At 48.7% G+C, this 69,915-nt stretch overlaps 4 protein-coding genes across 10 annotated transcripts in view; 3 read left to right on the top strand and 1 right to left on the bottom strand.

Annotated features, from left to right (window-relative positions):
• Positions 1-24,939: 24,939 nt before the first annotated feature.
• Mettl7b (methyltransferase like 7B) lies at positions 24,940-27,683 on the top strand. Its single transcript, XM_032909433.1, has 2 exons — positions 24,940-25,538; positions 26,914-27,683. The coding sequence occupies exons 1-2, from the start codon at positions 25,041-25,043 to the stop codon at positions 27,148-27,150; spliced, it is 735 nt and encodes a 244-aa protein (XP_032765324.1). The 5' UTR covers positions 24,940-25,040; the 3' UTR covers positions 27,151-27,683.
• On the bottom strand, positions 27,670-54,227 carry Itga7 (integrin subunit alpha 7). Of its 5 annotated transcripts, XM_032909406.1 has the most exons (26): positions 53,824-54,227; positions 48,960-49,087; positions 48,786-48,865; positions 47,185-47,440; positions 46,544-46,675; positions 46,173-46,292; positions 45,095-45,302; positions 44,804-44,997; positions 44,455-44,543; positions 44,213-44,340; positions 43,991-44,086; positions 43,601-43,662; positions 43,338-43,507; positions 41,747-41,896; positions 40,506-40,621; positions 39,929-40,118; positions 37,770-37,850; positions 37,605-37,684; positions 37,433-37,507; positions 37,193-37,295; positions 36,576-36,752; positions 36,284-36,412; positions 32,834-32,947; positions 32,520-32,618; positions 32,306-32,431; positions 27,670-28,338 (listed from the first exon to the last, which is right to left on the bottom strand). In XM_032909406.1, the coding sequence occupies exons 1-26, from the start codon at positions 54,027-54,029 to the stop codon at positions 28,108-28,110; spliced, it is 3,540 nt and encodes a 1,179-aa protein (XP_032765297.1). In that variant the 5' UTR covers positions 54,030-54,227; the 3' UTR covers positions 27,670-28,107. The 5 variants fall into 5 exon arrangements, with proteins under 5 accessions (XP_032765297.1, XP_032765306.1, XP_032765312.1 ...); XM_032909415.1 differs by lacking the exon at positions 46,173-46,292; XM_032909421.1 differs by lacking the exon at positions 46,544-46,675.
• Positions 54,228-63,198: 8,971 nt separating this feature from the next.
• Bloc1s1 (biogenesis of lysosomal organelles complex 1 subunit 1) lies at positions 63,199-66,815 on the top strand. Its single transcript, XM_032909378.1, has 4 exons — positions 63,199-63,364; positions 64,043-64,115; positions 66,013-66,145; positions 66,621-66,815. Exons 1-4 carry the CDS (start codon positions 63,304-63,306, stop codon positions 66,729-66,731), a joined length of 378 nt encoding a protein of 125 aa, XP_032765269.1. The 5' UTR covers positions 63,199-63,303; the 3' UTR covers positions 66,732-66,815.
• A 650-nt stretch (positions 66,816-67,465) lies between these two features.
• Positions 67,466-69,915, top strand: part of Rdh5 (retinol dehydrogenase 5) — a 5,541-nt gene continuing 3,091 nt past the window's right edge. Inside the window, exons 1-3 of one of the 3 annotated variants that reach the window (XM_032909368.1) lie at positions 67,466-67,583; positions 68,147-68,486; positions 68,614-68,872. In XM_032909368.1, coding sequence (XP_032765259.1) covers positions 68,177-68,486; positions 68,614-68,872 — 569 coding nt within the window. In that variant the 5' untranslated portion in view covers positions 67,466-67,583; positions 68,147-68,176. Of the gene's footprint in view, positions 67,584-68,088; positions 68,487-68,613; positions 68,873-69,915 lie in introns of those variants that run through there. The other 2 variants (XM_032909352.1, XM_032909359.1) reach the window with 2 other exon arrangements.

Genomic DNA, 69,915 nt, shown 5'->3' with positions numbered 1-69,915 from the left:
TTAAAACAGAGGCAAAAGGAATACCCATTCAGAGCCTGCCCCACATGTGGCCCATACATATAGAGCCAGCAAACTAGATAAGATGGATGAAGCAAAGAAGTTCAGGCCGACAGGAACTGGATGTAGATCTCTCCTGATCTCACCCATAATACAGCAAATACATAGGCAAATGCCAGCAGCAAACCACTGAACTGAGAACGGGACCCCTGTTGAAGGAATCAGAGAAAGGACTGAAAGAGCTTGAAGGGGCTCGCGACCCCATATGTACAACAATGCCAAGCCACCAGAGCTTCCAGGGACTAAGCCACTACACAAAGACTACATGGACTGACCCTGGGCTCCAACCTCATAGGTAGCAATGAATAGCCTAGTAAGAGCACCAGTGGAAGGTCCTGCCAAGACTGAACCCTCAGTGAACATGATTGTTGGGGGGAGGGTGCTACGGGGTGAGGATGGGGAGGGGAACACCCATAGAGAAGGCGAGGGGGAGGGGTTAGGGGGATGTTGGCCCAGAAACGGAGAAAGGGAATAACAATCGAAATGTAAATAAGAAATACCCAAGTTAATAAAGATGAAAAGAAAGGATTTTTATGTTTGAATTTTTTTTATTTTTAGTAAAGAATATTTTTTGGTGGTGGTGGTGGTGGTGGTGTTGTTGTTGTTGTTGTTGCTGTTGTTGTTGTTGTTGTAGTTGTTGTTAGAGATAACCCATCCTGGCCTCTAACCTATGATCCCCTGCCTGAGCATCTGGAATGCTAAGATTGTAGTCATGTCACAGAATCCCGTTTATTTACTGACATGGAAAGAAGTTTGGGATACATTTCTAGATGATGAATACATTAAATTTTCAATATAAATTTTTTTCTGGTAGAGAGAGATACATACAAACCATGGTAGACTGACGGGGGTAAGTTTGAAGAATTACTCATGTTTTTATTGGTTTTTGTGGCTCAGTGGTTAAGAGCACCGGCTGTTCTTCCAGAGTTCGTGAGTTCAATTCCCAGCAACCATATGGTGGCTCACAGTCATCAATAACAGAATTTGATGTCCTCTTCTGACACTTAGGTGTACTGCAGATAGAGCACTTATGCACATAAGTACATAGGTAAATCTTGTCTTATTTATTTTATGTGTATGAGTGTTTTACCTGCATGTATGTCTGTGCACCATGTATGTGCATGATGCCCTCAGGGATCAGAAGAGGGTGTTGGAGTCATTACAACTGGAGTTATGGAAGGTTGCAAACCTCTATGTGGTGCTGGGAACCAAACTCAGTAGCCTTGCTGATGTTCACCATGGCTTGGGAAGATGTCCACAAGCAAACCCCAGAGTGGCCCGTGCTCCTCTTGTCTAGCTTTGTGATGTTTGACATTTCTGTAACGGCCAATTAAAATCAGTTACAGGTAAAAAAAAAAAAAAACAAAAAAACAAAAAACAAAACCAAGGGATAGATCCTGAAAACTCAGTGGAAAAGGAAAGTGTAGCCAAGTGTGGTGGTGCTGAAAGAATAAAAAATGCAGCTAAGAAGTCAGAAGTTTAAAAAAGCCCCCAAATACCTCAAATTCCAGACCCTGCCCTCTACCTGTACTAGCTGACCATAAAGTTAGATTAAAATCTTAGAGAATAATCTTGAGAAACAGGAAGCTCCTCCTTGTGATTTTTCATTAGTATTCTCGACACTTTCCAATGACACCATCCCTGCCTCCTCGGGTTGTGGTTTCTCCCTTTAAATACCCTTTCTCCCAGCCTTTCGGGGTCGAACTCCACTGCCCCTGCGTGGGATATGAGTCTCAACCCCAGTGTACTGGTTCCTATCAATAAACCTCATGTTTATTACAGCAAGGACGGTCTCACATGAGTTCTTGGGGGATCGCATCATCCTGAGACTTGAGTGAGGGTCTCCCCGCTCCAGGGGTCTTTCATTTGGGGGCTTGTCCGGGATGAGCGACCACCCTCGTCTCCGAAGACCCACTTGGAGGTGAGATAGCATCTGTGTCTTTGTTTGTGTCCTTATGTTTTGTGCCGGCTAAACTCTGGGTCTGTATTTGCTACTCTGGGTCTGTATTTGCTACTCTGGGTCTGTATTTGTTCGCAGGTTCTGGAGTTCTGGTTTTGCAGTCGCTCCAGTCTCGGGCTGAGAAGGGAGGCTCGTGTTTCAGGACAGACGCAAGTGTGAGCGGTAGACGTGCCAGGAGCTCACCGATTGTGCTGCCCTGGGAGACGTCCCAGGAGGTCTGGGGGAACCCCAGGGACGCCTGGGAGATTCCCGTCTGGGTGCCGGTGAGGATTCAGTGATTCTCCTGGACTGGAGAAGAGACCCGTCCTACCAGCCATCTGGGTGCTGGTGAGGATTCGGTGATTCTCCTGGATTGGAGAAGAGACCCATCCTCTCAGCTGTCTGTATTTCTAGAGTAGTCTTTGTCTGTGTGTTTTAGGTCTTTGTTTTGTGTTACTTGTGACTTTGACGATGGGACTCCTGAGTTTGACTTTAGACCACTGGACTGCTAGAGCAAACAATTTGTACCGTGACAGACTTTTTGCTCCTTGGAGTGGCCAGCGTTTGACATTGGCTGGCCTTCAGAAGGCACCTTTGACTTAACCATTATTTTTGATCTGCTGTCATTCATCTGTCTGTGGTTGAGAAGGAAGAGTGATGTGGAATCCGCTCTCCTTCATCTGTCGTTGTAAGCTCCCTTCTAAATTAGTTCAGTTTTGTGGTGATCTTATGGTGGTTGCTTGTTTTTTTGTTTTTTAAAGCACTTCTATTTTTGTCTGTTAATCTTTTTGATTGTCTTTCTGTGTGACTGAATGCTATTTGTCCTGTTCAGTGGACCTCTATTTTCTGGACTCTTGTTTTCTTGCCATCCCACTTGAGATGCTTGTTAGTAGCTGTTACAGGAGATACAGAATCCTACTGGAGGCCAGAAAAAATGTTCCAGACACAGATGGAAGGCCCTCACTTCTGCCTGTTGACTTCAATATGCCTGAAGGTAGGGAGCGCCAGGTCTACCATCAGACTCCAATGGTGGGTCTCTGAGGGGCTGAAAAAACGCCCCACCAATTTGGCTAAAGTAAGGAAAAGATATGAAGAAAAAGTTGCAGAAACTTGAAGGGTTAAGTTAAGTCGCTGAGAGAGTTATTGTAAGTTGCAGAGAAAATAAGGTTGATGTATGGTTCAGGGTCTGTGCACAAAAGTGAACAGCAACTAATAGCTGTAGAAGAAGATGCAGACAGAGAGACTGAAAAAAGAAAGAAAGAAGACAAAAAGAGCAGAAAGCTAGGGAAGAAAAGAGACAAAAAGAAGAGGAAGCTAGAGAGATAAAGAGAGATAAAAGACAAGAGAGGAACATATACTGGCCACAGTAGTTAGGGAACCTAGGAAGACAGTACCTGGCAACAGAAGAGAATTCCTGGCTAAAGATCAGTGTGCCTAATGCAAAGAAAAAGGGCACTGGGACTGCCCCAGAAAGAACAAGAGGGGCCACTGGAGAGCCTCTCGGTCCTAGAGTGCTGGCTATGCGCAGAGATAGAAGGGAAGTCCGCCCAGTTGTTTTGTGGATACAGGGACCCAACACTCTGTGCTCCTATGCCCCAGTGGGCCAGTATCCAAAGACCTTGGGTACAGGGGGCTACTGGCAACAAACAATACTTATGGACTACCCGAAGAACAGTGGACCTTGGCGTGGGCCAGGTAACCCACTAGTTCATGGTCATCCCTGACTGCCCCTATCCCTTGCTCATGAGAAATTTGCTGTCCAGAATGGCTTGTGTGGGCTGAAATGGCTGGGTGAGGCCATGTGTATGCATATCTGCAGACTGTGTATGTGGAGCTTAAGACCTGTCTCAATGCACCAGTACCTGATGCTGGGAGATGTGTGGCTTAGTGCAGTTCTGCCTGGAACACATCACTCCTGCCAGCCGGGCACTAACAATTATCACCCAATCCAGGACTTAAACTGTGATAGAGTGGCTGATGTTTTGCCTCTGAATAGAACGTCCCAAAAGATGGGACCACTGGTCAGCTGCCATGGACTAGATTCTCCACCGGTTGGAGGCAATCTGGTCACCTTGCTGCCCAGTCCTGACCTGGAGCCACCATAGCACGAGTGTCAAGTACTGGCAGAAGCCCATGGGTGGAGGGAAGACCTCTGCGACTGGCTGATTGACCCCTGCTGAAAGTCAAGACTACCTTGTCCACAGACGGGAACAGTTCTCTTGATGAAGGTCAGAGATAAGTGCATGCTGCAATGAAGGACAACATAAATGTCATCTGGGATGGACAAACCTCTACCCCCCAGCACATCAGCGCCACAGATGCCTTTACCATCTCTTGGATGCCCTGATGAAGCCAGCAACTGTGAGTGTTATTCATTGCCCAGGACATCAGGAAGGAAGAGATTCAGTGGCATGGGGCAGTAACAAAGCAGATAAAGTGGCTCGAGAAATGGCTATGCAGGAGCCTATCCTGGTTACAGGCCTGCAAGAGACAGCCACTGGGAACTGGGATTGGACTAAGGGATGGCCTCACTTAGAATGTACAACAGAAGAAAAGGCCCAAATTGCTTAAACGAAAAAAAAGACAATGGCACACTTGAGGGAAAAGTATATTCCTCAGAGAACAAACAAAAGACTCACTTTGCCAAATACAGAAATGGACTCACTTAGATAAGAAGCTTGTCCTAGTAGTTAAGGTGTATGTAATAGACTTTAAGATTCTAGCCAGAGAGGCAGTAAAAAAATAAGGTATGTCAGTAAGTGAATGCTTAGCAAGCAAACAGGGCAAAGAGACCTAGGGAGTTCAGTGGGAAGTCAAAGTTAACATCACTGAGATAAAACCAGGAGTGCTTTTAGATACCTTTTTAGGAATAGATAGAAGCTTTTCCTCACCAAGCAAAGAGACGGCCTCGGTAGTCATCAAGAAGATACTGGAAGAAATCTTCCCCAGGTCTGGAGTGCCCAAGGTAATCTGGCCAGACAATGGCCCTACTTTCATTGCCAAGGTAAGCCAGGGTGTGGCCAAGTATTTAGAGGTTGATTGGAAATTACATTGTATCTATAGACCTCAAAGTTCAGGACAGGTAGAGTAAATAAATAAAACTCTAAAAGAGACTCTGACCAAATTTACCATGGAGACTGGCGCAGACTGGGTGGTACTCCTTCCCTCTTACTCTCTTCAGAGCAAGAAATACCCCTTCCATATTCAGCCTTACCTACTTTAAGATCTTATATGGGGCCTCAGCTCCTCTGACTGTATTAGATGATGTTACTGAACCAACATGTCATAGTAATAATGATTTGTATGCCAGGCTAAAAGACCTACAGGTGATACAGAAAGAAATCTGCTCACAGATGGCAGCAGCCTATGCCCCAGGGACCTCCGAGACATCTCATCAGTTCCAGGTCAGAGACTGCAGCTACATACAACAACACGGAGCCCAGACACTCGATCCTCACTGGAAAGGACCGTACCTGGTGCTGCTGACCATCCTGACAGCCATCAAGTCTCAGCCCTCACCAGCCGAGTACTAGCTGTTGGGGCTGAGAGCTGGGACCTAGAGGGACACTCAGATCTTCAAAAAGCTCCCTAGACTTGCACATCAGATAAGTGAATACATCAGAGACGTAACTTGGAGGTTGCTATAATGCTCATTTCAGGAGTGTGCTTTAGAAACAAGAATTTCATGTTTGCCCTGGGTTCCCTCGGGATAGGTGTGGGGATAGGCTTGATTTCTGTTGCAAATGATGTAACATTGCATATGTTAGTACTCCTAACACTTCTTGGGACTGTGCCTCAGGGATCACAATCTGTATAAATTTAAAAGTTCTAAAATAGTCATGACCTTGGTGTATAGGTTCAGATAGTGTCCAGATTGGAATCCTGATGCTAAAGACTTAGTAAGACACAAAAGAGAGTTGAGAATTACTTAGGGCTATCTTAGGCACAAGGGCAGCACACGGACATCTGCTGTTGCCCTGCAATGCAAGGCTTATAGAAAATTCAGAACTGCCATTGACTCAGATATAAAAAGAGTGAAAAAGACTTTTTAGCTGACCTCCAAGAATACCTAACCTCCCTCTCAGAGGTAGTCCTTCAGAATAGGAGAAGATTAGACCTGATATTCCTTAAAGAAGGAGTCTGTGTGCTACACTTAAAGAAGAATGTTGCTTCTATGTAGACCATTCAGGAGTAATTAAAGACTCCATGAATAAACTTAGAGAAAGGTTAGACAAAAGACAGAGAGACAGAGAAGCGCATCAGGGATGGTTCAAGAGCTGGTTTAGTAGATCTCCTTGGATGACTACTCTGATATCTTCCTTTATGGGACCCTTCTAGTTTTGCTTCTGCTTCTGATTATAGGTCCGTGTGTGTTAAAGAAACTAGTTACCTTTATTAGAGAAAGAGTGAGTACTGTTCAGATTTTGATGTTATGCCAACAGTATCATGCTTTAGGAGGACAAGAAAGTAAATATTATAAAGATACTAAAATTTAGTTCTATGATTAGAACTAGCCACTAGAAGAAGTAGGGAATGAAAGAATAAAAAAATGCAGCTAAGAAGTCAGAAGTTTAAAAAAGCCCCAAATACCTCAAATTCCAGACCCTGCCCTCTACCTGTACTAGCTGACCATAAAGTTAGATTAAAACTTAGAGAATAATCTTGAGAAACAGGAAGCTCCTCCCAGGAACTGATGGATCATAAAGTTTAACAATCTTGAGAAACAGGAAGCTCCTCCTTGTGATTTTTCATTAGTATTCTCGACACTTTCCAATGACAACATCCCTGCCCCCTCGGGTTGTGGTTTCTCCCTTTAAATACCTCTTCTCCCAGCCTTTGGGGGTCGAACTCCACTGCCCCTGAGTGGGATATGAGTCTCGACCCCAGTGCACTGGTTCCTATCAATAAACCTCATGTTTATTACAGCAAGGACGGTCTCACGTGAGTTCTTGGGGGGTCGCATCATCCTGAGACTTGAGTGAGGGTCTCCCCGCTCCGGGGGTCTTTCAGTGCATGCCTTTGATCCCATCACTCAAGAGAACAGGTGGCTAGATCTCTGAGGTTCGAGGCCATCCTAGCCTGATCTACATAGAAACTTCCAGGATAGACAAGGATTACATAGTAAGACCCTGTCTCAAAAAATAGGGATGATTTGTTCAGGTCTATTTTGCTACAGTGGTTGGAGGTCCCTGAAAAAACCCCGAAAAATTCTGGTGCAGCACATTTGAAAGAACAGATGAAACCATGTCACTCCCACAGAGTGACCCTCGGAGCACCTTCTCATTCTCCTCCCTGAGCTGTGTATGACAAAAGATGGCAGAGGAAAAAATTCAAACACATCCCGCCCGAGGACTTCCAACTCCACAGTGGGACTGGAGTCAGAAAGAGAAAGCCGGGCTAGAGAGATGGCTCAGCGGTTAAGAGCACCCGACTGCTCTTCCAGAGGTCCTGAGTTCAATTCCCAGCAACCACATGGTGGCTCACAACCATCATGCCCTCTTCTGGTGTGCCTGAAGACAGAGACAGTGAACTCACATAGATAAAATAAATAAAATCTTTAAAAAAAATAAAAATAAAAATAAAAAAAGAGAAAGCCTCATTTTGGTCTTTAATTATTATGCAGCGAACTAAGACTAATACCCCATCGTGTATAAGGCATGGGCACACAGCTAACTTGTCTCACGAAAGCCCACTGTGAGGATGAGGAATCAAGGTGGTGGAGATGAAGGTCGGTGCCTGAGGTCACACAGATTAACTTCATCCATCTGTCCCCAAAGTCAGTGTGAGTGAAATTTGTAAACCCAGCCTCTAAATCTGGTGTTTAGCCTTACATGCTCTGTACTGAAGTAAAATGCCTCAGAGACATCTGCTCTACTGCATCATCTTAAAGAAGAGGGCAGACATATGGACAAACAAGGGTCATGTTTATCCTCAGTCTGCAGTGGGAGGGGACTAAGTAGGCCTACTGCAGTAGGGCTGGAACTAAGTCTCTAGGTTTCTGGGCTAATGCCCTCTGTAGGCTTCCATTCCTCCTACTCACCTATTATAATTCTGTGTGTAGATGTGTGTCAGTGTGCAAATAATGAAACACAAGCATGCATGTGCGCTTGCATGCATGTGTCTTTGCTAGGACATTCCTTAACTACACAGCTAAGACTGGTAATGCCTGTCATGTATGGGACACAGGCACATAGCCTAAATCACCTCGAGCAAGTCTACTGCAATGCAAATACACCCAGTGTGTCAGAGCCTCCTGGGTCCCCTGCAGTGTTTCACCCACCTTGTCAGACCCTTCTGAGTCCCTTGCAGGGTGTGACCCCTGCTGAGCCCTGCTGATGCATGTGGAAGCCTTTTGTTCCTAACAAAGGAACAGCCTGGCCCGGACACACCTGGTTGATGGTCAATTCGTTCCTGCCTTTTGTCTTTTCCCAGCCTTTTGTTTTTGAGATTTAGGCTGGTCCTCCTGGATTTTTCCCCAGTAAATTTGGGGCACGAATTCGGTCTTTTGTTACCGAGGCCTTTAGCCAGGGGGAGGGGGGGTCCCACTGTGCTTCCCAGATTTTTCCACCTGGTCAACTTGGTGTATATATTCGGTGAATAAAGCTACAGAATGGCCTTTTCTTGCTTAACACGAATAACCCGTGTGTGTGTGTGTGTGTGTGTGTGTGTGTGTGTGTGTGTGTGTGTGTGTGTGTGTTGAAAGAAAAAAAAAATGCAGCTAATATATTTTATTTCATTTTAACAAGTTTTAAGTTAGTTAATAACTTTACATCCATTCACATTTTCATGGATGATATTTGGATGGAGAGATACACACCTACTACTTGAAAATATTAAGTAGTTCTTTTAATATTTAAAATGTTTGAGTATTAATAATTGGATTGCTGTATTTTAAGGGTGGTGACTAGTAGTCTACGGACAATGACTTGCCATAATAATTTAACTATGAGGGAAGTTTGTAAAAAGACCAATATTCTCACATACTAAAATTTGGAGAAAACACATGCTATATCTGTAATTTTGGTATATAGCAATTGTTAATAGAATGTGTCTGTGAGTAATTCTAAGAATTGAAATATAGTAAAATAGCAAAATCAAAAAAAAAAATGCAGCTAAGAAGTCAGAAGTATAAAAAAGCCCCAAATACCTCATATTCCAGACCCTGCCCTCTACCTGTACTAACTGATCATAAAGTTAGATTAAAACTTAGAGAATAATCTTGAGAAATAGGAAGCTCCTCCCAGGAACTGATGGATCATAAAGTTTTACAATCTTGAGAAACAGGAAGCTCCTCCTTGTGATTTTTCATTAGTATTCTCGACACTTTCCAATGACACCATCCCTGCCTCCTCGGGTTGTGGTTTCTCCCTTTAAATACCCTTTCTCCCAGCCTTTCGGGGTCGAACTCCACTGCCCCTGAGTGGGATATGAGTCTCAACCCCAGTGTACTGGTTCCTATCAATAAACCTCATGTTTATTACAGCAAGGACGGTCTCACGTGAGTTCTTGGGGGGTCGAATCATCCTGAGACTTGAGTGAGGGTCTCCTCGCTCCGGGGGTCTTTCATTTGGGGGCTCGTCCGGGATGAACGACCACCCTCATCTCGAGAGACCTACTTGGAGGTGAGATAGCATCTGTGTCTTTGTCTGTGTCCTTGTGTTTTGTGCCGGCTAAACTCTGGGTCTGTATTTGCTACTCTGGGTCTTTATTTGCTAATCTGGGTCTGTATTTGCTCTCGAGTTCTGTGTGTGTGTACGTGTGTGTGTGTGTGTGTGTGTGTGTGTGTGTGTGTGTGTGTTCTTTAATCCTGATTCTCGGTGCCATGTTGGTGCGGGCATCGACACCTGTGTGCTGATTAGGAAGCTGGGAAGATAGAGATGACCTTGTCTGAAGTCAGACAGCCTCACAGGAAGCCCCGAGAAATTCCCACCAGAAACACTAGCCTCTCTAGCCAGTCCCAGTCCTATCGAAGAATGTGAGGTTGGAGACCAGGATCAAAAAGTTTATGAGTGAGGGGGAGTGAGTGGTACTGGGACCCCAAGAGTCTGAGAGTGCTTCATCCAGTACAGGATCACTGGAACATACTCTCTAATGTCCAAGATCAGAGGGTCACATGAACCCCCTACCCCCAGAGACTCAGGCATCATACAAATGAGCAGAGTTCAAGCCACAAGCTCCTGCAGGACAGAGGCCTCAGGCACAGGACTCACTGCTCCACATGAGATTGTGTTGGAGAACCGAAGAGGACACAGCAATGGCTACACGAGGAGAGAGGAGAGCATTTATGACTTGAGTTAAAGTCGAAGCCTGGGTTTCCAACAAGCTAGGCTGAGCCACCCATCCTCTGTAGGCCAATTAGGCAGACCAGTAATAGAGAAAATCCAAAAAGGAAACCAGTATGATCACACTGGGGAGAGGAACAAGGAGATGAAGTCTGTCATGGAGACTCTGAGGTGAGGGTTAAGTAGAAGGCGAGGGGATGTGCAACCAAACAGTCCTGATTGAGGTGTGCTCCCTCCACCAGCAGGGCCTCAGCCCCACGCTTACAGGGTGTCCTAAGCAGTGTCAGAACTGCCTTGAATATCTGGGAGACAAGCGCCCCCCACCCCCACCCCACCCCCGCCTGGTACCAGGTCTCTGCCTTTTCCTTGATTCATCATGAGATTACTGGGGGAAAAGTCAACCTGAGGGAATCACCGTTTTAATAGTTCAGTAGCCGTAAGGGAGGGACACCAGAACCTCAGTGTTTACACTAGGCAAGACTTAGGCAACGCTTTCCTGATGCCCCCAAGGCAAGCATTCCCTGAGTGCCAGAGAACAAGAGCAGGATGTGAGGAAGCACAGCTCGGGGGCCCCAGGCGCTACAGGGTTTACTCATTCACAAGAGATTTACTCTCCCTCAACTGGGACCTTTCCACACACGTACTCTGTGTGGAATGTGAACGGGTGCAGGGACATGGCGGGAGTTGCGGAGCAGTAACTGGAGAGCAATACGAAAACAGATGGGACCAGCAGCGATTGACCAACATCACAGAGGTGAGAAATGAACATGACGTCAGCCACAGCTCAGTTCCTGATACAGTGGGGCTGTGTGTGATGTCAGCCACCCCTGGTGCAGAGTCCAAAATGCTGATGAACATAAGGTTGCTGCCTGAAAAGAATTGGTGCCACTTTTGAGGAGACATGGGTGTGCCTGCGTACAAAATCGTGGCCTGGGATTTTTCTAATCCTTCCACAGCAAGAACAAGGGTGGATTTGAGTCAGTCCCACTTGCATATGTAGGAACATCTGTGAGAATCTGTGCCTCTGCTTAGTAGCTGAGTTGGTGCCCTAGAGAAGTCCTGTAGAATTCAGAGCCATTGTTTAAAGGATTCTGTTCCAATATTTAAATATTTTTGTGTTTTCATGGAGCTGGCCATAAGCTGAAGAAATAACAGCAAAGGTCAACCGTCTTCAGTCTTGTCTCAAGCTCTACAAAGGTGACCAAGACTTAGTTTAAGGTCAGTTTTAGAACAAGTCCCTCTAACTAGACTGGCTGTTTTGTATCTGTCTTAGGACAACTTTATGAGTAAGCTGCTTTAATTTCCAAAAGTTGTGTAAGATTTTATTCTTGTGATTGTGCTAGAGCAGTGGTTCTCAACCTTCCTAAGTCTATGACTTTTAATATCGTTCCTCATGCTGTGCTGACCCCCAACCATAAATTATTCTCATTGCTACTTTATAACTATGATTCCACTACTGTTATGAATCATAATGTAAATATTTTTGGAGATAGGTATGTATGTATGTATGTATGTATATATGTATGTATGTATTCCTTTACAAACGTGTTCATACATATTGTCATTGAGGCATATATATAATTCAAAGCAGGCTTCGTTTCATTGGTACACTAAAGAAAACTTGTTTAAAATTATCTGACTTTTGGCCCTGGGTTCGGTCCCCAGCTCCGAAAAAAAGAAAAGAAAAAAAAATTATCTGACTTTCACAACTTGATTTGGGATTGCTTTATACGCATCCACAACTTCCTACAAGAAACGAGTTAGTGATGAGATGTGACCCTTTTGACAGAAAGCAGATCTCTGATTTTATTAGGACAGGGAAGGGGCACAAGGGATTGTGGGGGTTACATATTGATTATGGCTACATGACTATGCATTTGTCAAACTTTATACTGTTAAGTGACAATTTTACTGCACTTAAGTTCATACTTCAGTAAACGTGATTCAAAAGCTGAAACTTTCCTTACAATGAACTCAAGGGTCTAAAATAGTGCTGTGTGTTGGACTTTTCCCAAGAGATCATAAAACACACACACACACACACACACACACACACACACACACACACACACACACACACACCTGGAAAAGCCGTTGACCCTGGGTCCTGCCTCTCCTGGGCTGAGGTCGGCTGGCTTGTTTGTTTTTTGTCTGTTTTTGTTTTTAATGAAAATGATGAGTGAAGCTCTCACTTATTATCTAATATGAGCTCCTGAGAGAACCACTAACCTCTCCACACACCTCTCTACTCACTTCTCCACACACCTCTCCACACACCTTTCCACCCCAGATCATATTTACTCCTAAGTTGCCTCCATTCAGATGCAACTTATCAATTGTCAAATACTTTCTTCCTAAAGCTGCTGAGTTAAGTTTTAATTAATTCCCTGAGGTCACCCTCAGCTTCGCTTCACAGCCCCCAGGGCCTCCTCGGTGGCAGTAATTACCTGCTGTAAATGAGAACATCTCCACACAGAGCAGCAGTAATTACAGTCACAGTAACTTCATAATTATTTTTGTCCCTCAACACTTAAAGGGGGGGGCTGTTTAGCGAGGAACATAGAATTTGAGTAACATCCAGTTTGATTCTTAGGTCTGCCTGGTGTTGGGCCTCAAAGGAGTCTATTACCGCCTTGTTTCCTGTGGTGGGAAAGCAAAGGGCCAAGTGACTGTCAAGCTCTGTGGTCCGTATAGATAGAACTGAGACCTGAAATCCAGAGGACAAATGCCTAGCTCTCAGTACAGGACACTCCTAGTAATAAGTCCTACATTCAAGCTCTCTTTCCTCACTAGATCTGAGCCCACATCTTCTGCTTGTCCTCTGAACACCCAGATCCTTCCAACGTCAGGAGACCGTTGTCCTACACAGCCTCTAAATACCTACTACGTGCTCTGTCACATCTGCCTTGCAGCCAGCAGCTAAGAACAGGGCTGTGGAGAGGTCATTGATTCCAGAGTCAGTCCTCACCCCTACCCCGCCACCCTCCCACCCCTGTTCACCCCTGTCTCATCACCCAGAGCTCTGCCGGACTCCACCCACCTCCATGCCACCGCTTGGATCCTCACTAGTTACATTTACTTACACATATCATACAAAAGGGCAATATGGCAAAGAGCTAAAGATGGAAACACAAGAGAAAGAAAGAATGGAGTCAGGAAGGAAACTAAAAATCCATCTAAGATCTTCGAATGTGTGGGTCCCAAGTTTGGCTCAACTGGAAAACGACAGGATAGGCCTTTCCTGAATCAAAATAAAGAGGAAAGCTATCTTTGGAACTAAGGCCAGACAGAAGGTTCTCCCAAGGACAGCCCTGGAAAGATGGCTGTGGTCTCAGCCTTGACACTGAATTTTCTGGGGTCGATCTAACAGCTGCTGTCAGCAGCGCATGTGCCATCGCAGCAAACGGCCTCGGGAGGCTATGGGAGGGGCCGGATGCACTCTGTGCTCCGCTGCTTCTTAGTGGAGCTTGACTAAAAGCTCCACAGTCCTCAGAGCCATAGCTTTGTTGCCTGCATACCAGAATGTTTGCCCTCTGTCCACTAGATGTCAGTAGCAGCCTTCCCACCAGATGCCACCAAGTGTCTCCTGGGGGACAACTGCCACCACTTGAGAACCAAAATAAAAACTTCTGTTATTATTTGTTTTGGATAGAGAGAGGCAGCAGAAGGACTCTTTTTTTTTTTTCTTTTTTCTTTTTTTTCGGAGCTGGGGACCGAACCCAGGGCCTTGCGCTTGCTAGGCAAGCACTCTACCACTGAGCTAAATCCCCAACCCCAGTCTTATTTTATTTTTATTACTTATTGCTGTTTTATTGAGGCATGATATAAGAATCCACTCCCTCAGAGGTTTCTAGAGGAATCACAGGGCCATCCAACCACCACCACTAACCAGTTTTGGAAATTTTTTCATAACAAAAGGAAACCGTGTAAACATAGCAGTCACCCCCCTTTCTTCTCTCACCCCATTCCTTGATTGGCAACCACTAACCTGCTGTCTCTCCACAGACTTATATATTCAGAAAATCTTGCATAAAAGATTTATCCTGATTTGGGGTATGGGAGTAGAGAGATGACTCCGCAGGTAAGAGCCCTGGCTGATCTTCCAGGGGACCTGAGTTTGAGTCCCAGCACCCACATGGCCTCCTCTGGTCTCCACAGTTACTTACGCAGGCTCTCCAACAGAAGCAAAGCCCTGGGTTAGATTCCCTCATCACTACATAAAGTATCCCCAGTACCTGGAATATAAAGACAGGAGGATCAGAAATTCAAAGTTACCCTTGGCTTCATAGCAAGATTAAAGTCGGCCCAGGGGTGGGGGAAGATTTAGAAATCTCCAACTAATTTCGTTGGATTGCCTATTTGTCTCTTCAACTCTATTTACTTAATATATTTAGGGGTCTACGACATACTAGTAAGCAAAAGCAGTAAGATGAAATCATTACTACAGCACTGGAGAAATGACTCAATAGTTAAGAGCATGGATTGTTCTTCCAGAGGTCTGAGTTCAAATCCCAGCAAGTCCCAAATGGCATCTCACAACTATCTATAATGGTAATGTATGCAGGCATACAGACAAAGCACTCATATAAATAAATAAATAAATAATTTTTTTAAAAAGAAAGAAGTTATTACTACAGTTAAAGAACTTTATCATTGGGGGCTAGAGAGAAGGCTCAGCAGTTAAGAGGGCTGACTGCTCTTCCAAAGATCCTGAGTTCGATTTTCAGTAACCATGTGGTGGCTCACAACCATCTGTAACAGGATCCCATGCCCTCTTCTGGTGTGTCTGAAGACAGCTACAGTGTACTTACATTATATAAAATAAATAAATAAATCTTTAAAGCAAGAACTTTATTGATGTTGGTTTTTTGTTTTCCTTTCTTGGTGTTTTGTGACAAAGTCTCAGTATGTAGCTTTGGCTGGCTGGGAATTCACTGTGTGCCCAGGCTGGCCTTGGACTTGCAGTCTTCCTCCGTCTCCGCCTCTCTGCCCCCGCCCCCACCCCGCCCTCTTCCAGAGGTCCTGAGTTCAATTCCCAGCGACCGCACGGTGTCTCACAGCCGTCTGTAATGAGATCTGATGCCTTCTGGTGCATCTGAAGACAGCTACAGTGTACTTATATATATAATAAATAAATATTTTTTTAAAGGTTCTTCTTTGAAAAGATAATACAATTAGTTGATAAAATTAAAGCTATAGCTAAACTGACCAAAAATAAACATATAGATTAAAAACAAGAAAAATAGTCAGGTTACTAAAATCAGGAAGAAAGGAGGAGACATCACTACATATTAAATAAGAAATATGAATTCCGAGGTAATAATATCTTTCTAGTAACTTGGCCATTTGGATTTCTGTGTGGGTAGCCTGTCTCTCTGCCAAGCTCCCGGTGTGATCTACACTGTTCTGTTTCTTTGTATCTCTTTAAACTTCTCACTGGAAACTGGGCAAGTTAAATAATTAAATCACTGATAGTTCTAGAGACAGGATGTGTTGCTGCTGCTGTTTTTGTGCCTGCAGCTGCTGCTATATTTGTTGCCAGTGTCTTTCTTGAACTGATTTTGAAATGACCTCTGAAGTCTCTGGCTAGTTTCACAATCAAACAACAAAACAGAGATTTTCCTGGAGAGCTTTACCTTCCTGTTAGGTGCTCCACCTTTGCTGAGGGTGCTGTACTTACTGCCTTCAGCCCGCCAGCCCTCTAACCCAGAATTCACTTCCTGCTTGAGCAGAGCCTCAAGGTGAACCAAGAGGTGAGAGATGCACAATTGGTTACGTGTGCTGCCAGGAGACCCCTCCCTAAGAGCTGCTAAAACACCCCTCTGGACATCCCTAGATCTTCATAAATTCTAGCCAGTCTTTTCTTTTGTTTAAATGAAATAGCACCATGAGGCAACTGCAACTTTAAAGTTACCACTGATTCCGAGGCTTCCCCATTGATTTGTGTACAGGATCTTTAAGAAGCCTGAAGCCTCCCTATCGCCTGCAGCTTACTGCAGACCCATTATAGAGGGTCTGAGGTTTCAAGGCTGGAAGTGGAAAAGGGTAAAAATGAGACTCATTAAATACCACTACGCTCATGGCTCCTACACAGTCAGCCATTTCTCTAGGAAACAGGCAGGAGAATCACTTCGTGATATATCTTTGGTTCATTTCTAGAGTTCCGGAAAACTTTGATTTTGAACATTTTTTGCTAATGGCTTCTTGTTTTACTTCACCATCCAGGAAGTATTTCCTCCTGCCCTGTTATTCTTGTCACATTTCTTTACTAGTCCCCTGGGGCTCTGGAAGAGAAATAACCCAACATGGGAACGCATATTGGAGCAGCCACTGCGGAACTGGAATGACGTTGCTTAAAGAAATTAAAAATTGAACTACAAGATCCAGCAATTTAACTTCCGGGTGATACCTAACAGAGAGGTCTTCTCCACATCAAGACCCCCATTCTTCTCCCTTCATGGTAGGATTGTTCATGCAATGCAAACAAGTGTCCAACAGCAACAGTGAATAATGAAACAGTAAAACATTACCCACCTGACTCCACATGATGAGATCAGAACACATCATGCTGAGAAAACTGTGTTACACAAAGATAAAAATATTAGCTGGGCACGGTGGCAAATTCCTTTAGTCCAGCACTTGGGAGGCAGATTTGAAACCAGCCTGTCTACATAGCAAGTTCCAGGACAGCCAAGGCTATGTAGAGAGACCCTGTCTCAAAATGAAAAACAAACAAAAAAAAAAAAAACAAGAACAAAGCACAGTCAGGAGAGAGTCTTAATCTCAGCACTCAGGAGCAAAGGCAGGTGAAAGAATGTCTGAGTTTGAGGCCAGCCTGGGCTACAGAGCAAATTCCAGGACAGGCGGGTCTACACGGAGAAACCTTGTCTTGAGGATAGGTGGGTCTACACGGAGAAACCTTGTCTTGAAGGAAAAAGAAAAGATAAAAAGATAGCATGACCTCACTCACTTCTGTGTGGAATCATTTCCCACAGAGATAAAGGATAAAATAGTGTTTACAGGGACTGGAGAAATGACTCAATCTTTAAGATACCTGCTGCATAAGCATGAAAGCCTGAACGTGGGCCTCCAGCACCCATGAAAAGGTGAGTTTTTACACCTGTAACACAGCACAGAAGAATAGGTAAGTCCCTGGAGATCAATCAGTAACCAGTCATCCCGACAGTGAGAGACACTGAAAGAATAAGATGAAGATCAGGTAATAGAAGACAAGACCCAGAGCAACCCTGCCTTCACACACCCATCTGTGCACGCACGCACACACACACACACACACACACACACACACACACACACACACCCTGCCTTCAACACATCCATCTGCACAAACACACACGCCCACACACTCATGCACGAATACAGTCGCACTCGTGCACACACACACACACAGGATCTTGTTTGTTTGTTGAAACAGGGTCTTACTGTGTTACCGTGTAGCCCTAGCTGAGCTATATATTTGCTATATAAACAGGATAACCTCCAACTCACAGAAATCCCCCTGCCTTTGCTACCCAAGTGCACTCCCAACGCTGGCTTTTTTTTTTTTTTTTAAAGACAGGGTCTCTCTTTGTAGTCCTGGCCATAGTGGGCTTTTCTATGTAAACCAGACCAGCCTGGAACCCACAGAGATTCTCTTGCCTCTGCTCCAGAGTGCTAGTATCAAAGGCTTGAGCCTCCACATCCAGTGCTCAAAACTTTTTTTTATAAAGATTTATTCATTTATTATACATAAGTACACTGTAGCTGTCCTCAGACACACCAGAAGAGGGCATGGGATCTCTTTACAGATGGTTGTGAGCCACCATGTGGTTGCTGGAATTTGAACTAAGGACCTCTGGAAGAGTAGTTGGGTGCTCTTAACCCCTGAGCCATCTCTCCAGCCCTCAAAACTTTTTAAAATATTGGTTACTCCAGTGGAGTGGGGGGAAGGAAAGGGTATGTAGGTCACAGGCTACAGAGTAACAGACTAGTTCTACTAGTTTGGAAATCTAATACCCGACATGAAGCCTATAGTTAATATAATACTGTATCCATGGACTTGGCAGATGGTAGATTTTAGCTGCTCTTGTCACACCAAAAGGAAAACCTGTGAAACGACAGGCAGGTCAACTTGGTCTAGTACAGTAGTCGTGTTACTCTCTGCATGTGCCACGTGCCATATGCTGTATGTCTTAATATACACAATAAAATCTTGTGTGTAAAATTACATTATGAATTAGAGAGACTGAGCATGAACTCCAAAAGAAAAGCTCTTATCAAGGACTCAGTCAGCCTCCATCAGACCACAGAGCTAAGAGGCCTTAGCTCGTCCCAGTCTCCCCAGAGCTGGGGTGGGGGCGTCAGGGCGGGAAAGCACAGCAGTTATATCCTGAGGCCGGCTCTCACAGCTGACTCAGAGCCAGAGCAAGGCGAAAAGCTCCTGTGCCGTTGGTACACTGGTCCCTGCTCTTGCTGTGGCTCATGACTATCTGGGAAGGGGAAACATTGTTTTCTGTTTCAGAAGATACAGAGTCAAGAGCAACATTTGCAACCGCCATGGCTAACTTCACATTAACCATAAACGGGTTGTGGCAGTCAGGCCAATCAGACTTTGGAGAGATAGAGAACTAAATGTTTTCTATTTTCATGCTGCGGATATATTTAAAATGAAGTAATATCAGCAGGGGGTCCCTCAATAGTGCTGTAGTTTAGATGTTTATTTCAAACAAAAAAAAACATTTTTGTTTGTTTAAAAGCTTTTTATTTAGGCAGGGTCTCACTTAGTAGCCCTGGCTGGCCTGGTATTAACTATGTAGACCAGGCTAGCCTAGAATTAGCTATCTAGACCAGGCTGGCCTCAAACTCAGAGAGATACTCCTGTCTCTTAAATTTGTTATTTTATGTGTATATACCCGTGTGTGTGTGTGTGTGTGTGTGTGTGTGTGTGCATGTGTGTGAATACCACAGGTATACAGATGCCCACAGAGGCCAGAAGAGTTACAAATGGTTGTGAGCTGCCCTGTAACCAAACTAGGTTCCTCTGTTGAGCCACCTCTCCAGTTCCCCAACCAAATTTTGTTTTGTTTTGTTTTCTGAGATATGGTCTCACCCTTTAACCCGGGCTAGCCTGGAACTCTCAATATGGATCAGGCTGGCTTCTGCTGCCTGGGAGGAGAATACTGACTGAGCTTGAAGGTGGGAGCCACTATAGCTGGCCAAAGTTTTTAATGCAACTGATAAATAACAATGATGAATTTTCACCGTCAACTCCATTGGCTTTAGAATCTGTGGAACACATCTCTAACGTCTCTCGGAGAATTTCCAGAAAAGTTTAACGAGAGAAGGAGGATCCACCTTGAATGTGGGTGGCCTCATCCCATGTGCGGCGGTCCCTGACTGAGTGAAAAGGGGGAGGAGGGTATTGAACACCAACTCTGCTTCCTGACTGTGGGCACAATGTGACCGGCTGCCTTGTGCTTATAGTGCCAATGCCTGCACTGAATCACGATACACCACATCCTTTCTTTCTTAAACTGAGCCAGAATCAACTCCTCTTTCCTTAAGCTGCTTTTTGTGGACATTTTGTCACAATGAGAGAAATGACTAATACGAAACTCAATGGTAACATGCCTTTGTTAATATTTGCATTTGCTTGAGGCCCTTCATGAACACAGGCCAGGCCGTCCTGCTCAGCCCTTCACGTCAGGATGGCCGATCCTTTCTGCCTTACTGGGGAGTTCTTTGCTCCTCTACAGGAGGAAAGGGGTAACAATTCAGGTAAATTAACCTCATCCTTACCTGCCAGGACTGTTCAATGCAATGGTTGAATGTTGGATCTTCTTAGCAAACTCGTGGGGAGTAGGGAAGTGTGTCCTCCCCAACCCTGTCAGAATCGAAGTCCTACTGGTATCCTGCCCACAATAAAGTATCCTCCTACGCTGTTCCTTTCTTGTCCAGCCCAGGGAACGACCACAGAGCACTCCAAAATGAGACTAGAAATTGTGTCTTTCCCTACATAACCTACACTCTGCATCACCTATCACACATGCAAAAGAGCCCTTCAACATCTGGGCTTTTGTAAGAACACGGTTTCACATAAACCTTTGTTTCTCTCGATCCATGTTCAAGCTCCAGATTTTTGCCAAACCATACCAGAACGCTTCCCCCCTCTCTCTGACCGTATCTCATCAAATCCTAAGTGGAGAGGAGCTATCGCCAGTCCCACAATTGATGCAGACAGATATCGAGTGTTGCAGCCAAGAAGCAAACGCACTTCGTCACAGCATGGATTAATTTTTCACCCAAGTCAATAAAACTTAGTTTTATATTAAGAAATCATGTATCATTTTGATTCTGGTTTTGTTACTTGAGATAGGGTTTCTCTGTGTAGCCTTGTCTATCCTTGATCTCAATTTGTAGACCAGGCTGGCCTCAAACTCAGAGATCAACCTGCCTCTGCCTTCTGGGTGCTGGGATGAAAGGTGTGTGCCACCCTGCCTGGCTCTAGAAATCCTGTATCATAACAAGTGTTAAAATATGTGCCCTATTCCTTGCAGGGAACCAACCCTAATGTCCCTGAATGAAGGCTGAGCTGCTTGAGTAAGTATTATAGGTCTCTCAGGGGCTTCCAGGCCATAGGTACAAACTCCAAACTCTGATCCACACTGTATCTTTCTCTCTGACAAAAGGGAAAATGGACTTACAGTTCTAACACGTATCCTGGTGTAACTCATATCTGGTTACTTCAATTATTTCTGCTGGGAATAATAAAAACATCATCTTAGAACTCAAAAGAGCAACAGGCAGGAGTCACAGGCTACACGCAAATATATCTCACATGAGAAACACACAAGGTGCTGGGAAGCCATGAGCTCTTCAGCCACTTTTCCTCATGGTCCTCTGAGTGCCCTCGTGGCCAGAAGAAAGATCCGTCCCTTGGAAATGTGCAAGAATTACCTTGGATTACAAGAATGATATTTGCTCTGGGTGTTTACTATCCTGACCTTTACCCAATCCTAAGCCTTGCCTCATTCCTGATGGTCACTGATCCCTGACCCTCCGAGCTGATGGGGGCCAGCCCCAGGCCCAGCCCCAAGTCCACACCTTATGAAATTCCTGGCCTGACCTATGCTCACTGACCAGACCCTTCCTACCATTCCATCGGGAAGGCCCACCTTCTGCCGATCCTATCCTGCCTAATCTTGGCTAGACTTTACGTGAACCCTGAGGATAAAAGGAATGAGAGTGTGAGGAACTGAAGGAGTAAGTTCCATCTGAGCTTACTGTTCAGGGGCAGTAGCAGGAGACGCGGGCAGAGGCCAACAAGTGAGTGCCTGGCTTTATGAGCAGCAGCAAGGAGCACAGGTTTCGTGTTCAAGACAGTGGGAATCCACTAGAGAGTGGATAGAAGAGAAATGAAGACGTCAGTCACCAGGCAATGACAGGGGGTCAGCCAAGGGTCAGCGAGGGTTTGGTAAGATCCTATCAGTGCTGGTGAAAGATAACACTACCAAGTCAAGAAACAGCTGTCAGGGCTCAGGGACAGCTTCCATGGGGGGAACTGAAGGAAGGAGTCTTGCTGGAGTCTTCCTGACTATCAGGCTATAACTGTGTACTCTCTGTACACCATTTATAGAGAACTCAGTATACACACAGAGTTCTGTGGATTCTAACTAAGCACTCTACAACTGAGCCCCATCTTCAGAGCCATACTGTATCTGAGTTTTAACTACACGCCCTTTAGGAAGAGAAAGAGGCCTGCTGAGATGACTCAGCTAGTAAAGGTTCCTGCCACCAAAACCAACACCCAGAACCACGAGGCAGAAGAGCTAATCCTCACAGGTTGCCTTTGACCTCCACATGTGTACCTAGGTAAGAGCACAGGCACAAAACCTTTGAGAGACTTGAGGCCCCAGGGAAGGGAGAGGCCTAGTGAGAGGGAGCACCCTCTCAGGGGAGGGGGGGAAGAAGGAATGGAATGAGGAACTGTGGGAGGGGGGACTACAACAGGAATGTAAATGAAGAAAAGAATAAGAAAAGAATGAGAGAAAAGAAAGCAACTGATAACCATTTTTGAAAGGTAATAAAGAGTAAAGTTTGAGGAGAAATAGAGATGTGTAGGTAAAATGACGTGACATTCAGGATGTGGTTATGAAGGTGTTCCGCAGGCATGACACGGCCATCGAGTTTTAGCGGAGGCTATGCATGTGCGGGGCAGACCTAAACAGGAAAATTCTTTCTCTTTAATTCCAGCACTCAGTGGCAGGGTCAAGTGAATCTCTGAAGTTAAAGCCAGCAGTTTACAGAGGGAGTCCAGGACAGCCAGGGCTGCCTAGAGAAACCCTGAATGAGAGAGAGAGAGAGAGAGAGAGAGAGAGAGAGAGAGAGAGAGAGAGAGAGAGAGATTTAGTAAGATAACTACATAAAAAACAGGTCTACAAAACTCAAAAGTGATGGTAAATGAAGCAACAATCAGTTCTATGAAACCAAAAAACAAACTTTATAATAAGTAACAAAAATGATACATGTGGCTTGATGGCACCTCCTTCTCAGCCGAGCACTTAGGAGGCAGAGACAGGCTAATCTCTGAATTCAAGGCCAGCCTTGGCTACAGAGCACAGGACAGCCAGGGCTACACAGAGAAATGGGGCCTGAATGGGTCTGTACCAGGTCCTCTGTAGATACGCTGGGGCAGGTAGCTTGACAGTTTTGTAGGACTCCTAACTGTCGGAGTGGGTATGTCTCTGGCTCTTTTGTCTGCTCTTGGAACTCTTCCTCCCATTGGATGGATAAATAGATAGATAGATAGATAGATAGATAGATAGATAGATAGATAGATAGATAGATAGATAGATAGATAGATAGATAGATAGATAGACAGACAGACAGACAGATTGGTGGATGGATGGGTGGGTGGGAGGGTGGGTGGATGGATGGATGGATGGATGAATGGATGGATGGATGGATGGATGGATGGATGGAGATGAGAGACATGTGTCACCTAGTTTTGTGGATTCTAGAAGCAGGGCCTCCACATGCCAAGTGAACACTCTGACCATTGAGCCCCAGCCACATCCAATACTTATATGAACATATACTCAACCCCTTTCTTCTGAGACTAAGGATATAACTCAGTGGTACAGCAGTTGCCTAGCAAAAGACTTAACCCCACCCTAGCAAAGCACAACAAGAAGAAAGAGAAGGGGTGAAGAAGAAAAGAAAAGAAACAAAAAGAAAAGGAAAGAAAAAGAAAATGGCCACTGCCACTGCTATGCAGCCCTCAAGTCCATGAGGACTTACTAAGACACTAAGGGAGGCCTCAGACATAAAAGGCGAAAAGAAATCAATACTTTAACCACCTAGGAGTTTGCACTCGGATGCTGTGAGACCCCTGAGTCAGTGCCAGCTCTGACCTGGTCCTGAAGCTTTCCTGGACTAAGTTGTCATCAGGTCCCAAGGACTCGTCAGGCAGCCTCTTGCCCCTACACTCCATGATCATACAGGACCTACACAGGAGCAGGGCGGGGCATTAGACGTCATGTAAGGACCTCACACCTCGTTTGACACTTGAGAACACTCTCAACAGGTCGCAGAGCTCATAGCCAAGCAAGGACTAACCTCAGGTCTCCAAACTCTTTCGCTCCCTGCCTGCCCTTCTTTCTTCTCTCCTTCCTTGTCTCTTCCTTTTCTTCTATTTATGGAGTCTGGAGGCCTTGAATTTGAAATGAGTATTCAGCTCAAAAATAATGCCTTCTTAGAGCCAGTGAGATGGCTGAGGTAGCTAAAGTGCTTTCTGTGCAAGTCTGCAGACCTGGGTTTGATCCCCAGAACCTACATAAAGATACAAGGAAAGAACCAACCCCACGAAGTTGTCCTCTGACCTCCACCTGCTAACCTTGGTACGTATGCGTGCACACACACTCATAACATTAAAAAGAAAGCCAGAGCCTGTTGAGATGAATCCGCAGGTAAAGCCATTTACTGACAAACCGGACAACCTGAGTTCAATCTTTGGTACTCAAGTGGTGGACAGACAGAACCAACTCCCACGAGTTGTCATTGGACCTCCACAAGTGCATCATAGCATACATACACTCAAGAGCGTGCATACAGTGCATGCATACATACATAAAATTTTAAATATATTATTTAACGGGATTTTTTTTAAGTGCCCTCTTTCAGTTCAGGGCCCCAAGCACAGCAGACCAGCACTCTGCTGCTGAGGCCTGTCTCCAACCCCAGAGCCTTTCTTCTGACTAATAACCTCCTTCCCTCTCCTAACCATCAGGCCTGACCCTGTACATTCTATTTGGCCATCATTTAGGACAAAGGCATTTTGCTGATTACAATTCCAGAGGGTGTTTCTAGTTTGCACAACCTGAGCAGATCTGAGAACGATGAGTCAACTCTGCTCCTAGCCTTTGGCTCCCATGAGGCTGTGATCTGAAAGATGCCCCCGCACCTGGCCCCCTTCCTGCTCCCTCTGAGGCAACCCAGCATGCTCAACCATCTTCTAAAACCCGGTAACATGGGCACTGCCTTGATCCTTCACCGACATAAAACTTGTTGAAGAGTCATTTACATTGCGTGACCCATGCTTCTGGAGGAATTCCACATGCACATGCTCCGCCCAGTAAAAGAATTACCAGGCAAGAGGCAAAGAGCAAAGTCCTGTCAGAGGAGGAGGGGAGACTTACATCTGCCAGCCTGGGCAGAGGCAAAAATCCAGTGTTCCACAAGACGCGCCATCAGAAGCTGACGCCATGGATGTCCTGGTTCCATTGCTGCAGCTGCTGGTGCTGCTCCTGACTCTGCCTTTACACCTGCTGGCTCTGCTGGGCTGCTGGCAGCCCATATGCAAAACCTACTTCCCCTACCTAATGGCCACACTAACAGCCAGGTCCTACAAAAAGATGGAGAGCAAGAAGCGAGAACTATTTAGCCAGATAAAAGATCTTAAGGGGACTTCCAACGAAGTGACCCTGCTGGAGCTGGGCTGTGGCACTGGTGCCAACTTCCAGTTCTACCCGCCTGGCTGCAAGGTCACCTGTCTGGACCCAAACCCCAACTTTGAGAAGTTTCTGACCAAGAGCATGGCTGAGAACAGGCACCTCCAATACGAGCGCTTCATTGTGGCGTACGGAGAAAACATGAAACAGCTGGCCGACAGCTCCATGGATGTGGTGGTCTGTACCCTGGTGCTGTGTTCTGTGCAGAGCCCCAGAAAAGTCCTTCAGGAAGTCCAGAGAGTCCTGAAGCCGGTGAGTAGACTAGGAAGGGTATAGGCCTGGAACAGGTAAGCAAAGCAGGGGCAATCCAGAGGAAGCTGATGTAGCCCTCCATCGGACAGCTGAATGCACCATCAGAACGGCCTATTAGGCATAAGCATCTGCGGATGAGTGGGAGATCTGACCATGAAGGGGCACAGAGGATGCTGTGGAAACACAGGGGAGTGAGGAGAGTTAGGGAAGACAGCGGAGGCAATGAAATTTAAATTGATGTCTGAGAAGTTATCATGGTTTGGGGGTGTGAGGGGAGGGAATAAAGGTGTTCTAGTGGAGGATGGGGGGGAATAAAACTCTTCAAGCAGAAGTGTTAGGGGGAGTCGAGTCTATGAGAGTTTGAGCGGGGCGTGGAAAGAGAGGAATTCAGGGTAATTTCCGAAGTTTCTGGCTTGTACAGCTGAAGAGGGTGTGGATGACTCGTCCACTTGCTGGAATGGAAAAACTGTTCTGGACGTGCTGGGTCTCAGGATCCGCTAAGATATCCATGCAGAGAAGCCACACGGGTTGTTAAAAGTTCAGGTCTGGAAGTCAGGACAAGATGTGATCTAGAGACTGAGCTCTGAACCGGGTGACCTTTCAGTGGTGATTCAGTATAGCAGTGGACAAATTCCCTAGGAAGACTACACTGGGGGAAAAGGGCTTGAGGGAGTCCTGTTGCAGTCAGAAGAAGCTGGGATCACACCTCTGTGTAGCACGTGTGTCTGACCCACAGCCCCAGGTCAGCCATGAAGGTGACCCAACACAAATTTGTAAATTTATTTAAAATACATAAGACGTTTTTGTGACTTTTGTAACTTAACCACTAAGTAGCTGGGCACATACCTTTAATCCCAGCACTTGGGAGCCAAAGGCAGGCAGATCTCTGAGTTCAAGGCCAGCCTGGTCTTCAGAGTGAGTTCCAGGACAGCCAGGGCTACACAGAGAAACCCTGTGTCCAAAAAATAAATAAATAATAAATAAATAATAAAACAAAACAAAAAAGCTTAATCACAGATTTCTTGAGCACGAACAGGTAGACAAGAAGTATCGTGTCACAGTGCTCAAAGATTACACACTTGCTCCTGTTCCCTGCTGTATAATATTCTAGTAATTCTATACAGATCTTTCCCCTGTTGTGGCCACCCAGTTACCAGAAGCTCCTTATATGCACTGTGAGGAGGGCAGGAGCTGGACATATAGGTAATGTCTGGAGCTGTTTGTGCCATAAACTCTTAGGACAGAACCTCTTACTTCAGAGAGATCCGGCACGCCGGGTCTTAGAGAAGGAAGAGAATTGAGACAAAGAGTCACATGGAGCAGATAAACGTTCTTGACTCCTTCCTTCCTTCCTTCCTTCCGCCCTCCCTCCCAGGGAGGCCTGCTGTTCTTCTGGGAGCATGTGTCTGAGCCTCAGGGAAGCCAGGCCCTCCTGTGGCAGCGAGTTTTAGAACCTACCTGGAAACACATCGGAGATGGCTGCCACCTCACCAGAGAGACCTGGAAAGACATTGAGAGGGCACAGTTCTCTGAAGTCCAACTGGAATGGCAGCCCCCTCCCTTCAAGTGGTTACCTGTTGGGCCCCACATCATGGGGAAAGCTGTGAAATAACTCTCCCCAAGAAGGCCATCTGATCTCCCCATCTGCAGCCAGAAGCCACCCCAGTACTTCTAAGGAGGGGTCAGGTAAAGCAGAGACTCTCAGCACCGCTGCCACGGCCGGGGTGATCATTAATCAGCTTCCGCCTTTCTCCACAGTGAGGCTTTCTTCCTGCTCTCTTGAGGCAGAAAACTAGACTGCAAGGCCGTGGACTTACCCAACCCTTCTAGGACCCCTATTCATTCATTCATTCATTCTCTCTCTCTCTCCTCTCTCTCTCTCTCTCTCTCTCTCTCTCTCTCTCTCTCTCTCTCTCTCTCCTCTCTCTCCTCTCTCTCGCCCTTATGTGTCCTTCCAGCCATGCCCCGTGTCTCACAGCATTGTAACGTTCTCCCTGGTGCCCCCTTGGCATGTATCCCCTGCTTGGCCACCTCAGCCTCCCTCCCTACCACACACTCTGTCCTGAACTACAGAGGAACCGAGAGCAGGAAAACGTCAGAATGAGAGCAGCACTCAATAAAGCAGCCAGAGTTCTTATTGTCAAATACTTTTTAATAAATAGACAAAATCCGCTGGGCTGGTACAGCACACTAAGGCCAGAGCACAGGGAAGACTTAGGAGGGAAGGGCCCCTGAGACAGTGACACGACCTCTTCCCTGACCCTCTGTCTAAGGCACTTTGGGGAAGACAGGTCTTACAGGGTGGGTGAGAGAGGCAGCTCAGTACCCCTTCTTCTCCATCCTGCACCAGGACATGCCTGTCCTTCCAGCCATGCCCCGTGTCTCACAGCATTGTACGGAGAAGATGGGAGGGGGTGGTTCTCACGGTGGGAAAGATCTGTGCCCCTGAGAAAGCAGAACCTGCCTTGTTTCAACATGAAGCCAGCAACCTACTCCACTATCTCCACCCCCAAAGCCATCTTGGGAAAGGGTGGAAGGAACCCAGAGGCTGGGCTTGGGACAGGAGAAGTTAGGCGGTGACTGGCACAGGATGTCCATCAGGACCCAGCTCAGGGTGCCAGTCGGCAGCCAGGATGGGGTGTGCGTCGGAGCCCTCCCACTGGGAATTGCCCCAGTTACTCCTCTGAATGGTGCCTGTCTTCTCCTCCTTGAACTGCTGCCGGTCTTCCCGAAGGATCTTCACTGCGTGGTACTGGGGTACAGTGGCCTCGGGGTGCTTCGCCCGCTTGAAGAATCCCAGCTATAAGGACACCAAGCCAGACCATAAGGAGACTGCAGAACTGAGGCCCCTTGAAGCCCCTCACCATCCCTGGGCTAGAAAGAACCAGCCGAAGCAAATGCCAAGTAGGCTGGTCAGTTTCCAGCACACTGGGCAGTCCCCAGCTTGCTACCATCAGTACCGGGGTCCAAGGTTCTCACACAGCAGGAGGAAAACCAGGAAACCCAAGGAGTGAACCAAGGACGTCTCCCTTGGTCCCTGAAAGAGAGGCTTGAAACTGAACATCAGGACCTCCCAAGCCTTCCTCTCTTACTCAAACTTCTTTAGAAACCTCAGGAGTGTCTCCTAGGATACAAGATCCAAGGGATAAATAACCTTCTAGACCTCCCCTCCAACCTCGTGTGCATACACCTGTGGCCTTCTATGCATCCCCTTGGCCAGGGTAGTTTAACCCCTCACCTACCAAGATGGTGTTAGACCCCTTGCATACTAAAACTTAGAATAGACAAGACTCCTCCTGCATGCTCAGACTGCACAACCATCTCTGCACACTGTTCCCACAGAAAAGACATGCATGGAACCACCCCACCTGCCCACATGCTCACACTCCTAGCCTACCCGTCTGTGCATGCCGGGCTACGTATGCTCACACTTAGAACCTCACCTTTCTAATTACTCCTTACCTCGGACACTAGGACCCTCACCTCCCTTGTGCACACTTCCCTTCTTACCCTGCACATTCCTGACACATAGCCCCACACATTCACGACCCCCACACCCAAATTCTGGGATCTGTACATAGACTCACACATATAAGCACATAGATATGCACCCGTTTGCATACACACGTGCACACACAACAGTTACCCCACAGTCCCTGGGCCCCCAGCCTCCATGGCCGAGGGCTGCACGGCCAGATGGGCTCGGTGATAGTTGGTTGGAAATGATGAACTTGGACTGTTCCGACGGAAGAAGCCGCACTGGGATGTTGAAGGATAAGGGGTAAGAGGCAGAGGATAGGAAGACTGAAGAGGAATTGGACCTCTGTATCTGTTCTCTGGGAGTAGTGGATGGGACGGGCATCCTGAGGCCAATCTTGAAGGTATTAATCGTCCCTAAGACTGGGCAAGTTCTCAACAGCATGGGTGCCACCCTAGAGCTTGGCTCACTGGTGACACACACTTCTCAAATAGCAGGTGGGCAAGGCAGTCCACAGAGCCCCAAAGATGTGTTTGGTTATGCACCAGCCCCACATGTAGCATGTGGCTCAGAGATGGGTCTGGTGGAGCATGAAATCCCCTACACTGACACACGCATGTGTGTGCTTTTATGTTGAGCCAACAGAATTCCATTACAGCTCTGTTCAAGCAAGAATGGTTCCATGTACAGTCTGGTGTGCAGCTCCCATTCAGCGCCAAGCAGTTCCCTGAGCTAGTGTTACAGTCGTTGGCCTTGATCACAGCTTCCTTCCCAGGCTTTGCTCCGGTTAAATCAGACCACACTTCCCTACTCCTGGGGCTTTATCCACGATGGTTCTTCTAGAAGTCTCACATCCCACTCCCATCTGCCCTCATCCCAATCCAAACACTTCACCCTCTTCCCAGGCCTAGCTCCAGGGGAACGCCCTCTAAAGAGTTCCCACTGTCTCAACTTAACACCTTCTACCTCTCCCTCAACTACGAGGCTTCCCAGTGGACAACACAATCCTTGAGGATAAGGATGCACCGGAGTCATCTCCAAAGCATCCAGGGCAGATGGAGTTCCTGGTGTTTGTGGGGTAAGTGCTCCATAGAGTTGCTAGATTGCAGGGGGCCATGCAAGAACTCATGGAATGCAGCCCACCAGTTAGCCCAGTCACCATGGGTGCCTCAGAGGGCACAACCCCAAGAACCATGTGTCCTGAGGACTCCATGCTGCTGTGAGGTTTTGCTCTGGTTGTTTCCCTTCCGGTCATGATCTATGAGTTGTACAAAAACTCTGTGGGGCTCTCCAGCTCCTCACTGGGCAGTGTCATTGGACTTTCAATAACAGCAATTATCTTTTCCAAGCATTGCTGCTGGAGCAGATTAATGACTCAACCACCACCTTACAAACAATCTAGAGGCTGGAGAGTTGGCTCAGTGGTTAAGAGCACTGACTGCTCTTCCAGAAGTCCTGAGTTCAAATCCCAGCAACCACATGGTGGCTGTAATGAGATCTGATGCCCTCTTCTGGTGTGTCTGAAGACAGATACAGTGTACTCATATATGATTAATAAATAACTCTAAAAGAAAAAATTTAGAAATGTAGATTATTAGTAAAGTTAGGTTAAGATGTTTTTGTTAGTGGCTGTGACATAGAAAATTTTGGGGAACAATTTAAAGTTCGGAAAGTCACACTCTTGTTAATTGGGTGAAGGATTTTGAGGTCAAGGAGTAGGAACAATGGCGGCCAGACTAGTACTAGCTGATGTGCTTTTTTTTTTTTTTGGTTCTTTTTTTCAGAGCTGGGGACCAAACCCAGGGCCTTGTGCTTCCTAGGCAAACGCTCTACCACTGAGCTAAATCCCCAACCCCCTGATGTGCCTTTCTTGCTAAGGATCAAGATGATGATTAATTTCTTGGACCCATTTTTGCTTCCTGATGTGCTTTAATTAATTAAATTTAATTAATTAATTTAATTAAAAACTGTGGATGGGCAGGTGTGCACACTGGGAATTTAAAGTAGAAATGGCTGCTTGCTCTTTATATAAAAGTTTACATTTGTGATTCTTTTAAAATTTTTTATAAGATTACTTTTCAAGATAAATAATAAAATAATTGATCCGTTTTTATAACCATAAATTGCAGCCTCCCTGCAAGAGGCTGATAAAAATACTTTGCCTACTTACCCTTTGTTAATCTGTAACAAGTTACTTAAACATGAACATACATGTCCTTGGGAATAATTTGTTTTTTACCTGTAATATGTAAAACATTTAACTATGTAAGGGTATTGGGAACATGCTTTTTTTTTTTACATATAACTGACTGTAATTATTCACTTAAAGAAAAATAGAATGTAACCATAGGGTAATTTGCATATTGCTTGAATGATTAAGCTATAGGGGAAAATAAAGTTGTTGGAGCTTGTTGGAGCCTTGCTTCAGCCACCAAGTAAGTGTGTGTGTGTGTTATGTGTGCAAGTATATGTGTATGTATGTGTGTATGTATCTATGACTGTGTTTGTATGTGTGTGTCTGTATGTGTATGTATGTATGTATGTATGTGCATATGTGTGTCTGTATGTGCATATGTGTGTCTGTATGTGTATATGTGTGTATGTATATGTGTATGTATCTATGAGTGTGTATGTATGTGCATGGATTTATGTACATGTCTATGTGTGTGTATGTATGTGTGTATGTGTGTCTGTATGTATGTGTATATGTGTGTATGTATGTATGTGTGTATGTTTGTATCTATGTGTGTTTATGTATGTGTGCATGTGTATATGTGTATATATGTGTGTGTGTATATATGTATGTATATGTATCTATGTGTATGTGTGTATCTATGTGTGTATGTGTGTGTATATATATGTGTATGTATATGTATGTTTGTGTGCATGTGTATATGTATAGATGTGTATATGTGTATATATGTGTGTGCTATGTGTGTATGCATATGTGTGTATGTAGGGGTGTGTGTGTGTATGTGTGTGTAGGGGTGTGTGTGTATGTGTGTATGTAGGGGTGTGTGTGTGTGTGTGTGTGTGCGTATATAGGTGTATGTGTGGGTGTGTGTTTTCTCATCCTTTTCACTAGCCCCTGAGAATTGTTTTACTCCTTCAGAAAAAAGTCTGCTGAGTGATTAATCGCTGACTCCATGCCTCTCCTAAACAGTGTACCTGCCCTGTCAAAGCTGGCCTTTGGCAAATGGCACCCACGCAGGGATGAGTGCATGTGTGGGTGAGAGGTTAGCCACTCTAAGTCTAGTTCATACTTGTTCCATCCCTCCTCAAGCCTCACCTTCCACAGCAGCAGCACCAGCAGGGCCAGTACTAGCAGCCCAGCCAGCACCGCCAGGAGGATGACCCACCAGGGGACTCCTTCTGCAACCACGGCCACGGGGTCCAAGTATACCATCACTGGGATCTGAGAAACAAGAAGCTCAAAAGCTGGAGTGAGTGGGAAGGAGGAGAGTCCCCACCCGCCCACCACATCCGCCAGCCTGGCAGCTCACCACTGTGGATGCATCTCTGAGCAGCAAGTTCTTAATGGAGGATTTCACTGTGATGTTGGCTCGGACGATCACCTCCAGGGACTTCACGGACATGTACTCCTAAGGGGATAAGGAAGAGACGCCTTCTCAATGCCCATGTTCCCCTCAACCCTCCCCAGTCACTGAGATTACAGATTGAACGGTGCCAAGGCAGAGGGTAAATGGGTAAATTTGGCTTTACAGAGTGCTGCGTTTGGACGGGAAAGGGGAAGAAGCAAACTCCAATGGGGCTTTTGCAGAAGACGCCCAGCCTGGAACCCCAACGGTGCCCTCACCTCCAGAAAGGTGCTGTTCCAGAGGCGGCCCCAGACATGAAGCACGGCTGCACGATCAAAGCTGTAGAGTGGGCAGCTGAATACCACACACTTGGCCGTGCCCTGGGCGCAGTCCTAGGAACAAGGAGAGGCAGGACCCTGAGCCGTGAGTCTGCCTCTCTCCCATGCTCTCATCTGACCTCAAACTCCAGGAAGTCTTCCCAAGACAACTCTCTGGCCCAAAATAGTACCTACCTCAACTCTAGACTATTTGGCTTTGAAACACATTGGGGGGAGCTGTCTTTCACTTCCTAGCAACAGGCAGAGCATCTTCCTGAGGTGAAACCCACCCAACCTATTATCTCAGTTACTAAGCATCCAGTAACTACCAGGCACTTACCTCGGATAAGCTCCAAATCTTGAGACAAGGTCTCACTAGCCCAAGCTAACCTCAAACTTATCCTTCTGACCTTGGCCTCTATGTGCTGAGACTGCTCTGATGTAGACCACTGCGCCTGGCATCAGTGTTTCTCAAAAGAAGAAACCTAAGCTTAAGGAAAGCCACCAGCCCTACTTCAGGTCACATAGCTAGTAAAGCTATTCAGTGGTGCCAGAAAGGTGATGCACACCTTTGATCCCAGCACTCAAGAATGGGAGATGTGTCTCTGTGAGTTTGAGGCCAGCCTGGTCTATACAGGGCATTCCAGGACAGCCAAGACTACATAATGAGACTTTGTCTTGAAGAAGAAGAAGAAGAAGAAGAAGAAGAAGAAGAAGAAGAAGAAGAAGAAGAAGAAGAAGAAGAAGAAGAGGAGGAGGAGGAGGAGGAGGAGGAGGAGGAGGAGGAGGAGGAAGAGGAGGAGGAGGAGGAGGAGGAGGAGGAGGAGGAGGAGGGGGGGGAGGAGGGGGAGGAGGGGGAAGAGGGGGGTTGGGTATTTAGCTCAGTGGTAGAGCACTTGGGGAGGAAGGGCAAGGAAGGGAGGAGGAAAAAGGGGGAGGAGGGGGAGGGAGGAAGAAGGAGGAGGAGGAAGAGGAAGAAGGAGGGGGAGGAAGAGGAGGAGGAAGAGAAAGGAGGAGGAGGGGAGGAAGAAGAAGTTGTTGTTAAGAGGCGAGGGGGGAGGAGAGGACAGGGGAGGGGAAGGGAAGGGAGGAGACAATTTAGTAGCAAAGCAGACATTTGAAGTCAGATTCATATTTGGCAAAGTCCATTCTAAACTCACTGAGGAAGAAGTTGAGAGGAGTTACTAGGGCCAGGAAAGTCACACTCTTCCTTCCAAGCCAGACTTGAACTTAAAAGTTACCCTTAGAATAACAATCGAAATGTAAATAAGAAATACCCAAGTTAATAAAGATAAAAAAAAAAAAGTTACCCTTACTCACCATTCACCACAGACACACACACACACACACACACACACACACACACACACACACACATGAGAATGGCTTGAGAGGGTTTGGAGTCCTTCTTTAGAAAACATTTTCTCAGTGGGGAGGGTGCACACTGCTGTACACATACGAACGTCAAAGGACAACTTTCAGGAGCTGGGCCTCTCCTTCCACCATGTGGTGAGTCCCGGGTATGGAACTCGAGTCTTCGGTCCTGGCAGCAAGCACCCTTACTCACTCAGCCATCTCCTAGCCCCTTTTTGAAATTTTTTGGTCTTCCATTACTTTTTCAAAACTCTTTTGTCAGCTTGTTGAAAGGCAAGGCTCTCTGCTGCCTCTATTTTGTATAACAAGAATCCTAAGTGATGGGGAGGTGGCTCGGCAGTTAAGAGCTCTGACTATGCTTGCAGAGAGCCTGTGCTCAGTTCCCAGAAGCCACACAGCAGCTCACAGCCATCCATAACTCCATTTCTAGGGGGTTCGAAGCCTTCTTCCGACCTCCATGGGCACGAGGTGCACACATGACGCACATACATGAATGCGGGCAAAACACTCATAAACATAAACAAATCTTCTAAAAATATTTCTAAAGAATCTGAGATAGTACATGAGGTGAAACGAGCCAGGAACGGGTAGAAAAATGTCACACGGTCACCTGTGTGGTCTCTAGAAGAAGGCACGGTGTGCATGTGGGTCACATACATATGTGCAGGCAAAACACCGAATAAAAATTATAATAAAATTACTTTTTAAAAAAAGACAGAAAAGGAAATAGTAAGTAAAACCAGGCACAGGGACACATGCCTGCAATTCTAGCATCTGAGAGGAAATAAAAGGGTACAAACTGGAAGGATGCCTGGGCTGCATAACGACATCCCTTCCCCTCTCAAGGGAATGAGGATTAGGCTGTACTTCAGTAGTGGAGTGCTCTTCTGGCATATGCAAGGCCCTAGTTTGATCTCCAGCCCTTCTAAGTAAAGAGGGAACACACTGTATTTCACGTCATAATGTGCCACTTGGCTCTGAAATAAAAATAAATGCAATTAATAAGTAACTAGATCTGGTGGCGTATCCTCGTAATCCTAGCGCCAGGAAGGCTGTTAGGTTTGCCATGAGCTAGGGACTCTTTCTGAGCTAGGCAGAGTGACACATGCTTTTAATCCCAGCACTCAGGAAGCAGAGGCAGGAGGGTTTCTGTGAGTTCAAGGCCAGCCTGGTTTCCAGAGCAAATTCCAGGACAGCCAAGGCTACACAGAGAAAACCCTGACTAGTAAAATCGGAGAGAGAGAGAAATAAGAGCAACTATTTCAAAGTTCTTGTTAACCAGGAGTCTCTCAGAGCTGCCAGCCCTGTGGAGAAGTTGAAACTAGACATATTTCACAGCAGCAGCGACTTCCAGACACACAGCTGCCCCTGTTCTTTATCCTCAGGTATCAAAGAGGCATGGGGAGGCTTCAGCACAGAAAAAGAACGGGATGTGAGAGAGTGGACCGACCACTCTGGAGAATGGCCAAGTTTCTCCAGGGCTGTACTGCCCACATTGCCATGCCTGGGTTACCTCCACCCACAGTGTCTCCAACTGACATCTGTACCACATTCTCACCGTCAGCACCAATGGAGGAGCAAGCATAGAGCCTTGAACAAAACCAGCTAAACACCAAAAGTACATGGGAAAACGGGAAGCAAAACCACCCAAAACGGATAGCTTTACAAACCTCACACGTATACCATAACCTTAATTATGACAACAGAGTGCTGAGCCTGATGGTACACGCCTGTAATCCCAGCACTTAGACGGTGCAGCCCTCATGCAGCCCTCGTAACATGTGATGTTTCGTATAAATGAGCAGGATCACTTGCTTGGCTACCTAGCTGGCCCTGGAGTGGGCAGTGGGAGTTGCAGAGTCTGAGGTGTTAGGGACTGTTCCTTGGGCACTCTCTCCCTCTAGCTTTGATGCTTACTCACTCCTGGTGTTTGAGCACCTTATCAGGCTGACCTCCATGGAACATTCTGTGCACCTGCGATAGCCCCTCTACTACACATGCACCCCCACAGTGGCTGCACCATTTGCCCTGCCTCACCAGAGTCACATTTCTCTTCTCAGCGGAGGACACTGGCCACCAAGATGTGCTAGGTTCCACCTTCTCTGGAGGCTCCTGCGGCTCCGGCTGCCCCAGCTCTCGCCGCCTCCTGTCCCTGCTGTCCACATCCTGGACAGGGAAGAGGAAGGAGCAGATAGGGTCCCTCCAAATACTGCAACCGTGAGATGGCATCTGCTCTCCACCATGTGCACAGCTCTCTCTGCTGCATGGCATCCCCCGACCCAGTCTCCCCAAACCCCACCCACTCACCCACCCTGCCTCTAAGCCTCACCAGGTGGAGGATGTTGGGTCTTGGGGAGCAGATCCCTTTCTTCTCAGGCCCCTGTCCACCCTCGAGCTCCACTCGCATGGGGTACAGCAGCCATTTCCCGTTGGCAATCTCATGGGGCCACATGATGTTGAGGAAGGCAGAGCCCAGAGTATTGAGTGACTGGCCTTGATTGGAGACCTATGGGCCCGAAGCAGTGTGAGGAAACGAAGCTCAGATACATCACAGAGAGAGGAGCAAGGCTGAGGGGAAACACAGCCTCACCAAAGCTGTACAGTCTAGATCAGACCGGGCATCATTCTCTCCTCATACCAAACCTAGGCAAAGCTGAGCACAGGTGAGAGAGGGGTCTGGGTCAAGCCAGGGTGAAGTATTAAGGAAAGGCATAAACTGTGCCCAGGACCCCCTTCCAGTCAGAGCCCGAGCAGAGGTGCTTCCCAGAGCCTCTCAGCCCTGCAGGAGGACTCACGGAGACCCCTGCACCAGCATGTTCTTAGCACCGCCCACCCAGTGCAGAAGCATTGGAACCCCAGGACCACCATGTGGGGGACAGGTTTCCACAGCCCAGCCTCTGTGCCAAGAAGAGAGGGGACGGAGGAGGGGCCACACAAAATGCTTACCGTGACCTCGTACTTGACCTTGCTGCCCACGTCCCTCTCAGACCGCATGGCGCTCTCCCCCTTCACCTTGCCAGAGAAGAAGAGTTGCTGAGGAGTGGCCACCCTGGTTGTTGAGAGACGAGAAGAAGGGATAAAGAAGCCTGGGGTCTGGCCAAATGGAGTCAGGAGGGTAAGGCCAAGGAAGGCAGAGCACAAACCGGGATTGGGAGCGGCAGAGGGGCCCACGCAAGCAGTGCTTACCCTGAAATGGACAGCGGCAATTCAATGAAGACATGAGCCCGAACGGAGACCGGATGCAGGTCCTGCTCACTGATCCTGACATGTGGACACAGGCAAGTGTGTGCCGTTGGCACAGGAACCCTGTGAGGCACTCGAAGCCTTTCTAAGCGACCCGACCTGACCCCAGGCTTACGTGGCTAAGAGCAATTCCACCTTCAGCTCTGTGGTCTCAATGGTGATTCCAGAGGTGCTGAGGATGAGGTAAAAGGTGACCTGCCCAGTACAGAATGACAGGTGAGTCAGGGGACGGCTGGGCCTTAAGCATGGGCCACTCAAGGCACAAGCCAGGCATGCTAACCTGAGCGCCTCTCTTCATAGGGTTCCCGAGCTCACACTCGACATGAGAGGCATTCTCGTTGGACAGGCAGAGCGGCTTCTCCTGGATTGGGAAGGGAAGAATAGATCAGTTTGAGTTACTAAAGCTCTCAAGATCTCACCTCATGTGTACATACAATGGAGTTTTATTTAGCCATAAAGAAGAGCAGAACTGTCATCTTCAAGAAAACGGGTAGAACTGGATGAAGATCACCATGTTAAGCAAAGCAAGCCAGACTCAGAAAGACAAGCATCACTTTTTCTCTCCTATAACAAATAGGAGAGAAAAAAAATACATGCACATGTATATGTATATATATATATACATATATATATATATATATATATATATATGATGTAAAAGTGAAAGGGGAACTGTATGGGGGTGGGGGAACTAGATGAGGGGTTCTAAACTGGGAGTAAGGGAGCACAAGAATAGATAATAAGAAAAAAGAAATGTTGCAAATTTTCTTTCATATGTGGAATCTAAATATATATAAACCTCCTATATGTGGTCCCTGTGAGTGTGTATGTGTGTGCATGTGTGTGTGCGTGTGTGTATGTGAGTGTGTGTGTGTGCATGTGTGTGCATGTGTGAGTGTGTACGTGTGCATGTGTGTATGTGCGTGTACAGCTATGTGAGTGTATATGTGTGCGCGTGTGTGTGCGTATGTGCATGTGTGTGTGTATGTGTGTGCATGTGCCTATAACTCCAGTCCTTGGTAGGCTGAGGCAGAAGGACTGCCACAAGTTCGAGGTCAGCTTGGGCTACATAGAGAGACCTTGTATCAAATATACATATGGACCAAGCTCGGCACTTGGAGGTGCGTGCCTTTAAGTCTACCACTCTAGAGGCAGAAGCTTGTGGATCTCTGTCAACTGAGGCCAGCCTGCTCTGTAGAGCAAGTTCCAGGCCAGTCAAGGCTACATAAGTATGACCCTGTCTCAAACACACACGTGCACGTACGTACACGCATGTTCACACACACACACACACACACACACACACAACAGAGACGTATATTGGGAGGAAGAAGAAGGGTAAAGAGGAAAGTAGGAACAAGACAGGTTAATACTGGAACAGAAAGACAAATAGTGTGTGTGTGTGTGTGTGTGTGTGTGTGTGTGTGTGTGTGTGTGTGCATAAGCATGCGGGGACTATGTAGTGGGAGAAAGAAAATGTGGTGGTTGAATAAGAATGTCTCCCACAGGCTGATAGATTTGAATGTTTAGCCATTAGGGAGTGGCACTATTGGGAGGTGCTGCCTCACTGGAGTAGGTGTGACCTGGTTGGAGTACGTGTGGCCTTGTTGAAGGAAGTGTGTCATGGAGAGTGGGCTTTGGGGTTTCAAATGCTCAATCTAGGCCCAGTCTCCCCTTGTGTCTTCCTGCTGCCTGCCGATCTGAACGTAGACTCTCCTGCACCTCTCCAGCCACATCTGCGTGCCTCCATGCTTCCCGCGATGACGATAATGGCCTAAACCATCAAAACTGTGAGCCAGTCCCAATCAAGTGCTTTCCTATGTAAGAGTCGCCCATGGCGGGCTGGAGAGATGGCTCAGCGGTTAAGAGCATTGTCTGCTCTTCCAGAGGTCCTGAGTTCAATTCCCAGCAACCACATGGTGGCTCACAACCATCTGTAATGGGATGCTCTCTTCTGAAGAGAACTACAGTGTAATAACATATAAATAAAATAAATAAATCTTTAAAAAAAAAAGAGTCGCCCATGGCAAGGGACCAGGCACAGTAGTGCACACTTTAGTCCCAGCACTTTGGAGGCAGAGGCAGGTGGATCTCGGTGAGTTCGAGGCCAGGCTCATCTACAAATTGAGTTCTAGTATAGTCAGGGCTGCTACACAGAGAAACCCTGTCTCTGGGAGAAAAATAATGTTGCCATGGTCACGGTGTCTCTTCACAGCTACGAAACACAGGAACAATGACTAAGACGGGGAGGAAGAGATTGGGAGTCATGATGACCAGATAAGCACACCGAAATACAGGTTTGAAAACATCGTGATAGGACTCATGACAACCAAAAAAAAACAAAAAAACAAAAAACAAAAAAAAAAAAACTCACAAAAGAAATAACAAAAACAAAAACGTTAAAGGACCCACCCACTATGCCCTGTCCCAGGTTCTTACCACAGAGTCCAGAGTGCGGACTCCCGAGTATCGAAGAGAGGCTGGGAGGGTGACCAGGAGCTGGGCTTCATGAGCGTCATCCCCATCTGCCTGAGGCCGGGCTGGGTCAGAGGGCAGGTTGGTGACTGTCAGCTCCAGGCCTATGAATGGCTGCCCGCTCAGCGCAAACAGGGCGGTCCCATCCAGATCCCTGGAGGACAGGACCCAACTCACTGGAGAATCTGGGCCTCTCACCGGCTCTCTCTTCCCAATCAGTCAAGTACACACTGCCTCTCCTCCCACTCCAGGTCCCCCAGCTCTTTCAGTGCACCTCGATCCTTACAATCCTCACCCTAACTCCAGCACTTTCTGACCTCGTATAAACAGCAAGGCCTTGGGGCCTCTGCTCCCCATTCATAACACGGAGCCAGCCATCCCTGCCTCACCGAGGAGTGTGTAACAAAACATACAGCATTGTACAGACTAGGAGAATCCTCTCTGCTCAGGACACTATGGGCTTCTGAGTCAGGGCCTCTGCCTGACCACTCTGAGCTCTGGTCCTCTCCTCCCCCACAAACGCACTCTCCACCCTTCTCACATGGGCAGAGCCTGGAACTCTGTGTCGCTGATCCGGGAACAGAACTGGGCCTGCGCAAGCTGGAGGTTGCTCTGACAGATCTTATCGTCACCACAGCCTTGCTTCAGGAAGTGGATCTAGGAGAGTATTGAGGAGAAGATCATCTCTAAGGTTGAGGCAGGGGTCTAATGTGTCAACCAAGGCATATGGTGGCTTCAGGAAACAGGGATTAAACAACTCCAGAACTTGCACTTAGCAACTGTGTGACACTGGGCTGGCCTCGTAACCTCTTCTGAGTTGTAAAATAGAGGGCTGACATATAGGCTATTCCCTAGGTACACCACATCATCCAGCCCAGACTGTACAAACCATATCCCAGAGACTGAGAAACAGTGAAGGGTACCACTACCGGACGGCCGAGAGCCATGCAAGGAGCTGCACGCGCCCCTTCCGATGAATGACTTAACGCACGGTAGGTTAAGGTCTTGATGTCCATCTCAGAAGACTACAGCCTTTCTTATCCTAAGACCTGAGTGACTCCAGGAAGTGGAGGAGCACCGTGCTCTCACACCAGGAGCACTGTCCTCTCACACCAGGAGCACCGTCCTCTCACACCAGGAGCACCGTCCTCTCACACCAGGAGCACCGTGCTCTCACACCAGGAGCACCGTCCTCTCACACCAGGAGCACCGTGCTCTCACACCAGGAGCACCGTGCTCTCACACCAGGAGCACTGTCCTCTCACACCAGGAGCACCGTGCTCTCACACCAGGAGCACTGTGCTCTCACACCAGGAGCACTGTGCTCTCACACCAGGAGCACTGTCCTCTCACACCAGGAGCACCGTGCTCTCACACCAGGAGCACTGTCCTCTCACACCAGGAGCACCGTGCTCTCACACCAGGAGCACCGTCCTCTCACACCAGGAGCACCGTCCTCTCACAGTAGGGGCACTGTCCTCTCACACCAGGAGCACTGTGCTCTCACACCAGGAGCACTGTCCTCTCACAGTAGGAGCACAGTCCTCTCACAGTAGGGGCACTGTCCTCTCACACCAGGAGCACTGTCCTCTCACACCAGGAGCACCGTCCTCTCACACCAGGAGCACATGGTCATTTGAGCCTTTTTGCCTTTGAGGTGTCTCATCGCCCACAGATAGACCGTTGTACTGTGTGTGAAAGAGCTTTGGGAGCTGTGAGTGGGTGTCACAGTGGAGACATCAGGACCATTGTCCCTCCCAGTTCCATTTCCCTCATGCTCACCTCAGTCCTCTGGGTACTGGGCTGGTGAGCGTTGAGGATGGGAGCCACAAGGGGGAGCCCCTGGCCAGGCGCTTGCCTCCTTAATCGAGGGGTTTGGAGACCATATGACAGGGTCACCACAATGGCCCGTAGCTTGTCTTTGACGTTTTCCTGGAAGGGGAAGATTGTTTCTCACTGGAACAACCCCCAAGTCCCAGCTCTGACCAAGGCCCCCACCAGTACACTGAAGACTCTCGAGCTTGGAGAGGAAGCCAGGGAGGTAGAGATGCAGGGGAATGTACGTGGGAATAAGAAAGAGAGACACAGCAGTAAAAACGCCTTCCTTGGAGACTAGACACCCCCACCCCGTGAAACCCAGACTTCCCTTTGCAGATGTAGGAAGGCAGCTCTCAAAGGTAGGCTAAGGAAGTAGGGTCTCATATTTAGGCCAGTCCGGCCAGTATTAAAAAGTTCCAGGACACTCCATAAAAAAAAAAAAAGTCAGGCATCAAGGCAAACGGTGGGTAAAAAAGAGCTCAAAAGGAAACCCGTTTAATGCCAAGACTTTTTTTTTTCAAAAAATATGGAATTCTTCATTAATTTATGTATCATCTTCATGAAGAAGCTAGTCTTATCCATTGCCCCAATCTTAGGACATGTGCTGTCAAGTAAAAAGAATTTCAGGCTGGAGAGATGGCTCAGTGGTTAAGAGCACTGACTGCTCTTCCAGAGGTCCTGAGTTCAATTCCCAGCAACCACATGGTGGCTCACAACCATCTGTAATGGGATTGGATGCCCTCTACTGGTGTGTCCGAAGACAGCTACAATGTACTCATATAAATAAATTAAATTTTAAAAAAAGAATTTCTACTTTTTTAATTTGTATGTGTGTGTCTGGGTGTATCTGTGTGTGTGAATGTGTATGTGTGTGTGTGTCTGTGTCTGTGTGTGTGTGTGTGTCAGTGTGTGTGTCTGTGTGTGTGTGTCTGTGTCTGTGTGTGTGTGTGTGTCAGTGTGTGTGTCTCTGTGTGTCTGTGTCTGTGTGTGTGTATGAGAGAGGACGGGGAGAGGGAGAGGGGGAGAGAGACAGAGAGAGAGAGACAGAGACAGGGAGACAGAGAGAAAGACAGAGAGAGACAGAGACAGGGAGACAGAGAGAGAGAGACAGAGACAGGGAGACAGAGAGAGACAGAGACAGAGAGAGACAGATACAGGGAGACAGAGAGAGAGACAGGGAGAGACAGAGACAGGGAGACAGAGAGAGACAGAGACAGAGACAGGGAGACAGAGAGAGACAGAGACAGAGAGAGACAGATACAGGGAGACAGAGAGAGAGACAGGGATAGCAGAGACAGGGAGACAGAGAGAGAGGATATAAACACATGCATGCAGGTGTCCTAAGGAGCCAGGAGAGCATGTCAGGTCTCCTGAAGCTGGAGTTGCAGGTCATCACCAGCCACCCAAGGTGGGTCCTGGGACCCAAACCTGGGTCACCTGCAAGAGCAGCACAATCTCCTCACTGCTGAGCATTTCCTCAGCCCCTGGGAACCCAGAGCTTACAGCGAGGTGTGGGTGTGCTGCAGAAGTGCAAGGACCAGAAGTCAGTGGCTACCTGCAGCTGGAAGACAGTGTCTCCACAGACTCTGTCATGTTGGTGCTTCAACGACACGGTGCCCGAGGACTGATGCTTGAGATCATCCGGGCCTCGGCTCAGGAAAGTCACACGTGGAACCTGGCCCCGGAGCCTCCGGTCTGTGTCCCCATCTAACATATAATCTAGGACTGTAGCAGGCAGGGAGAAGAGAGCGGGCTGAGGGCGATGTTCCCAAGGTGCCCTCCCCTCCACCCTGGGGGCCATCACTGTGCTCCACTCACCCACAATAGGGCTGTAGCTGCTGGGCACAGCAACATAACTGAAACAGACCTTTACGTCCACGCTGTGGGGAAAAGGGAAGCTCCTGAGCAAACAAGACCCCAAACCCCACTCCTGCCACTACCCAGACACAAACTAACAAAGAGAGAGGAGGAAAGTGACCACTGGCAGCCTCCTCAGCCCTCCCTTCCTTGTTTTTAAAGATTTATTTATTATATACAAGCACACTGTAGCTGTCTTCAGACACAGCAGAAGAGGGAATCAGCTCCCACCACAAATGGTTGTGAGCCACCATGTGGTTGCTGGGATTTGAACTCTGGAGGACCAGACAGTGCTCTTAACCACTGAGCCATCTCCCCAGCCCCCTCAGCCCTCTTCTAATCTTGCCTCACCAGACCAAGCGTCCGTCGGCACAGTTGGGCTGTTCCAGATCGATGGCTCTTGGATCAATGAAGATTTCTTGGGAGACATGTAGAACAGGTCTGGCCCTGGGCATAGAGAGTGCGTTGGGTGAGAAAGGAGGGAGTGTGACGCTGGGCACACTCTGCAGGACCAGGTGTGAGACTGGAGCGAGGCCACTCCTGCAGGGAGGGCTTGACAGCCTGGAGGCTCACCTGAACAGAGCAGCCGTATCGGCCAGGGAGCCCACAAGCAGGTCTGGGTAGTGATTTCCGTCCACATCCAGGCCACCAGACAGGGAGTAACCAAAGCTCCTGATGCCCACAGCCTCACCCTCCAGCACCTGGACACAAGCAGTCAGTCTCGCTGGCCTCCATTTTTCCCAACCCTCCCTCCCCTGCCCCTGCAGCTCTTACTGCGCCCAGGACCGTCTCCTCACAGCAGTCACGCCCCTCACCTGTGAAGGTTTGGTGACCACCCCCAGGCTGCTCCCGTGGTAGATAAAGACTTTCCCATCTCCATCAAAGGGAGCTCCCACAGCAATGTCTGGGAACAGGAGAAAAGGGATTACAGGTTGTGGAAGATGATAGACAGGGTTCATACCCAATTCCCCTTGTTCGATCCTGTAGTTTCCAGTTTCGTTGAGGAACTACATACATCATTTTAAAAGTCCTCTTAGCTACTCTCTCCAGATAACCTAGCTCAACTTGTCTGAGCTTTAAAAAAAAAAAAAAATCAGATCTCTAAGGGATACCATTACCGTCTTAGCCTCTCCCCAGACAGAACTTTCCTAACACCAGCTGTACCTGGGAAGCCATCTTGGTTGAGGTCCCCCAGTACAGCCAAACTGATCCCAAACATGGAGTCAGGGGAGCCACAGAGTCGGAGAGGAGAGATATCTGCCCAATGGCCACCCTGGTTCATATACACATACACGGCACCTCCAAGTTCTTCTTGGCGTTCAAAGAAGTAGGGGGCACCCACAATCAGGTCTGCCCAGCTGTGGAAGAAGAAACAGTATGGAGCCCTCTAAACCAAATGACCCGGGATGAAGTGCTGAAGCCACGCCTGGACCCAGGGACACGCCCCCTTCTCACCCATCACTGTTGAGGTCAGTCACAGCCAGGGAGTAGCCAAAGCCAGAGGTCAGGCGCTCCCCAGACAGCACAACCTCAGGAATCAGGCGGCTGGCACTATCCTTGCGCAGAATGACCACAGCCCCTTTGTGGTTGGCACGCGGGGCCCCTGCCACAAAACTCAGCTCTTCTGAGCGCATGAGACCCTTCCCAGAATCAATGGAGAAACCTAGGTGAGGGAATTGCTTACTGTGAGTGACTCTCCAAAACTCAAGAGCCTGGTGAGCCCCAGGCTCCAGTAGGAAAAGTTGCCTCTCCCCCCTCCACCATCTCCACACTGTGGCTACACTATTCCTCCCCCCCAGCCAGGGCCTGGAAATCCTTGTAGCCCTCCTGGTCAGAGACACAGGATATGACACAAAGGTGTCATGGAGCAGAGAGAAAGGCACTGACAGAGGAGCCTTGGTGACTTGGTGAGAGGGGCTGGGCAATGAGAGCCAACCATTCATGCCCAAGCTGGGGAACTGAAGGAGAGGGAGACTCCTCCCATCCTACACACCCAGAAGGTCCATGGACATCCAGTGCATCTCCCCAACCCCTCTTTCCCACCCTGCCGAGGGGAAGGCAATCTTTACATATATGGGAGGAAGACCAAGGGTCAAGGAAGAGTTTGCTTCACCCAAATGTCTCCTGGACCTCCTATCATCCTTGTTGGTATGCAGAGTAGGGTATAAACAGCGATGAGGGGATTACTTGAAAGACTAGAGCTTTCTCCAACCTAAGTCCACCATCCACCCCTCAGAGGAACTTCCCTAGAGGTCAATGCTGTCCTTCCAAGCAGGGTTGACCCTGGTCCTCTCACTGCACCTGGGTCTTTCTCCTTGGAGCCCCTTGGCTTACAGCCCCCAAGACTATCACCTTTGAGACCTATTCTTCTCAGGCCTATTAATGGGCCTAATTCTATTCTGCAGTTTGTGCCCAATATGTGTTTCCCTGGGCATGTTTTAGGGGAGGGCGGGAAAGGAAAGGACACTCCCTAGAGGGAAAGTGGGAAGGCCAGGGCCAAACCCCAGGGCCCAGGACGCAGGAGCTTACAAACCTAAATAGCTATTCAAGGTCAAGTCTCCGGCTGGTCCTGTGAGCCGGTCAGCAGGGTCCAAAGTTTTATACACCAGCTGGTCGGGGTCTGAGCTATCAATGTTGGTCACAAAAAGCAACCCTGTTGGGGGCAGGTTGGGGAGAGACACCAGGGAATAGGACAGCAAAAGAAGGGAGCACAGGGTAGAGACAAAGCCAGATGGAAAGGCCAGAAGAAGATGAAACGGGACAAAGGAAAGGAAGAAAGTGAGAGAAATCAAGAAGCCAGAGACACAACGACCGAGACAGAGACAGAAGGATGGGTGCGTGGAGAGAGGACGAGAGAAAGGAACAGAGGGTTAGAGTGATCCTGGGCCGGGGAGGGGTCCCTACCAAGGTAGCTGTTGGCAGGGACCGGAATGAGGCGGGGGTCTTGGTCCTTCTCGCCCCCCGCCTCGTAGGGCCCATCATCCAGGTGTGCCAGGTCCGGCGAGCCCTGCGCACAGAGCTCCACCCTGGCTGTGCCTGCAAGGACAATCCTGTTAGTATTCAAGATGGGCGAGAGGTACGCCCCCTCAGGCCAGACATGCGGCTGGACAGGCACACGGGCAGCTCCTCCCCTTCAGCCCCACCTCCACCATCTCCCTAGCCCAAGCTTCTAGGGGTCCCCCCAAACATCACACTCACCGAGTGTCAGCTCAGCCAGTGGCAGCGTGCAGAGACGGGAATGGCAGTGATGAGGTGTGGGCGGCTGTATTGGAGCATGCAGGCCCTGGCCCAGCCGTGCGTGTGGGAGCTCATGCCAACATGTAGATAAACACATGGCCATGCGATGGAGAGTGGGTAACCCCGTTCATTTATGTGCTAGCATAATGGGAGTGGAAGGGCACGGCAGGCAATGCCCCAGGTCAACTCGTGGTCATGCTTGGCCTGTTGCTGCCAGCAATGGGTGGCATCCCAAGAGATGGGATCCCATCTCTGAGGTAAGAGGAGGTTTTGGTCTCCTTCTCCACCCTCCCTAGCGAGTGACTCACCCTTCCAGTTATAGGTTCCTGGAGCCCCAAAAATGAGGTAGTGGCTGTCGGGGGAGAAGGTGGCAGCTGTGCCCTGCTGGCAGAACCCAAATTGTTCGTGGCCCTGGGGGCGCCCTTCACAGAACTTCCACTCCCCACCATCCAACTCATCACGGATGGCCAGGTCCTGGCTCAGCACAAAGCAACGACCAATCACATCCCGAGTCTCCAAAACCTGGTCCACCCTCTGTCGAGATTCATATCGGTGTGCACAGGTCTATGGGAGAATGGATGGACAGGTCATTCCCTGTTCACCAGGAACCTATATGCTGTTCATATGCAGACTGTGGCAGACACACCCATGCAAGCATGTATGCACGCACACACAGAGACACACACACACACACACACACACACGCACACACATACACCTCTGCCAGTATCACTAAAGCACCAGCCCCAGCCAGCAGTGTGAAGCCCTTATCTAGTATCTCAGCTGTAGCCACTTAAAGGAAGATGGCTTTGTCCTACCTTCTGCCTGGATACTCTCAAACACATAATTAACAGCACACAAAACATGTGCTTCCATGATTGTGTAACGATTTTGCAACATGCTAAGTTTACAGTGTGTGTGTGTGTGTGTGTGTGTGTGTGTGTTCAGATGTGTGCAGTTGTACATGTATGCAATATCAGTGTACATACACATGTGCCAGGTGCATGTGGAAATTAGGAGACCACCTTAGGTGTCACTCTTCAAAAGCTGGTCACAGTCTCTCACTGGCACCAGGGCCCTGCCAACTGGGCTAGATTGGCTGGGCAGTGACCCCCGGATCCTCCTGGCTCTGCCTCCTGATATGGGGGTCACAAACACAACCTGCAAACACTGCTTTTCTGTGCGGATTCTAGGAACCCAACTCAGGTGCTCGCAGAGCAAGCACTTTACCGAGTCACATCCCAGCCTCTGCCTAGATCTTTGTAAGCCATCACCTCTGAGAAGGACATGCCCTGTACCTCTTCTCTGAGTACTACCAATTTCAGAAGCATGACTCAGCCACCATGCCTGCAGAAGCCCCTTTTTCTACTCTTCCTTTGGAGTTGTGGGCTAGAGGCTAGACCATTTAGTTATATTCAGGCTCATGGTGCCTTCCATTGATAATAGTGTTTCTGTGAATGTTAGTTAGACAGGGAGAGAGAGAGAGAGAGAGAGAGAGAGAGAGAGAGAGAGAGAGAGAGAGAGGTCATGACTAAAAGGCATGGTGCCACAGAACTTTAAATCACAGCACTCAGGAAGCAGAGGCAGAAGGATATCTTTGAGTTCCAGGCCAGAAAGATTCTCCATAGCTGCTTGGCAGGGCCCAGACCCCCACTGTATTCACAAGTCCTCTCTCAGAAACTAGCATGGTGGCTGAGAATAAGAAAACTCAGTGCTATGACAAAGGCGTAGGTGAGTAGATACAAATCTCAGATGAGTATTTCTAAATGGATAAGGAACAGGACCATGTCTTACACTTTTGTCTATCACCCCATGGTTGTAGGAATCAGTCGTGCCATGTTCCCAGTTAGTGCAATGTACACACATCATCATCATCATCATCATCATTTCTGCAGGGAGTAGTACTTACAACAATCTTGCCCCCGGGTCCCTGGCTCCGGACACTGACTCCCAACCACTGGTTCTCCTTGCTTTCCTTCTGCACATTAGCTGAGGCAAGACATTGGGAATCAGGGGACGGAACAGGAGACAAAGTCCTGCCCTCTTCACATGCCGCCCCAACTCCACCCTCCCAGGGCCACACCTCCCCTGTCGATGTCCACTCTGTAGCAGTCTGTCTCCTCTAGGCTCAGGGGACAAGCAAAGAGGCCTCCCGTGCGATTTGCCTGCTGTCCGGGAAGAGCCAGGGCCTGGGGAGCACCCACCAGCAGCCTGTAGGGTAGGACAAAGGCTAGACTCAGTCCCAAGTGTTCCAATTACCCTGGAGCTTCCCTGGCCCCAACTCCTCAGGGCCGGGCAGAGCGTTCAGTACTAAAGAGAGAAGAATAAAAGATGTTTTTCTCAAATTCTGGCAAGAACGGGTTAACAGAGCTTCTCGTCACATGCGTCCTTACTCTCTACAAAGAACCAACAGAAACGGTGGGTACACACATAGGAACACACATGCCAGTCGGAGTAGCCTGCCAGCATTGCCAGCCTAAGAAAACAGCTCCCGCCAGCACCTGTTCACAACAAACTCCCCCACCCCCTACTTGGCCCCAGCCTCAGACTCTGCCCTCCTCGCTAACCCTGGTCCAGTTGAAACCCGGCCAGAATGGCAAGAATGCCTGGAACCAGAGCAACGGGCACACAGACTGGCACCACAGTGGTTCAGGGACAGCTTCAGAGGCCAGGCAAGAGGCTAGAAATGGGTCTGCTTCCCCTCTGCCACGTGTCCAGCAAAGACCATACCCACTGGTGGCTCTGCGATCCCCACACTCAGTCATGCCCGCTGGTGTGGAAGTAGAGAAGGTTTCTCATAGCCTCTAACCTCACCTGAGTTCCGCCCCACATCCAGAATCGCCTTTCCCATCCGACCTCCCCCCCTCCACCCACAACTTTTTCTTCTCCTCTCCCGCCACCCCTACCCAGTCTTCTTCCTCAGCCTTTTTCTCAGCTACAACTTTCTTGGCAGAACAATTTTCCATGATTACAGCCAAAATGTCTTCCCCAGAGGGGGACTGTGCTGGGAACAGAGGCTGCCTGGGTCCCCCAGGACTGGACCCCAAAAGCCAGGAGTGACTGGAAAGTGAAATGAAGTAACTGATACCCAGGCGGCTACAGAGATCCTCTCTCTTCAGGAAAAGGTTCAAGTAGGCAGGCAGCAGGACCAGCCTCAAGGCCTCTCTCCCACACCCTTCCATGTCCCATCCTGAGGGGTGAAGCCCACAACTGTCGGACAGCATTACTGACAGGCATCCGTGGGGCACTGTGCCAGACTGTGTAGGGTGAGGAGAAAGGTTCCCACAAGCCCGCTGTCCCTAAGCAGCTGTCATCCCGTATCAGAGCCCGTGTCCGGGGTCAGAGGAGCGTGCCACTGGAAGTTCAGCAGTCAGGACCTGCTGTTTTTGCAGAGGACCTGGGTTCCATTCCCAGCACCCACCCCAGGTGGTTATAACTGTCTGTAATGTCAGCTCCAGAAGATTCAACACCTTCTTGTGGCCTCTTGGCACATAATTTTATTTGAGCACAAGTTACACACACACAAACCCATAAGTAAAAAATTAAAAATAGATCTTTTAACAGGAGGGATGAGGGATTGTAGAGACAACTTAATAGCCAAGAGCACTTGTAGGCCATATGTGGTGGTGCATGTGTTTAATCCCAGCACTCTGCAGGCTGAGGCAGACGGATCTCTGTGAGTTCGAGGCTTGCCTGCTCTACAAAGCAAGTTCCAGGGCAGCCAGGGCTACACAGAGAAAACATTGTCTCAAAAAACATAAATAAATAAAAATAGAGAGCTGGAGAGATGGCTCAGCGGTTAAGAGCCCTGACTGCTCTTCCAGAGGTCCTGAGTTCAAATCCCAGCAACCACATGGTGGCTCACAACCACCTGTAATGGGATTCAATGACCTCTTCTGGTGTCTGAAGACAGCTACGGTGTACTTAGATAGATAGATAGATAGATAGATAGATAGATAGATAGATAGATAGATAAAAATAAATAAATAAATAAATAAATAAATAAATAAATAAATAAACAAAACACTTGTTGCTCCTGCAGAAGGAAGACTGGGTTTTGTTCCCAGCACTCACACATTGGCTCACAACAATACTTACGTCCAGTTCCAGGGGATCTGACGCCCTCTTCTGGTCCTCAGAGATACCATGCACACACTTGCAGTACACAAACATACACAGGCAAAATATGCATACATATAAAACAAAAAAAAACTTTTGAAAATTGGGGGGAATCAGGAAGAAAAACATATATTCATCATTCGTTTTACTACCGTTGACTGAGGCCCCGTTATACATCAAGCCCTAAGTCAGGCACTGATAAGGCAAGAAAGTGATATTAATCAGCACCTATGATAGACACGGAGGTTGGAGGAACTACCTTTTAGCAGTCTCCACTTGGATTCCTAGGAGAGGAGCCACAAGCATTCTCACAGTTGCTCTCACAATCCTATAAGATAAGGACTCTTATCTCCCAGATGAGCAACCTCATTCACTTTCTTTAAACAGCCTGCCCTCATTTACAACTATTTATGCCTAAATACTTGGTCGGTCAATGCCCAGCCGTTTCCAGAAGAGGAAGAAGAGAGGGAGAAAATGACACCCTAGGAAATCTAGGTGATGAGCCCTGAGCAAACAAACCCAGCCTTCACCGTCCTCAGTATGCCAACCTGCAAACACGGAGAACATCTTCTGTTACAAGGGGGCTGCCTAACTCGTGTGCGCGCTTGCCCATAGGAAGTGCCAGTTTGCTGAGCTCAGGCCTTTCGTGGAGTCACAGAGACACCCAGTGCCTCCACTGCCTAGTGCCATGCCCAGTCAAAGAAGAAGTGTGAGAGTTCAAAGTTCGCACCTCCCCTAGAGGCCAACTGCAGGAAGGAGCCAAGATGTTCACATGGACAGAAGCTAAGGGGCCAATCCTACTCCTGGAAGGAAGAACCCAGCCGACTCCTCCTGGAATAAGAGCACCCCCTTCACCCCTGCCCCAGCCACACTCTGCTGCGTGGCTTCACCCTGGGAGCCCAACAACCCCAGGCCTTCAGACAGGACAGTAACGGAAGCCTCGGTGGTTATAAGGGATAGGGTGGGGTGCTGGCGATGTTGGCGGCTGAGTCCAGGGAGTAGTAGCACACTACTACTGCATCCTGCCAGAGCTTCAGCCCCAGTGCAGCCCCTCCCTGACCTAGTGCAGTCTGAGTGGCCCTCTGGGAAAACTGCCTGTCCAGAAAGGCTGGCTCAGCCTGGGGTCCCTCCAGCCAAGCCTCTGGATCCAGGATGCTGTAAAGCTGTTCTCTGGCTCTGTGAATCCCAGCACCAGGGCTCCAGAACAGCAAGCGCCGCTCACTGCGGGCCTTGCGCTACCAAACAATCTGATGAGACGGTGATATTGTTTGCTTCCGTCTTACGGTTGGTAGAAATAAATGAGGTGGCAAACAGAGCAAAGTAAGAAGGTTAGAACTCAGTCTTACCGAAGCTAGACCGAAAACAAACGAGTCTTCCCAACAGTGCTCAGCCCTAAAGAGGGTCCAGACAAGGTGGCAGCCCCACCCCCGCCCCCAAGTCAGCAGAATGCCCCCTGCTGGAGCAAATGGGGCCAGACAGTCAGTCCCCACCGGGAACACCCCTAACTTGGCTCTGGGAGATAGATTCAGGGGCCACCTTTAAGGAAGGGGAAAATGACAAGAGACTATGCTATTAAAAATAACCTAGAATTTGCCTGGAAATAACTCAGAGAGTTCGGCATGTCCTAAAAAGGCCTCCGGGCCTGGAACTCTAACAGATGGGGGAAGGAGGGAGGGAGGGAGGGAGGGAGGGAGGAAGACAGAGATGAAGCCTGCTGCTGGCTAGAGACATCAGTTTTCTATCTTTCCCAAAGGTTTAGAGAGCAGACCCTTCTCCCAGATGACAGGAATAATGGAGAAAGATTAAGGCTACCCCCACCTCTGGTGAGTGAGGAGAAATAAACTCTCATCTCTGTCTCCTGCCCCCGGCCCAAGGAAAAGATGGTCCCCAAGGACAGCATCGATCCCAGTAATGGACACTTAAATGTGGCTTATGCACTGGCCATGGGTGAAAAAGCCCTTTGGCGGGAGGGGGTGGGAAGCTTTCTTTCTTCCTGGTCTCACCTCCTGTCACAAGTAGTAAGAACCAAGGGTATGGAAATGCAGCCAGCTGCAAATGTGTCTAGCTACCAGGGGTCCTGAAGAAGTGACAATTACTCCTCAGCCTCTCACGCGCCCTTGTCTTTCCCTACTGCTGAGATTTCTGGAGTTGGAAATTGCCTGAGGAGAAAAGGAAGCAGAATGGCACCTTCACTGGATCTTGCTGCTGCTGCTGCTGCTTCTGTCGATGGTGGTGACAGCTGCCACCTTTTCTTGCTACTGCTCAGACAGTCTCTATTTTTCTGCCACTGTCCATGACCAAGTCATCACTGAAGACCGCCATGCCTTCTCAACTCTTCCTCTAGTCTCCCCGCTGTGTTAAGCCACATCACTCCTGGCCTCCCATGCCCTGCAGTCCTCACACAATCTCATGGTGATGCTTTGACAGTAGCTATTTCTGTTTTCTCTCCTCTTTGCCTCCCATGACACCCTCATCCACCCTGCCCTTGCCCACTCCTTCCACCCTATGCAGAGGCAGAACGCTCACACTCCCTTCCTGGAACAGGTCACCTCCCACCCCCACCCCCGAGGTAGAAGAGGAGGCCGGGATGCAAGGCTGGAGCAAGGATGCAAACTGAGGGGAAAGGCAGAAGGAAGAGTCTCTAGCAAGAATGTTGCTCACTAACTCATCCCCCAAGGCAAGACCAAGCAAGGCTTCAAGTTAGAGTGTGGGATGGCTATGGGCAGAGTACGGTCGGTCGAAAGCCTGAGAAATGGGAAGGTGAGGAACTGGGAGAAGGATAGCCCAAGGCTTGAGCCTGGGGATTCCGGGCGGGTATGGTGACTCACCAGCTCTGGGGTCGGGGCTGTAATTGTCGGTGTAGGGCCACCGAAAAGCCGAATAAGCTGCCAGGTTCTCCCTCCTTGCGTATGGCACCCATCACATCCAGATTGAAGGCGATAGCCCGTGGTAAGAGTAGTCCGGCAAGCAAGGAACTAAGAAGGTAGCAAATTCCGGGGAGCCCGAGGAAATCGCACCTCGGAATCCTGGCCATGGGACCAACGCTCCGCGCTCTCTCTGCTAATGCGAGGAAATCGTCGCGGCCCGGAGCCCCAGGTCTCACCGGGGGTGTTTCTGGTTTCCGAAATCTAGCTGATCTTTTATGGTCTTTCAATCTTTCACCTCGGCACCCCTCTTCAGTCTTCCCCTCCACTGCCCCAGGACCAGCTAAATACAACTCCTGCACGCTGTGCGCTCCGGCGCCCGCCTCGGCTCCGCCTCCTCTCTGGGACACCGCCCCAGGCCCGCCCCTGCCCCGCCCTCTGCCCAAGCCGCTGATACAGACTCCGGTGCCCGAGAGGGTCCGGGAGTCGACGCCTAAACCCGCGGCTCCGGGTGGGAACTGGTCTAGCAACCGCAGCACCCATTGCCTTGCACTCTGCCGCCCTACCCTTTCACTACGCCCTCCTCACTTCCCCCCACACGTCCCCCCAAAGTAGAGGTTGAGCCCAGAAATGCGGAGAGAAAGTAGAAAGCAGAATCACAGAGAATTGGGATGAGGCCGAGAAAACAGATATGCTGATAAAAAGCAGAAGACAGTTCCTGGGCCTCGATCTGGAGTGGTGCTTTACTGACTTCACCTCCCCTGGAGTCGCACAGCGCATCTCCTAGGCTGTAAAAATCAAACCGCTGCCCATGCCGTACAGCCCACAAATAACGAAGGCAATGTTAGCAAGTCACAACGTCAGCATTCGGAGGACCGGAAAGAAGAAAAGGCATAGACAAAAAACACTCAGCAGGTGTGGAGACTGGAGCGAATGGGGAGAAGGGGATGAAGAACAGGAGGAAGAGTCCGCAGCGGAAGAAAAAGAGAGAGTAAAAGAAATGCAAATTAAACTGTGGAGAGGGAAGCCAGAGCTAAAGGGGGACAAGAAAGAAAGACACTATACCCAAGAGACAAAGACTTAGAAAGGGTGTGTCCTGCAATCAGGTCCTTCCAGGGACTGGACATTTGCAAGACAATACCCCCCCCCCCCCGCACTCAATGGGCAGAGGCAGGAAGATCTCTGTTACCTTAGTCAGCCAGGTCTACAGGGAGAGTTCCAGGCCAGTCAGAGCTACAGAGTGACCCTGTCTCAAAACCTAAGAGGGGTGGGAAGCCAGGCTTCGTGACCCACACGTGCAACCCCAGCAGTGAACAAGGCAGGAGGAAGTCAGCCTGGTCTACAAAACTAGGGCTGCATAGTGAATTTGTCTCTGAATGAATCAACAGAAAGGGGCGCTTAGAGTTTTGGGCTACTTCAGGCAGGAGTTGGGTGATCTCCGATAGACAGACCCCATCTCCCAAAAAATAGGGAGGTTCTCCACAGAGACCCATGGGCCTATCCGACTTCCCTTCCCTTCCCCCACTCTGGGGTAGAGGCAAAGGGAGGGGACATTTTTTTCCATCTCTTTGCTATTTATAACTCTAATCGAGAAATGCGGCCAGAAGAAGAGATGGGAAATAATTTGGCAAAATAGTAGCCTCACAGCCTTCCACTTTGCCTTTATGGCTTCTTTCCTACTAGGCATTGGTCTTGTGTGCACCCCTCTCTGACTGCCTCGCCTAAAGTTCTATTTCTACACCCCCTGTCGAGTAAATCCCCCAGAGATCTTTCTCAAACTATTTCCCAGCGCTGCAACTGTCTTCTACCCTTCAAATATCTCATATTCTTGGGATCGCTCCCCTTTCTTTAAAGCTGCTTCTCCCATGTCCCCTTATTTCTTTTCTCTGTTAAGGATTATTCTTTGGCTCTGACTCTGAGCATAGGACAATGTTTGCCCCCAGGTCAGTTAAAATGCATGCAACAGTTTGGCCATTTTTGCACTGTTCTGCAAGGTTGCAGCATGCCTCCAAACGGGTGCTACCAAAGAGGCGTGTATGTAAAACAGGCACCAGGGGCTAGCAGCCCCTTCAGTGTCCCCCAGTGTTTCCTCTCCAGTGTGTGTGTGTGTGTGTGTGTGTGTGTGTGTGTGTGTGTGTGTGTGTGTGTGTGTATCTCAGAGCCCCAGAGAGGAGATCCTGTGAAAACACAGAAGGGCACAACTGGGATGGAACCCAGGACTTATGCTCCTCCCTAGGCCTCTGACTCAGGTCAAAATGCCTTTAGAGCTCCAGCTGCCTTCCTTTCTGCACCTGCAGCTTGGCTTGCCCCAGTCCGCACTCCACCAGCTTCCCATAAATCCAAGGCTGAAATCAGATGCCAAGAATCTGCTTCTGACCTCCTCTGCCCAAATATTTGAGAAGTCACCTCACCCTCCACAGGAGGAAGGAGCAGAAAATAAGAGAGATTGGTCACCCAAAATTAGCCTGGCTATAAATAGCGGGGCAAAGAAGGGAAAGAACACACAAGACTACTAAACCAGCTTAGTAATGAAGACAAATATATTTCCCTAAGCGATGATCTGGAGCAGAAGGCTGCAGTGCTGAGCTACACCGTAGGTGAACAGACGTGAAGAGACGAGAGAAACCCAGAGAGTCAGGGAAGACCCACATGAAACATCAGGACAGGAAACGTCTTCCATTTGAGTCGAGTTCAGAAATTAGTAAAACTAATAATCTGTGTTCAAAGCTGCACCCCTTCACTCCAAACCCTCATAGGCAAGCTCTTCAGAGGGACTGGACTACACACCAAATCTGAAAGAGCTCAGGGCTGGGACGTAGCTCAGTGGAAGAACACCTTCCTGGCATACGCGAAGTCATGGACTATGATTCCCAACACCACATAAGCAAAACTACTGCATTATGACATTGACGTAACACTCTCGAAATGACAAAACTGCATAGTGTTTGCCAGGAGATAAAGACAGAGGGGTGGATCCAAGCATTAGGGACAGTTCAAGGGAGCCTCTTCAGGGTAGCAGGCTCTGTGTTGTGGTGGGGGTTAAATGCTTACATGGGGAAAACCACACACTACTACAATCAGGAATGAACTCACATGTAAATGAGGTTTCTAAAATGGATGAGGCTTGCAGGTTGTTAGTGGTATTGCTCCAACGTTGCTTCCTAGCCCTGATACCACACTGCTTTTACATACGATGTCATCATCACTCTAGGAAACAACAAGAGATCCCCAGGCCTTGTGCACTGCTTTTGAAATTTTCTCTCAGTCTAAAATTATTTCAAAAAATATTTTAATTGAGAAATGCCCATACCCAGGAAAGACAGTAGCCGTTTTTTCCTGTCCCTTTGATATTTCCTGAACACTTTCTTCACCTGCGTCTGGAACACTTTTTTTTCCCCAGCACCACAGAACACAGTTTTTCCTGTTGTTATCTCTAACTTCTAAGCAAGGACTTCCAGAAGGCCCACTGCACAGGTCACGTCTCCTCCACCCACCTCTCCAGCACCGGGAGCCTTTGCCAGACTCTGAGTTCTGGCTGTAGGCAAAGCTCATACTGTGGGAGTGGCTGGGGGGGGGGGGCGGGGGAATATAAACGTGATTGAGAGAAGTCCATAGGGAAATGGTGTGACCATTCTGGTCTCTGAGGGCCCAAGAGAAACTCTTACAATCTTGGAGAGAGTGCCCAGGGGTCATTTCCCACAGGGAGCCATTTAGACCATCTTAAGGCCCCCTTTTCTTTGAGCCCTGGCTTTCGGCCAACATTTGGAATTTGGCCATGCTGCCAACGGCCCCCTCTCTTGAAGCCCAGCCAGACTTCCCAGTATGTGAAGCTTGTGAGCATTCTCCACTCCCTGCTCGGCCTCCCTCAGTCCTCGCCCAACCTCTAAACACTGAACAGTTCCCGGCACTAAGGTTTGGCCTACATACTCCATTTGGAGTTTGTTCAATAAAGCTCACTGAGAGAGAGATCTCAAAGAAACAAGAAAATAGTGGAAAAAGAGAAACATGAAGCTGCATTCACTCATTCTAAGGGAAAAGAAGTCAGGTGTAAAATCAGAGAGAGAGAGATGAGCAGAATAAGATATCAAATTCTTTTTTTTTTTTTTTTTTTTTACTTTGTTTACTTGGGGTGATTTGGGGGATTTTGATTGGTTGGCTGTTGTGGGTTTGGTTGTTTGTATGATGATTTGTTTTGTTTGCTTTTGTTTTTAGAGCCAGGGTCACACATTGTAACCCAAGATGACCTGGAACTCCTTCTGTAGGCCAGGCTGGCCTTGAACTTGTGGCAAGCATCCTGCCTTGGTCGCCAAAGATCTGGGACTGAAAATACAAAACACACCACCAACTTTAAAACTTCAGGGTATTTACCCAGAGGTGGCTCAGGATAACGTGCTGCATGGGAAACTCCTGTTTGATGCATGAATATTGTGTCCACTTTTACCAAAGTCAGGTGAAGCGAGTGAGTTTCAGTCACAGCAGAAACTGGAGTCACACAGTAAGTAAGAAGGGCCTGGCCAAAACCGGTTGAAAGAGAACCCTGTAGAGATCAGTTACGGTTCTCGGGTATAGGTATCCCATGTGCACTGTCCGACTCTAGGGCAGAGGAACAGCCAGTATGCGGGAAAGAAGGGCAGAGACTGATGTCTGCAGAATCCCGGCAGTGTCTGTGGTGAAAATGTCAGGAAGTTGTGCCAAGGCGGGTGAGGGGGAACCCAAGATGATCCTGACGCTTTGTCTGAGTCACTCCTGAAGCTCCCAGTATCAACCCCTGTCATTAACCCCTTCCCCACCTTCTGTATCACTTAATCCATGCCTCTGTTCCGGCACCCCAGCCCGCCCAAAACCCTGTCTCCAGTGCCTAAGCTTTGGGAGTGAAGCAGCGGCCGGCCGTCTTCTATTCTGCCTCTGTTTTGCTTGCTCACTGCAGTTAGAAGGAGAGCCAGAGGCAGAGGGGGCAGGGAGGCCTGGGCCCTGCGATGTCTTCACTCTTCCCGCTTCTATTGATCAGCCCTTCTATAGAGCACTCTTTCCCAAAAGCTTCCTGCCAGGATTTCTGTCATTGTTGCTGCTGCTGTGGTCCCACTAATTAATTAACTTACTGTTTATTTACATCCTGATCACAGCTTCCCTTTACTCTCCCTCCATCCCCCTTTCTTTCTCCTTAGAGAGGGACCCCCATGATATCAACCCACCCTGGCATATCAAGTTGCAGTAGGCACATCTTCTCTTCTCCGATTGAGGTTGGACAAGGCAACCCAGTTAGGAGGAAAGGATCCAAAGGCAGGCAATGTAGTCAGAAACAGCCCCTGCTCCTGCTGTTCGGGGTCCTACATGAAGACCAAGCTGCACATCTGTTACATATGTGTAGAGGGCCCAGGTCTATCCCATGCATGCTCTCTGGTTGGCAGTCCAGTCTCTGCGAGCCCCTCTGGACCCAGGGTAGTTGATTCTGTAGGTTTTCTTGTGGTGTCTTTGACCTCTTAGACTCCTTCAATCCTTCCCCTAAAACCCTCTCCTCCACAAGAGTCCCTGAGCTCTGCCTATTGTTTGGCTGTGGGTCTCTGCATCTGTCTCCATCAGCTGCTGGGTGAAGTCTCTCTGGTGACAGTTCTGCAATGCTCCTGTCTGCACGTATGGCAGGATGTCATCAATAGTGTCGGGGGTGAGACTGGCTAACATGGAAAACTGAAGCGACAGCTCATCCTGGAGATGTGCAAAGGGAACACTCACTCCTCCGCCCCTAGTAGGAGAGCAAACTTGTGCAACGACTCTGGAAGTCAATTTGTCAGTTTCTCAGAAAATGGGGAATAGTTCTACCTGAAGATCCAACTATACCACTCCTGGGCTCCATCATACCACAAGGACACATGCTCAGCTATGCTCACAGCAGCTTTATTCGTTATAGCTAGAAAACTGGGAACGACTTAGATGTCCGTTAACCGAAGAAAGGACAAAGAAAATGTGGTCCACTTACACAATGGAATATTGCTCAGCTATTAAAAACAATGACATCATGAAATTTGCAAGCAAATGGATGGAACTAGAAAAGATCATCCTGAGTGAGGTGACCCAGACCCAGAAATAGAAACGTGGTATGTACTCACTACGTGGACATTAGCCATAAAGTACAGGCTAACCATGCTACAATCCACAGACCCAAGGGAACTAAAAGATTAAGGAGGGCCTACGAGTGGATGCTTGAATCTCACTGAGAAGGGGAAATAGAACAGAGGTCAGGGGTGGAGGGAGGGAGGGAACAGGGTGGAAGAAAGGGTGGAGAAGAATCAGGTATGGGAAGGACAGAGGGAGAGATAACAAGAGTCAGTGGAGTGGTATCTCTGGGAAGAGCTAGAAACCCAGAACAGTGTAAACTCCCAGGAATCTATGAGAGTAACCCTAGCTAACACTTCTAACAATAGGGGACATGGAACCTAAAATGGCCACCTCCTGTAGCCAGGCAAGTCTCCCAATGGAGGGATGGGGACACCAACCCAGTCACAAAACCTTCAACCCAGAACTGATTCTGCCTACAAGGTGGTGTGCAGGGATAAAGATGGGGAGAAGTTGAGAAAATGACCAACTAATGACTGGTCTGACTTGGGACCTCTGCCATGAGAGAGTGCCAGCATTCCATTTAGCTCACATCCAACTAGGTCCCACGAAAAGTGTTTACCCCCACCCCAGAGTCTCTCCTGCGGTTTATGCAACACAGACTTAGGCTTTAGAATTAGCCTGAGTCGGGCACAGTGCCCCATACCTTTAATCCCAGCACTCCGGAGGCAGAGGCAGGTGGATCTCTGTGATCTCTGCACGGTCTACAAAGCTACTCCAGGACAACAAGGGCTACACAGAGAAACCCTGTCTCATAAAAACAAAACCAAAATAGAATCAGCCTGAATTTGTATCCTAACTCTACCTATTAGGAGCTCCATCACTTAATTGTTCCCTCTACCTCAGATTTTTTATATGCATATAGGAGATGACTAATTTTCACAGGATTGTTCTAGGGATCAAATGAACACACAAAGTGCTTGGCCTATTATGAGTGCTTAGAAAGTGCTTATAATATACATAAAAGCATTTCGATACATACATATTACCCAACATTTTTATTTAGCTCGTGTGTGTGTGTTTAGTGCTGGGGATTAAACCCAGACCTCTGAGCATGCAAGGCAAGCACTCCACCACTGAGCTGCACCCAGTCCAGTCTCTGCTTTAAATTACTTTGCAACTTTTCCCTTTATTTATTTATTCACCCTATTTAAAATTTTATTGTTAAACTTTTAATTGTAGGGACTTGGAGTAATGGCTTAGCAGTTAAAATCTTTAATACTCTTCCAGGGGACCTGAGTTCAGTTTCGAGCACCCCATCAGATTAGAATCAGGTGGCATCTTCGGGCCCCCACCAGCACAGTGTGCATACATACACATACACAGAGTAAAAAAATGAGAATAGAAGTTTCTAAACGTTATCTTGACAGTTAACCAAATTCTACTTAATGCTGTCACTTAATTATTCAATATGCTTCTTCTCACTCGTCCTTCGATGGTTATACATCTCCCAGGGTGTAAGACACCATTCTTCAAATAGCTGAATGAGGGCCATTGAGACCTGAGTTTCACCCTCAGGATCCATATGTTAAAAAGAGAGAACTGACTCCTAACATTATCTTCTGACCTAAACATACATACCACGATCTGTATCACCACCACCCACACACAAAATAAATGAAATAGCTAAACACACCAGTGGATCACAGCTCTCGCTCTTTATTAAGAAATTTCGGGGTTGGGGATTTAGCTCAGTGGTAGAGCGCTTGCCTAGCAAGCACAAGGCCCTGGGTTCGGTCCCCAGCTCCGAAAAAAAAAGAAAAAAGAAAAAAAAAGAAATTTCAAGAAGAACATTCTAATTTGTTCTGCATCTGTTTGCCCTGCTAGTACATGGAAGCCATCAATTTCATCTGCACCACAACTCAGAAAATAGGCTAATGAGTCAACGACAAAGCTGTAAACAGTCTTTGACATGGATTGGCCTCACGTTCCTCAACTTTGGATGCACTTTGGAATCACCTGATACGGAGATGACAGACAGATGGATGGAGGGACGGACGGACAGATGGACAGATTCTTCAGAGAATCCATTTAATAAATCTGGGCAAGTTTTTTTTTTTAATTTGGGAGTAGCCCAAAATAATCTAGAACTCCCCATTCTTCCACCTCAGCCCCCTGACAGGTTTGCATCAGTATACCATAGATGACAGTAGCTTTCACAGACTCTTCAGTGTGGTTCTAATCTTTAGCCAGAGTTAAATATTAGTCTAATCACCTAAGTTTATTAACAATAAAACTAAGGTTCAGAATGCATAAGAAACTTGACCAAAATTTGGCCAGCATGTCTCCACATTTGGTTTTTTGTGGTTTGTGTGGTTTTGCTTTGAGACAGGGTCTATCTACATAGTCCTGGCTGACCTGAAGTTCTCTCTGTAGACTGGACTAACTTCAAACCCACAAGCATCCTTCTTCATCTGCCTCGGGTGTACTAGGACCAATGAAATGGGCCACCACGCACTTGTAATGCATCCTGTAGTCCCAGAGGTTCTTGGATTCCAGGCCACCCTGAAAAGCACAAGGAGGAGGAAGGAGAGGGGGGAGAAACAACGGCAATAAAATGATGGTGTTTATAAGTTTTCTCATTGGAATTAGTCCTAGAAGCATTCCTCCTTAGCCGGAGAGGCACTGTATAATTTACCTTTCACTTTGGCAGTAGCGCTTACGCTTCTGCCACGACTAAAATGGGTTCGCATTCCCTGACCACAAAAGGGCAGGGATGGATTTGCGCATTCACCACTCACTGCCCGCAACATTAGCAAAGCTCCCTAGAAGGCTACTTGAGGTACCTAAAATGCCGCTCTACGGTGATCACCCAGAGCTGAGGGAACCTCGGTGGGGTGGTGAGAAGACAGAAGGGCTGGGAAAGAAGAGAAAGCATTCTCTTCTAGGGAGAGGAAGCTGGGAATCCACTGAGAACCGGCCGGCACTGGCAGGAGGTAAGGTGAGGGAAGGAAAAGAATGTCAATGAGCTCCGAGAGCTTCCGCTACCCCAGTAAAAGGACTGTAGTGGGCAGCACGAGGACACCAATCCTCTCAAAACCTGACACCCAGAGCATGTGAAAACTGACTCTTCAGCAAGACTAAATACGAAAAGAGTTTCCAACTCCGAAAGCTAAGCCCCATTAGAGAACAGCTCACCCACCAACCAACCCTACACTTCGCCCCTTTAGCTCCTCAATACCAACCACCCAACGCCAAAAGGAGAGGCAGGCCCCAGCGTCACGTGACGCCGCAATCACGTGACTCCGTTCGGAGCAAGCGAGCCAAGGCAAGGTCCGGCTCCCGCAGCTTTAGGGAGGGGCCCGCGGTGCCCGCACCGAGCCAGACTCGACCATGCTATCCCGCCTGCTCAAAGAACACCAGGCAAAGCAGAACGAACGGAAGGAGCTGCAGGGTGAGCTCAAGTGTCCGGTCGGCCGCTCCCGGCCGCGGCCTAGCTTCTTCCGGAAGCCTGGACCTCGGGTAACCACCCAGATCAAGGGGAGGGCGCCGGCTAGCGGGCGGCCCGAGTGCGGGGCAGGGAATTGGGGGTGGCACTTCTGGAAACTCCATCCCTTTGCCAACCCGCCCTGGTTCCCTTGGCACCGCTCGGGTCCCTTCGGTACCTCCCTCAATCCCGCCCAGGCGGCGTCTGAGCCCCGCCCCTAGCTCGTAACACGCGTTGCCAATTGGCCCAGACAGCTTCTCAACCCGGAAGTGGGCGGAATTGGGGTCCGCCCAGTGAGTGGCTGGGTTCCAGTGAGTCTGCCACACGGCTAAGGCGATGAAGCGTGTGTTTCCTCAGGCCTAGACTGGGAATCCTCGAGTTGCCAATCCCTTGCCCAAAGTACTGGAGAATGGGTGTCTGGGGAGAGTCCTGGGCGTACCTGATGGGGTCCCTTCCCTTCCCTGGGTGCCAGTTTCCTTGCCTCCTAAATAAAGGGGTTTGTTTTGTTTTGTTTATATATGGGAGGTTCTTTTAAGTGGTCTGACATTAGTTGGCAGTTTCCAGAACAGCATTAAGTGCATGAGGACCCATTAGCACCACCTTTCAAATACGAAGTCTGCTCCAATCCCTTTTCCCCTTCCCCAGAGAAGAGGAGGCGAGAGGCTATCACTGCAGCCACCTGCCTGACTGAAGCGTTGGTGGATCACCTCAACGTGGGGTATGAACCTCTTCCCTCAACTCCAGTTTCCTCCATCCACCCTGGTTAGACAGGGTCTGGGCCATCCTTCAGAAGGATCCGGGTGCCCCAGTACCTTCCCTGGCCTGTCTCCGCCCGCTAATGTAACCTTATAGAGACTTGAGGCAGCTTTGACATTCTAATGCTGATGGGGCGACAGCTGCAGTGGTTGGGAAAACAGTCAGAATTCCCCTCCCCACACTGGCTTCCCTGGCACAACTTGATGCCATCTGGCCAACCTGGCTTGCCCATTTATGTCCAGCTGTCACTTGGGTGGGAGGGAAGGACCACCTCTCTCACCACATATCCTCTTTCCTTCCTCACCTCCTACTGCTTGGCAAGCCTGCGGAACAAACGGCAGGAACAAGATGGCACAGCTGGTAGAAGTGAGGAAGAGCCTAAGCCAAGAGCTATGACAAAACCAGGCTGGCTTTTCCTTTCCTTCTGGGTCTCCAGAGACCCCACCCCCAATCTCAGCCCTCAGTGAGAAGACCAGTGGTATCCAAAGACTTGGGAAGGTTTCCTGGCCCTGCATGACTCATAAGAGTGCTGAGATGGCGATCCGATAGTCTGTCTATGGGAAGAAAGGAGTCATATACTATGCCTTCCGCTCGGGGCGAGTGACAGGCAGGCTTGGTTGCAAATCCAGAGGCTGAGTCATCCCAGGGACTCATGCAGGGGTTGGGGTCATCTCCATTACTCATCTTGAGGGGAGATTAGGAGAAAGAATGGCTGTGGTTGGGGCCTCTGGTGTCCTTTGTTTCTGGACAGCTCTCTTCTCTGGTGTTCCCACACTGGCACGTCCGTCCCTTGCTACATTTGTGAGGCTGGCCAGACTTCTCTCTTTCTGTTTACTTGCTAGATGCCACCCCACATTCGAAGCTCAGAGGGGAGCTAAGCCAAATCCAGATTAGAAAGGGTTTTGTGTTGCTACCCACAGCTCTTATTCTACAGAAAATGAAACAAAGGCTTAGTTTGTCTCAACCCTTGTCAGGTGCCCTACCCACTTTCTTGAACCCCCCTCCCCCCAGCCCTTTGCCTCCCCTGCCCCCACACATTCCAGTGGGTGATGGCACCGGATGTGGCGTCTCCTAACTGACCTAGAGCTTTGGAATAGGGAATGAAAAGGTCATCTGCTAGCAAGAGAGGGAACACTGCTTACATAAAGGGGGAAGTGAAAACGCACGGGTGGAAGGTGGAGCAGCAGCCTCGTCGCAGTGGTGCTTACCACAGCCAGCATCTTGATTAGCTGGGAAGAAGCGTTAGCACCGGCTGTGTGGGTGGGTGGACAGGAGAGTTGGGTGTGATGGTGAATGCCTATATGCCTGTAATCCCAGCACTTGGACTGTAGGGGCAAGGGGATTAGATCAAGGCCACCTTCATCCACATAGTGAGTTTGGGGTCATCCTGGGCTACATAAGACCCTGTCTCAAAAAGGGGGCTGGGAAAAGCCAAGGAAATCTCTTGGGATAGGCTCACTGACCCAGGGTTCCTTGTGGGGTGGGGGTTGTACTCTCCCATCCCGTCCCAGATTCAGGGAGGGGCCTGATTTCCTTTGCAACTTCTTGCAGAGCTCCCTAGGCTTCAAATCACTGCCAGATGTGTCCCTGCTGCTGAATTTTCCCACGCTTCCCTTTCCCTCCCAGCTTCTTCCTCAGGGAGATCCCCCCAGGTTAACCTTCCCTGCCCCGCCTCAGCTGCAGAAACTTCTTGAGAGGGTAGGAAATGGTGTGTTTCTAGTCAGCTCCCAACTTGGCTTTCCACATCAAAAAAAGCCAGAGTCCCAAGGCTTCCCGGCCCTCCCTCCCGACTGATCTCCCACCACTGTAATAGGCCGTAAGAGTTGGATGAGCTGACATACCCCTCCTCCAATCCTCAGTGTGGCCCAGGCCTACATGAACCAGAGAAAGCTGGACCATGAGGTGAAGACCCTGCAGGTCCAGGCTGCCCAGTTTGCCAAGCAGACCGGCCAGTGGATTGGCATGGTGGAAAACTTCAACCAGGCACTTAAGGTGGGCAACTCAGCACATCACTGCCTTTAACTGGATGCCGTTGGCTGTCTCCAGCCATAAATATCCCAGACTTAGGGTTAATGAGCAAGTGGGGGCAGTCCCAGATACTCCTTCTATGGCTGTGGTCTCAGAAAAGCTAGAAAGAAAAAAGTCCAGATCTCAGGATATAGCTCGGTGACATGCTTAGGGCCCTAGTACATGTCTGGGTCCAACCCCTAGCACTACAAAATAAAAGTACTCAGAAAACCCCGAATGTGCTGCACGGACCAGTACCACCAGCTAGTCTGGAGGCTGAGGCAGGAGACAGCGTAAGCCCAGGAGTTGAAGCCAATCTGAGCAACACTGTAGTAACTCATCTCAAAAGGACGGCAGACAGACAGAACAGCAGGTGGTGGGTCTAAGTAAGCCACCTCAGCCGCGAGGGAAAGTCTACCTACCCTGATTCCTGCCCTCAATCTCTTCTCCCCTCTCCCAGGAAATCGGGGATGTGGAGAACTGGGCTCGGAGCATCGAACTGGACATGCGCACCATTGCCACAGCGCTGGAGTACGTCTACAAAGGGCAGCTGCAGTCTGCACCATCCTAGACTAAAACCCACCCCTCTCACCTCACCCTCCTGGACGGGAGGGTGACTGGCAAGCCATGAATAAAAACTCAAGCTTCCATTCTATGTGGTGTGTTTGAAGGAGTCCCTGGCGCCCATAAGGCAGTGGGAAATCTGAGGTTGTTTCCCTGTGGGGCGAGTGCCCTTTGGTGGTGGGTACCTCTACTCTTCCTTGTGCCTAGTGCTGGTCCCTTTGGGTGAGCAGAAAGTAACTTTCCGCATGCCTGTCCAGAGCTGAGTGACCTCTGCTCGAAACTTCCAGAACTCAGTTTCCTGCAGAGCAGATTTAAGGCAGGAAGCAGACCTCGTGCGTCCTCAGCCCTGGCTCTCGGCTCCACCACGTGCTCATGTGCCCTTCCAGGCCGCTGCTAAGCAGTGTCATGAGTCTGGGCCAGGTGGGAGCTTAACTCTTGGGGGCACTTTGGGGCTGAGAAGGAAGGAAAATGACAGATCCAGGGCCACCCACAGAGAGGAGCAGCTGCCATCCTTGGCAGTTCCCACGTCCTAGGAGACCGTGGCATAGATGGTCAGGAGCCCAGGCTGAGAAAGACAGCCTGGGGGAGCGGGGGGGAGGGGGAGCCTGGGCAGAACTGCCCTCTGCCAAAACCCTAAGCTCAGCCAGGCGGGCCTCAGCTGCTTAGCTCCTCCTCACTGCCATCCCCCAAACAGAGAGACGCGTGACACTCCTTGCCACAGCAAGAGTCCACCCACTCCAGACTTTGGCCTTAGCTGTAGCTAGTGTGGGATCCTGGGAAGTCTAGGAGCAAAGTCTCTTAGGCAGACTGAGAAGGCTACAGCTTCACACACCGTGCTGCCTGCCAGCTTTCCCCAGAGGTAAGTGGTGGCGGAACGGGGATGCTATGGAAACACTAGCTAAGGATGGCAATATATAGTGGCCGTTCAGGCTTTAGGCTACGAACATTGCCTTCGCATGTCATCCCCTTGATCTCCACAACACCGAGATGGGCCTGGTGGGTATTGTAGCCCAGCTTACTATATGAGAAAACAGGTTCCAAGATAGACTGAAGATGTCCAGCCTCACACAGTAGTTTTGAGGCTACCAGGACTGAAATGGGGACTCTTGGTTCCAAAAGCAAGGCGAGGATGCATTTAGGGGCTTTTGATGTTCCTGGTTTAGTAGGAGGATGGTGATCCAGGTCCCTCCACTCTCACACAGTAATAGGTCTGCCCACAGGACCAGCTCAGGTTTACTTCGTTAGCTACAAAGTTAGTGCTTGCCCACACCTGTTTTGCACAATAAGCCTTAGCTTGCCAATCCTCTGCCAAGCATTCAGTTTCCTGGTTTGTCTGCTCAGACCAGACGTTTCCAGCTAAGTAAACGTTAGTGCCAAGGCTAAAGGGGTAGAGGAAATGACAAGTTTTCCTGCCCAGCCTAGGCCTCCCTCAGCAGGGCATCTCATCCCACCATGTGGCTGCCTCTGCTTCTGGGTGCCTTGCTGTGGGCAGTACTGTGGTTGCTCAGAGACCGGCAGAGCCTGCCGGCCCGCGACGCTGCCATCTTCATCACCGGCTGTGACTCGGGCTTTGGGCGCCTTCTGGCACTGCAACTTGACCAGAAGGGCTTCCAAGTGCTGGCCGGCTGCCTGACCCCCTCTGGGGCAGAAGACCTACAACAGATGGCGTCCTCCCGCCTCCACACAACCCTGCTGGATATCACTGATCCCCAGAATGTCCAGCAAGTTGCCAAGTGGGTGAAGACACGTGTTGGAGAAACTGGTAAGTGTAGTGGAGCCCCCAGGAACCTGGTCTGTACAGCAGTCCCGGGACTCACCAAGGCTGTGGGGAAGGAGCAGGGTTCAAGTCCTCCCCAAACGTCCTCCCTGTGTCTGTCATCTTCCCACAGGGCTCTTTGGTCTGGTGAATAACGCTGGTGTAGCTGGTATCATCGGGCCCACACCATGGCTGACACAGGACGATTTCCAGAGAGTGCTGAATGTGAACACACTGGGCCCCATTGGGGTCACCCTTGCCCTGCTGCCCCTGCTACAACAGGCCAGGGGGCGGGTGGTCAACATCACCAGTGTCTTGGGCCGAATAGCAGCCAATGGCGGGGGCTACTGTGTCTCCAAGTTTGGCCTGGAGGCCTTCTCTGACAGCCTGAGGTGAGGGTGCACAGCTCCAGGCTTAGCCTGGAGAGGGGCAGGGATCTTACTCAGATACATCAGTTGTCGACACAGGCTAGAAGACAAGGAGCGGAACAACACAGGAGAAATGGAAAAGCAGACAGGGCTGGAGGTGAAACCCCAAGTTTTATCACATACAAAGTTTGTGAGTGTGTGTGCATGCGTGCATGCCTTTAGTTTTTGAGGTAAGTGTCACTGTGTCACCCTGACTGCCCTGGAACTCACAGAAACCAGCCTGGGTTACATTCTAGTCCTGGCTGGCCTGGAATACTGGGCAATCCTCCTGCCTCAGCCTACTGAGCTACCACACACCCAACTAAGTTACTTCTCAGGTGTTTTGGTTTTGTTGGTTTGTTTTTCTCCCAAATCTGTTAAATCAGAGTGAGACTTGCCTCCTGGGGGTTCAGAGTAAAGTGAGCCGTGTGGAAGGACCCGGCAGTGCTTAGATGTTAGGGGAAGCCTGTCGTTCATGTTTAGTGGCATTAACAGGTATTTACTTACACATCCACACATCCGTATGTGCTGTGTGTACACATATTCATGAACGCATGGGCCATAGCACATGCTGAAGTAAACTTATGGGAGTCTGTACCCTCCTGAGGTGATGGGTTGATGGCAAGAAACCTTCTATGAATCATCTCGCCAGGACTGCATGTTACCATTTATAGTAGAAAACCTAATATTTTTCATTCTCAGCCATTCTATATAAATAATATTACTATAGGGCTACTTGAGAGGAGCATCGAGACATGCCACCAGGTCAGCTCTGCCCCTCTTTCTTCTCTTATGAAACATGGTCACTATGTAGCCTAGACTAGCTCCCACTCGGAGCACTGGGATCACAGACGTATGCCTACACTGAGGACTTGCCAAAGCTGGTGAGGTCAGAAAGGAGCTAAAGAGGGCACTGCGAGACTCTGAATTTGGGGAAAAGCCCAGGTGGGTCTAGTGGAGCCCAGCCAGTGAGGAAGGCTGCCTTCATCGCCTTACTGGACAGATAATGTCCGAGTCTCCTTTGGCTT

Source organism: Rattus rattus, chromosome 1 (genome assembly GCF_011064425.1).
Source record: "Rattus rattus isolate New Zealand chromosome 1, Rrattus_CSIRO_v1, whole genome shotgun sequence".
Taxonomy (NCBI): Eukaryota; Metazoa; Chordata; class Mammalia; order Rodentia; family Muridae; genus Rattus; species Rattus rattus.
Note: the sequence above shows the minus strand (reverse complement) of the source record. Positions and strands in the feature narration are given on the sequence as shown.

Bases quoted from the DNA above. Each gene is read 5' to 3' on its own strand.
- Itga7 (XM_032909406.1), bottom strand. From the start codon at position 54,029: ATGGCCAGGATTCCGAGGTGCGATTTCCTCGGGCTCCCCGGAATTTGC. The intron at 46,676-47,184 runs GTGAGTCACTCG...TTGTCCTTGCAG, and splicing joins AGGAACCTATAACTGGAAGG to GCACAGCCAGGGTGGAGCTC. The intron at 28,339-32,305 runs GTGAGGCTTGAG...GTGTCCTTATAG, and splicing joins TGGTGCTGCTGCTGTGGAAG to CTGGGATTCTTCAAGCGGGC.
- Mettl7b (XM_032909433.1), top strand. From the start codon at position 25,041: ATGGATGTCCTGGTTCCATTGCTGCAGCTGCTGGTGCTGCTCCTGACT. The intron at 25,539-26,913 runs GTGAGTAGACTA...CCTCCCTCCCAG, and splicing joins TCCAGAGAGTCCTGAAGCCG to GGAGGCCTGCTGTTCTTCTG.
- Bloc1s1 (XM_032909378.1), top strand. From the start codon at position 63,304: ATGCTATCCCGCCTGCTCAAAGAACACCAGGCAAAGCAGAACGAACGG. The intron at 63,365-64,042 runs GTGAGCTCAAGT...CCCCTTCCCCAG, and splicing joins CGAACGGAAGGAGCTGCAGG to AGAAGAGGAGGCGAGAGGCT. The intron at 66,146-66,620 runs GTGGGCAACTCA...CCCCTCTCCCAG, and splicing joins ACTTCAACCAGGCACTTAAG to GAAATCGGGGATGTGGAGAA.